This window comes from Homarus americanus, unplaced genomic scaffold, assembly GCF_018991925.1.
Source record: "Homarus americanus isolate GMGI-L3 unplaced genomic scaffold, GMGI_Hamer_2.0 scaffold24922, whole genome shotgun sequence".
In the NCBI taxonomy this organism is placed as follows: Eukaryota; Metazoa; Arthropoda; class Malacostraca; order Decapoda; family Nephropidae; genus Homarus; species Homarus americanus.
The window spans coordinates 2,778,181-2,850,269 of NW_024722610.1; the positions used below are offsets into that span (position 1 = coordinate 2,778,181).

The 72,089-nt window shown below is 38.6% G+C and overlaps 2 protein-coding genes across 3 annotated transcripts; one reads left to right on the top strand and one right to left on the bottom strand.

Annotated features, from left to right (window-relative positions):
- Positions 1-11,695: 11,695 nt before the first annotated feature.
- On the bottom strand, positions 11,696-37,887 carry LOC121862885 (E3 ubiquitin-protein ligase TRIM32-like). Of its 2 annotated transcripts, XM_042361270.1 has the most exons (5): positions 37,591-37,887; positions 32,807-33,105; positions 15,660-16,566; positions 14,637-14,792; positions 11,696-13,597 (listed from the first exon to the last, which is right to left on the bottom strand). In XM_042361270.1, exons 3-5 carry the CDS (start codon positions 16,560-16,562, stop codon positions 13,082-13,084), a joined length of 1,575 nt encoding a protein of 524 aa, XP_042217204.1. In that variant the 5' UTR covers positions 16,563-16,566; positions 32,807-33,105; positions 37,591-37,887; the 3' UTR covers positions 11,696-13,081. The 2 variants fall into 2 exon arrangements, with proteins under 2 accessions (XP_042217204.1, XP_042217205.1); XM_042361271.1 differs by lacking the exons at positions 32,807-33,105; positions 37,591-37,887 and adding an exon at positions 23,664-23,967.
- Positions 23,498-29,514, top strand: LOC121862886. The gene is made up of 4 exons (XM_042361272.1): positions 23,498-23,646; positions 26,259-27,153; positions 27,392-27,547; positions 28,944-29,514. Exons 2-4 carry the CDS (start codon positions 26,275-26,277, stop codon positions 29,457-29,459), a joined length of 1,551 nt encoding a protein of 516 aa, XP_042217206.1. The 5' UTR covers positions 23,498-23,646; positions 26,259-26,274; the 3' UTR covers positions 29,460-29,514.
- Positions 37,888-72,089: the final 34,202 nt, after the last annotated feature.

Sequence of the window (72,089 nt, forward strand, 5' to 3'; positions counted from 1 at the left end):
TTCACGAATTATACAATATCGAACCACTGAACACACGTACACACAGCCTAGTCCAGAGAATATGGAGGAGCAAACTTGAAGAGTTGGAGGACCCATTATTCTCCCAGTTAAAAGAAGAAGGAACTACTAAAACACACAGCTGGTGGCCCGAGAGCCTTCATGCTGACATAGAAGAACAAGACCCACTTTACACATATATGTGAACAAATAACACCACCATCTAACAAACATAAATTAACATCCATTACAATAATGAATACCTTGCTAGCTTACCTCCCTCCCCCCCTCCCCTTCTCCACCTGCCTCCCTTGAGCGGGCGGGCGAGTGCTGCGTGTGGCCACCACCCCAACATATCAACTCGTCTCAGCTAGTTGGACAGCCCACCTGCTATCTCCCCCTCCTACTTTTCTTCCCGTTTCTATGATTTACTTCTCTCTCTCCTCTCCTTTCCCAGAGCAAAGTGATTTGCCAGTTTATTTCATTATCATCATCACCATTAGGAGTGAGTTAGTTGCTTGCCTCTGTTCCTAGTGTAAAGACTAAGCCTAGCAACTGAAGGCAATTGTTGTGCAAGTATTGTGGAATTGTTGTGATTAATATAAAGTGAGAAGGCTAAAGAATTGTAAACTGGTAGTGTGTTGACTGGGTGTACGACAAAACCCCCCCTAGACAAAAGTCCCCTAGGACAAAACCCCCCTAGACAAAAGCCCCCTAGGACAAAAAAAAACTAGGAAAAAAGTCCCGCGGGAGAAATAATAAGAATTTTTAAAATATTTTGTTTACAGTTTATGAACACTTCTCTAACCAAACCAAACCTAACAACCTAATTCTGTTATAGTTATAAAGAAGTATTCAAGGAATGTTTATTAAATCTGCAATGAAGTATATTTTGTCTTCTGGGGTAATTACTCCCCTGACATTCAGGGACCTCACTGGGCCCTAGGGTCACCTCAGTAAATACAGAATGAACATGAAGGTAAAATATGTCGTCTTTTTTTCTTTTCTATTTATTTAATAATGTTCTATATCAAAACTGAGAGAGTTATAATATTCTAATTAATTAAATTGTAATAATTTCATATTTAAATTTATATATTTTTAATATTTCTAATGACTCTCTCTTTAACATAAAAACAGGGGGCTTCTGTCCTATTTTGCACTTTTACTGAGGGGCTTTTGTCCGAGGGGGCTTTTGTCCGGGCCCCGTGCTGACTATATATTCGAAGTGTGGAGTCAAGCTGTTACAGTGTTGTGAAGAATTACTGTTTAATAAGAAGACTACAGAACACAAGTGTGTTTCTGTGACCTGGTGAAAATCTACCTGCCTGTTGTTAGTCTGTACATTGAGACCGATCGTTGGGAAATTACTGGAAACTGGCAGGAAAGCCAGTGGTAATTCGACAACTCCTCTTAGATATCTACTGCTCTGTACATACGACCCTAGCCGCTGATAACCAGTGGTGGAAGCTGGGTAAGCGGTGAAAGGCGGAGGGTCGTAACAATATGTTAAATTTGCATCTTTCCAATTACTAAAATCAATAAATGATTTACTCCAAGTTGTAAAACATATTTATATATTCAGTTTTAAAACATTTAAACATATTCATTGTAATAAAGTGTGTAATGATTGTTTATCAGACCATAGCTTACAGCCCAGAGCAGAAACCAATCACTCCTGCCTAATATGCGAGCCTCTTTAAACAATGGAGGTCACCATCCTCGCCGAGACAAAGGACAGCACAAACCATCAAGTTGGTAAGAGACTCGGCATGATCCGAGTATTATAATGCGTACCACAAGTTAGCTAAATAACTGAAGGAGTGTTGATGACAGTAATCCTTAAACATTAGTACCAAGAATGATATCATCAACGTTAGTTTAATATAACCAACGAGCAATATGAACATGTTAACAAAAAAATTTAAATTGAGGGAAACAAAGATAACACCCACTGACCACTTGTTCAAATTCAGTCTTTATAGGAGGATACTTGTTGAATTAATCCTCCCAAGAAGAATAAGATCCCCAAGCTAGGGAAGGGGAGATGACTGCTAAAATAAAGGGCGACTGGAGATTACGACTTATTAAACAGTTTCCCAACATTATCCTACAGCAGACAGGACGGGTCAAGGGAATTAAGTTCTAAAGCTGTGCTAAGTCAAACAGAACAGTCTATGAAGAAAATGAGAATAATGAAGGGGGACCTTGATGTTCCCATGATAATCAAGATACTACACAAGGCGGGACAGATTAGACCTGAGACAGGTTATAGGAACCAAGGTAACACGACAAAGTATCTGGAGATAAAGATACAAGATAAGGTAAGATAGATAAGACCCGAGACAAGTAAGGAACCTAGTTAATAAAACGAGGCATAATGACGCTTAAGATGAGCCGGTGTCGAGTCTAGACATGTACACTACAACGTTGATATGTCACTCAAACTCCACGAACAGTATTTACTTATATTTAAACTAACTTCCCAGACAACACTAACATGGTGACACAGGATCCACATGTCTTCATTTATACCAATTAAAAGTTATGTTGGCCACGTCAGACAACTTCACGTAACTTCTCTAACTTCACCTCCACTATTTGAACACTTAGTACTCACGAGAATGATGATTGATACTGTCAGGCAACAGGTTGGGTGGGGAACAGTCCTGAATAGATGTATCACAGAGAGGAACTTCCTGTACTTCCCGTTCATCACAGGGAAACAATTATACTGTATATGTCTCTGGCAGGACAAGGAATTCTGGGTAATTTCATAGCAGGAACAACTTGATTGGCTACCGTCCGTCTCAGTTGTCATTTCGTCACCTGATTGGTGCACCGACTAGTAAACAACAGGCAGACGACTGTTCATGGCCGATGCAGTTGTGTACCAATAGTTCACAGTGGAAGAGGAGCGGCGGCCTAACGTATACCAAGAAATATAACAAGTGAGAATAGTATGGAGGAAACCCGTGTACTCTACGCTAAGTCTCTTGATTTAAGACTTAGAGATTAACTCAATGTTCGGATGGATATTTAATAATAATAATAATAATAATAATAATAATAATAATAATAATAATAACAATAATAGTAATAATAACAATAATAAACATAATAATAATAAACATAATAAACGGTTTATTGAAAAAGTAATGCAGCCCTAGGGCTGAAAATATACATTGGACATAAATGACTTATTACATACATTGGTGGTTTAACAAAAGCCTTCATTAGAGAAAGGTGAAGGAACATACAGTGAACATACAGATTAATGTTTACACACGTAGATCATGTGAGCTGGGGTGTTGAACAGCAGACACGTAGTGTAGTAACTCCCTCACAGGTGGTGTTATGAAGGGCTTGACGTGGTGTAGTAGTTCCCTCACAGATGGTGTTATGAGGTGTTTGACGTGGTGCGGGGAGATATGATAGAAGTATTTAAGTGGGTGAAAGGAGTCAATAAATGAGATATAGATAAAGTTCTCATAATATCCGAGCAGGATAGGACTCGTAGCAACGGATTTAAGTTGGATAAGTTTAGGTTTAGGAGGGAGAGAGGAAGGAACTGGTTCACAAATAGGGTGGTGGACGAGTGGAACAAGATTAGCAACTTTGTAGTAAGTGCTGGAACGCTGGAAAGTTTTAAAAGGAGGCTAGATAGATTCATGGATGATAGAGAGTGGTAGTAACTCTCGACAGGAGCTGCCATGCAGACTCCGTTGCTTCGAGTCCTATCCTGCTTGGATATTATAAGAACTTTATCTATATCTCCTTTATTGATTCCTTTCACCCACTTAAATACTTCTATCATATCTCCCCGCACTCTTCGTCTTTCTAGGGAATGCAAGCTTAGTTTCTTTAATCTATCTTGATATGGAAGGTTTCTAAGTCCCGGAATCATTTTCGTCATTCTTCGCTGCACCGATTCCAGGGAATTGATAACCATTCTATAGTAAGGGCACCAGAACTGAACAGCATAATCGAGGTGCGGCCTGACTAGAGCAAGATATAGTTGCAATATGACCTCCGCACTCTCATTACTTACACTTCTAGATATAAAACCTAATACTCTGTTTGCCATATTTCGAACATTAACGCACTGTTTTCTAGGCCGCAGAGCCAGTGTCTAGTAACGTAAATATAATGTTCTAGTAACTTCGATATAATGTTCTATTAATGAGTCTGTGTCATTGAGTGAATAATAAATAGCTGCACTTAGAATTGGTGTTTAGAAAGATTTCCCCTAAAAACGTATTTACAGTTAAATAACTAACCAGCCACGCTACCAAACTTCCTCACTTTCCAATCCTACAACTAAATATTCTACCTATACTTACACTAAGAACTCCCTCATTACAAGTGTTACAGAAGAGCTATGAAACATGATCCATTTGTTTTGCTTTCGAAAATATAAGATGCCAGGATGAACAAAATAAAATTGCTAATAAATGTCATGAAGAGCTTAAGTCTGTTGACCTCCTGAACAAACAGTACACGTGCCAAGTTGATTTTATGTAAAGCATCAGAAAGAGAGAAGACTGGGAGGCATGGATGCTGAATTGATTAACAATACCTGCAGAGTTAATAACGGTGCAGCTAACAGATATAGCTAAACTTAACCTTTGTTATTACTGAGTTACAAAAAAATTGAATTAACTCACATTCGTTATTAGTCTAAGATAAAATAATAAAAAATATGCAGTTTTAAATACGTGAAACCAATATAAAAACAAAAATAACAAGCATTATTTCTTAGTTGCTCTATTCAAGATGCGTACTCTGACAAGCTGTTCAAGAATAAATTACGAAATAAACAATACGAGAAAAAAAAAGCAAACTGACTGATAATAATCAACAAAACTATTATATGCTTATTCCCAACAGAAAGAAAATAAGGCATAACAAAAGACGAATGAAATATAAGGATATGAAAAAGAAAGAGTAACGGATAAAAGATAGGAGAGGAAGATTGCCGCCACAAAGTTTTAAAGAGAACGAGAAGTTTCATTGGACAGAAGTAAATAGGGTGAGAAATTTAAAGAGAATAAATGGATGTAACAGCGAAAAATGAAATGATAAAAGACAAAATTATAGGAGGGAAAGAGATGATAGAAGGCTAAAATACAAATTAGGAATGATGATTATATAGGTGGGGAAGAGATGATAGAAGATTATAATAGAGCTTAAGAATGATGATTATATAGGTGGGGAAGAGATGATAGATTATAATAGAGCTTAAGAATGATGATTACAGGTGGGAAAGAGATGATAAAAGGCTATACTAGAGATAAAGAATGATGATTATAGGTGGAGAAGAGATGATAGACGGTAATAATACAATTTAAGAATGATAATAATAGAAACATCGATGACAGCAGATAAACAAGTGGTTAGAATATATATTTACTGCATCTATGAATAAAAAAAGCTATATACTGTATACTGGTAGAAAATCCATGATAAATATTGAAAATAGAAAGAATGAATGGCAAATTACTCTATGCTATCCAAAGATTTTGTCGAGAAAGAGAAACAAGTGCTAGAGTATGTCGGGATAAGATGAAATGCCTCCTAGCGAAAAATTAATGTCATGAATGTCGTAACTGTTGTGGTTATTAAAAATTATATCTTCAGGGGGAAAGATCTTTAGAATAACTGCTTAATGTAACAGAGGGGAACGAGAGCATTTATATTGCACTTCAATGTTGCTTGGTGTAGGGCTGATGCTCAGGGATACACCATGCTTAAATACACTAATCCTTTTTTTGCTTCACTGTTGGAGTTGTATTATGCACATACAGTACTTCTATCTACAGTCTCTCTCTCTCTCTCACACACACAAACAGATCTTAAGCGTTATTGATATTCTTATCATTTTCGTTTCTGTTATAGTTTAGTTACCTGTATTAAATGTCAAGGCCTATATATATATATATACACATATTCATATACATATACATATACATATATATATATATATATATATATATATATATATATATATATATATATATATATATATATATATATATATATATATATATATATATATATATATATATATATATATATATATATATATGCAATTGCGTTCAAAGTTTTTCTTTACTGGTGAATTTTACCGTACTCATAGCCACTAAGAGGAAAATTAGAGGCATTGTTCGTGGCGGTGAGAGTGAGAAAAAGAAAAAAGAGCATAGTTTGAGAACTTGAAGAAAAATTCAAGAAATTGGACTTACTAAGGAATGGCTTATCGAACTCTGAAGTTGCACGTCGGTTACTTACATGGGGATCCCAAGAACGTAACCCGGGGGTGCTCTGAGACTACTATATACAGTATACATACAGTATACTGTATGTATATTATTTAATTTGGTGGTTGATTAATTATTATTAGTTAATGCATAATGTGTTTATTTCTTTTTGAATATCAATGTATCATTACCTTTGTTTGTACATAATTAATTTTACTTGTGTTTATTTATATCCTGGAAATTAACGACTGGGTGAAGAGAAAGCATAGTGAGACTGAACTGAGAGTAATCCCTAGATATGAATAAACTCACCCTAAGATCATAACAATATGTGAAATGAGGACAAATATAGTAAACTCTGAATTACATAATGATAGCAATTATTGAATTACAAAAGCAAAATCTTTTCCAGTTATATTCCAGACTCCCTCCACCCTCCCCCTCCCCCCTCTCTCCCTCCACCTCCTCCCCCTCTCTCCCTCCACCTCCCCTCCCCCTCTCCCTCCCCCTCTCTCCCTCCCTCCCCTCCCCTCTCTCCCTCCCCCCTCTCTCTCCCTGCCCCTCTCTCCTGTCTTCTCTTCTCTCCAGTTGGGGAAAATAGAAATAAAAATCCCAGGAAAAGTCTGTTGTTGTTGAAAATGTGATAAAATTTAACGACCTTCCAAACAGTGCAGGGAAAGAGAGAGAGAGAGAGAGAGAGAGAGAGAGAGAGAGAGAGAGAGAGAGAGAGAGAGAGAGAGAGAGAAGGAGAGAAAGTGAAATCGAAGGAAGATAAATAGACAAAGAAACAGACAAATAGACACAGACAGATAAACCTCTCTCTCTCTCTCTCTCTCAAAATAAACTCATCCTTTGTACCAAAATTAACATCATGGAATAAATCTCTTGAGCTTGTGTGTAACTAATAAAATTATTAACTAGACATTAAACCATAGAACTGTGTAGGACAAACAGGCAATAGAATGACAATTAATACCTTCATTAATCCATGGAAATGCTATTATTGAAGCCTGGGAATAGGAGTTACTGAAGCTTGGGAATATTACTTATTGAAGGTTGGGAATATTAGTTACTGAAGCCTGGGAATATTAGTTACTGAAGCCTGGGAATATGTTACTGAAGCCAGGAAATATTAAGTTACTGAAGCCAGGGAATATTAAGTTACTGAAGCCAGGGAATATTAGCTACAGATCTGTAGTCGAAATAGATTCCCTCTTAGACGCTCAGATGAATCCGAACTGGTTAGGAGAACGGGATTTTAGAACTGGTGGAATAAAGACAAGGAACGTAGACGAAGCAGAAATAGGTGTAATCCAATAAACTTAACCATAAACAAAAAAAAAAGAAATGAGAAATATGTTCTAGAGACGATAGTACAGTAGTAGTGAAATTTGGGTGCTGCTATTGTACAGTGGGAGATGAAATTGTAAAGGAGTGAAAGTGTAACTATACTGTACTTCGCTTCCCACACTCACATAAATAATTGATATTACAATAACCAAAGCTCACTGTACGGTACTATAATCCAGGTATTTGCAAGCGTTGATTAAAGCCAAAATGATAAAGTGGAACTATAGCAATATGTGTTAAATGCAAAGTTAATAAATGAGACAAGAAGTAAAATAAATATTTTTATTTTGTATCTGACTTTATAAATGAGGTACAGTAATAGTATTGTATGATGGAAATACAGTAATAAATCAGATCTTGAGTTATTGTAATATACATCATATTTAAATTAATGTAACTGGGGAAGAGGAGTTTCAACAAGCAATTGCACAATGTTGATTAAACGGAAAGTGTAACAATTTAATATTAATGCTAAAGGAAATTGCAAAAAATATAACACACTCGACTCATTGTACGTATTTCATGTTGCAATCATTACAACGGAAGAGAATCAACTTATCAGAGATAACGATATATTGTTGGTTAAATGCAAGAAGAATCAGCTGAAGATTAGACACCCGAGGATATTTCACCTAAACATTGTTCACCCTAATGGTAAAATAATATTCCCTGCCCTAACCTAGCTTCTCCCCCCCTCTCTCCCACTCTGGGTAGTGTTAGCTTGGTTTATCTTCAGGTGATGTTGTAAACTGATTCGTTCATATTGTCATGCACTAAACAAAAGAAATAAGGTAAAATCTGCAAATTAAAATGCTAAGTGTGTTTCGTTTAATAATATAGGAGTTGAAAGTAATGTCCACAAAGGAAAATGAAACGGTAATAATTCAGAAAGTGTTGATCGATAGCAAAGTTATTATTTGAAGTTATATACAAAAATGAAATCAGAGTAAACAGATTATTGCGTCACTAGTTATAAGTTCTCATATAAATGCCAGAATTAATATTACCACCGACAATAAACAGAAACTCAGGTAATATCCATACAACAGTTTGAAATTATTGCAAAAAAGAAAAATGTAATTTGAAATCGAAGACAAGTAAAAATTTAATACTGCAAGTGTAAAAATGTCTGATTTACTGCAGTTTCCAACGTATCTGCTAAATTTAATGCAAAACAAAAATACATATATATTAAAAAATTATTAATCGTAAATGTTAATCAGACATACTTCAGTGAGTTGAAATATTAGACTTTTACAACTTTTAGATTACTGTACACTATTATAAAAGAGAAAATATTGCATGAATTATTGCATATAACCTTAATAATGTTGTAATTAAAAACTAACAACTCGAGTGAACTACACCACAAGCGATTTCATAACAGGTCCAAATCACATCTTTGAACGAAATTGAAGTTGAAATAGACACTTAATACAACGCCGACACGTTACCTCAACCTACACCAAAACACATTTATAAGCACCCATATTTACATGCCTATATGTCGTATAAAGAGCTATATATAGATGCCTATATGTAGTATACGTATATATGTAGACCACTTCTCTTAGCTGTAATGAGAACTATTTTGATATACATTTTTTTTCTAGTTCGTTTTAATTTTCCTTTTTGCTCTATTTTGACTCAACATTCTTGGGTAATGAACAGTTATCGAGTCTGCCAGTTGTAGCGGAACATCCATGCCGCCCACTGCTCATAGCTACCCACACCCTTGCCACCCAGTGCTCATAGGTACTCATACCCTTGCCACCCACTGTTTATAGCTACCCACACCCTTGCCACCCAGTGCTCATAGGTACTCATACCTTTGCCACCCACTGTGCCACCCAGTGCTATAGCTACCCACACCCTTGCCACCCAGTAGGTACTCATACCCTTGCCACCCACATAGCTACCCACACCCTTGCCACCCAGTGCTCATAGGTACTCATACCCTTGCCACCCACTGTTTATAGCTACCCACACCCTTGCCACCCAGTGCTCATAGGTACTCATACCCTTGCCACCCACTGCCTATAGCTACCCACGCCCTTGCCACTGTTACGCCGTCTCTTAATTTACTTTAATATCCAGGTTCTAGGCGTAACCAAACAAAAAAAGTAAAGTAAATCAAAAGGGAATAAAAATAAATAAAGTAAACCTTTAAGAATTTAATTAAATTAAATATTAACACAATAAAGAGCCTCGTAGGCTGTCACAGCAAATTGATTCACCATCGAAACTTTTAAGACACAAGTGATACTAAAACATCGAAACATCAAAAGAATAAAAATAAAGCGCTGGGTTACGTTAACGCTGCATAAACATATAAAAACTAACACTGAAATTAACTATCGTGAAACAACACTGAATTACTTAAATGTAACTAAGCAAGCACTGATGGACACGTAAGAGACATAAATAGGTACTCACATAGATATACCACATTGGTGGCGACAGGAACAACACCGAAATAAAATATAGTATAAGTAACAGGTGACAGGTGTCACTCAAAAGCACGTGAACTGAATGACAAGAGGAATGGACTGAACTCCACCTGCTGGTGGGGTACTATATATAAGGTCGGCTCCCGCCAGTGAGACACGCCGGTGAAACATGGGTCGTTTAACGATGCAGATGGTCGTTAGAGAAACAAAGAATGCTTGTTACAATTCTAAATGAAGAAAAAAGATGGGCTTGAACAAATAATAACAGTTAAAACCTTAACAGCACAGGGTAAGGTGACTAGAATATATAATAGTAAATATAACACATCATTACAGGAATAATATGGAACAACATGGAAGCATGTTATATTAAAAAAATAGAAAAATACGACACGGTCGTAACACCACCCACTGCTTATAGCTACCCACACCCTTGCCACTCAGTGTTCATAGCTAGCCACACCCACGCCACTCAGTGTTCATAGCTAGCCACACCCACGCCATCCGATAGCATCCCCGCGCAACCCACTGCCACCCACTGCCTATAGCTACCCACACCCTTGCCACCCATCGCTTATAGCTTACCCACACATACCCTTGCCACCCACTGCTCATAGCTGCCATAATAGCCAACCCACTGCGATAGCATCCCCATAGCAACCCACTGCCCAGAGCCACCCTCTGCCTATAGCTACCCACACCCTTGCCACCCACCGCTTATAGCTACCCACACCCTTGCCACCCACTGCCTATAGCTACCCACACCCTTGCCACCCAGTAGCAACCCACTGCCCATAGCCACCCACTACCTATAGCTACCCATGCCACCCACCCACAAACCTTACCTGTGTGTAGCAATAAAACTCTGTCGAATGCCGTATGATCTGGCCCTGCTTCTTGGTCAGCCAGGCATTACCTTCACAGTCTCCACATACACAATAAACCTCCAATTAAACGTCATCATATGTTATACCTGTACACCATCGGTTCATATCATATACTGTAATTGGATAAAGGCTAATGAGTGTGGTCAGTGTAAAAGTAATATGCATGTGATTACTTTACCATGGCTAATTTTCGTCAAAGATCTCCTGTAGTATTTTTGACTATGATGCAGGATATACTATTATCATATTATTAAAACAACCATTGTAATATTTCATTCATGCCATAGTACATAAACAGACGAGGAGCCATTTTAATTTCACAAGGGAATAAAAGTAAACCATTATTCGTGTAAGGAGTTTATTCCTGGACCAGAGAGAGAGATTTACGTACAGGTGTATCAGATGAGTTACACAGAGGCAGGAACCAGACTCTCCGTGTTGGTGTCATTGATAAGTTAAATCCTGAGTGTTTTATTAGGTGGGTATTAACTGCTGCTAGTCTGCTACTGTTGCTTTGTTTACTGCTAGTCTGCTACTGTTGCTTTGTTTACTGCTAGTCTGCTACTGTTGCTTTGTTTACTGCTAGTCTGCTAACTGCTAGTCTGCTACTGTTGCATTGTTTACTGCTAGTCTGCTACTGTTGCTTTGTTTACTGCTAGTCTGCTACTGTTGCTTTGTTTACTGCTAGTCTGCTACTTTGTTTACTAGTCTGCTACTGTTGCTTTGTTTACTGCTAGTACTGCTACTGTGCTGCTTTGTTTACTGCTAGTCTGCTACTGTTGCTTTGTTTACTGCTAGTCTGCTACTGTTGCTTTGTTTACTGCTAGTCTGCTACTGTTGCTTTGTTTACTGCTAGTCTGCTACTGTTGCTTTGTTTACTGCTAGTCTGCTACTGTTGCTTTGTTTACTGCTAGTCTGCTACTGTTGCTTTGTTTACTGCTAGTCTGCTACTGTTGCTTTGTTTACTGCTAGTCTGCTACTGTTGCTTTGTTTACTGCTAGTCTGCTACTGTTGCTTTGTTTACTGCTAGTCTGCTACTGTTGCTTTGTTTACTGCTAGTCTGCTACTGTTGCTTTGTTTACTGCTAGTCTGCTACTGTTGCTTTGTTTACTGCTAGTCTGCTACTGTTGCTTTGTTTACTGCTAGTCTGCTACTGTTGCTTTGTTTACTGCTAGTCTGCTACTGCTGCTTCATCTACTGTTATCAGTGTTAAATAGGCTGAGGATTAACACTTCCCGTAACAAGTACTGTACTGGGTAAAGCTTTTGAATGAACACTTTTGACGAAGAAATAACTTAAAATTAATAAAGAAAATCAAAGAAGAGACGTAATACACAGAGACGTATAACTGAGGATATTGTCTTAAATAAACTAACCTAACCTAACCAAAATTAGACGAGAAATAGTGAGGAAAGTTGCACATTTTTAGAGCAATATGGAATTTTTTTGAAACAGACGATTGGGGAGGAACTCAACGGTCAACAACAATTATAAACTTTGTTGTAATGTTCGATAAATTAGTTAATATTTATTTAAAACTTGACGTTATATTACAAACAAATGCATATGGTGGATTAAGCTTGATAATAAATGGTCTTGGGTGATTTCGTTGCTACAGAAGACTTAGATTAATCCATGATGTGCAGAAACATACATACTGAAAAAGTTGTTAGTGAAGTGATGTTTGAGTGTCCTTGGAAACACAGTATATGTTCAAAAGCATCATACGCTTTTGTGTTATGGATACAAGAATGATAGTCTCCAGTTTCTTTAAAGAAGTATAAGATGGAAAAAGAACGAATTGGTGAGACCTGATATCCAGTTATGTGATATTACTATAAGGAATGAGGAACTGGAGTGTCAGTGAGCAGCCATTTGTAAGATCACATCACCAGTGGACAGTGGAAAACTTTGCTTAAGGAAAGATGAATTACCACATGTGAGATGAAATTAAGAGGTTTGTAGGCACTGACTGTGTGGTGCAGATATACGGTATATATATACAGTAAAAGACTTGAGTTACATTTATGAATATCTATCCATCTCTTAAAGTGTCACTCAAGTATTATTTGAACTTTCTAATGAAAGTTTTGTATTGTTGAATAAAAAACGGGTTTCATATATATCAATTGTCTTCTCATGAAGGAATCACCAGCCCACAGTCTTGCACGAGTGAATCTGTGATGGGGTAGTGGCGAGACGCAGCCCTCAGTGTATCCAGACCACTGGTGACGATCCCGTGTCCCCCGTTGTCGTAAGATCCCGGAATCTGCCTCAGGTAGAAATAGAACTGCGCTAACTTTGAGGATTCTTTGGCTGAGCCACTCGCCATGAGACCTGTCACCACCTCCGTCTTGTAGACACCACCATCCGTCACCCCGTAGACCAGGTTCCGTCCTCCCGTTCCTCTGTTATGTTCATAGTCTCCACCCAGCAGCGTCTCCCACGGCTGCCCTTGCTTCTCAACCTTGAAGAAGCAGGTGCCTCTGTAGCTGGGGCCCTGCTCGCCTGAACAAAGCAGCATCGTCTGACGAGTGCGTGGGGTGTCCCCGAACATACGGACGTAGACACGTCCATGAAGGACGCCTCCTATGCCCACGTCGAGGAAGATGGACGCACACTGACAGGGCACCAGCTGTCTCACCATCTTGTACTGTGGAGGAGTAATGTGAGGTGGGATGTAGTGTTGTGGAGTAGAACAAGAAATAATATTAACTTTTTCCTCTCATTCTGCCTTCTTTCTGTGTCTATATTTATCTTTCTGTCACACATAACCTCTCAATCTCTGTTATCTTTACCTATGTGTTATCTCTCTCTTTTTCCCCCTTCCTAAGCCAGATTGAAACACACAGGACACCACTGACAGCCTGGTGACAGCATGAATAATAACTATTTCTCCCTGACTAAATGATCAGTATAAAATTATCTCACAATACATACACCCTTATGAGTCATGTAACTTGTAAATGACCAATGTCGATATTGTTCATTGTTTACAAACAGTAATCCATGTTATGTTGTAAATCCTTAAATATGTGTACTGTATAATTATATGATGCAGCAATTGAGGATTTAGTTATAATTTTCTTTATTGGAGTTCAAGATGTATTACTATTATTATTATTATTATTATTATTATTATTATTATTGTTGACGTGGTGTGAGTAGGGCGGTTGGCGTCTTCACTAGTTACTTATCAGACTATGTACGTACAGCTTTAAGATAACACATATAGCTGCACTGTTCATACTTATCACATACGTTCATCACAATATTTAAATTGCTATTTTTTCAGTGCCAAGGTCTGTAAGTCCACAACAGAGAGAGAGAGAGAGAGAGAGAGAGAGAGGACACGTCAGCACACGGTATAATTTGGCATAGTGTTCGAGTGCTGTTTAGTTATCATCATTAATCGTCATCATCATCATCATCGTAATCTCTTGTCATCAATCACTATCACCTATCATTAATATCGCCATCAGTATCTTTATCAAATGTTATCATATTGTTATCACCGTTAATACTATTACCATCACCATTTTATTATTATTATCATTAATATTGACATTATAATTATTGTCAACAACCTATCACGCTCCAACATGCACACCACAAGCTTATTATACTAACTCCCCAAGTCCCGAAGGCGGAAACCGTAAGAGGGTGTTACAGAACTTGAATCATAAACTCACGGGCACAGTAACACCATGAGGAGCGTGAGCGCCGACTTGAAGTGCGTGAAGATGAAGCATTTCGTCTTGGCGAGTTACCCTGGCCCACCTCCTCCGCCCTCCCACCTCCCGGCTCGTGTAGATGCTCCTCCCGGTCTCCAACACTTCACGGAGGTTCTATGAGGGGGGATGATAATAAATGCAGTATATTAAGTCCCTGAAAATGTCAATAAAAAACAAACAAACCTGGAAACATTAATATTAGTATTCGTTTTAAGGACAGAAAAGAAATGAAGAAGCAGTAAGGAAATAAAAAGGAGCACATGAAGATTATCCCCCCGGGGTTATTTCATCTGATTAAACACCGTAACGCTAATGGGGGGGGGGGTTAGATTAGGTAAGCTTAGATTAGGCCAGGTTAAGCTAGGTGAAGGTAGGTTAGGTTAAGTTAGAATAAGGGAGATAAGGTACTCTAGCCATATAATTAAGAATGAAGGGAGAATAGTAGAATATTAATGGGCGAAATTGAGGGTAAGAGTGTCAGGGAAGCAAGAGATTAGATGGATGTGGTCCCTAGCGAGATGCAAACTATGGGAGGATTAGTAAATACAGTACAGGCTAAGAACATGTTTCGAGTGGAGGGCTGTGGTCGCCAACCCTTAGGCATGAGGATGGTACATTTGACTGACCTAGAATTTAGAAAGATGTTATATACTCATTGATTCATTTTTCACTGATGAAGATTTTGGGGAATAGATAAGTAAACGAAACTATACGAAAAAAAATAAATAAAATCAGCCATTTAATTTAATTTTTGTACAGGGAAGAAATAATACCATTCGCGGAAACTTGAAGAAAATAAAGTGCGTAACGGAGACGTGACCGACCGCCCAAGGACCGAACAGGCTGATCAGTGGCGAGTTGGATAAAGTAAAGTAAATTTAGTAAGACAACAATTTGAATCTTCTCGAGCATTTCATCTACTGATCATTAAACCTTCAGTTAATTGATAATATAATTTGAGGGATGAATAGTCAATCTCACCTGTTTTTCCCTGGAGATGATCCTGGGTAGGGCTGGGACCTGGCGGTGCTGCTCCTGAGTGAGACACTCCTCTACTTGGTTGAGGCAGTCTCCGCCCACCTCGAGAGCACTCAATATATCCCGCGGTGTCTTGGCCCTCTCCACTCCACACTCCGTCTGTCGCAGCATCTCCAGTATGCTCTCTATCTCAGCCAGCTTCTTGACAGCTTCCTCATTTTGTAAATCGAGTTTTGATTCTAGATCTCTGAAGCTGTCCTCGACCGCCTGCAGTAACGTGTTGAGTCTGGAAGCTGTGGTTGTATGCTGTTCTTTTGTAGAGGAGAGAGAGGAGATCTCTCTTTCTAGTTTCAGCTTCAGGGCATTTATACTCACCATTTTGGAGGAGATGGCCTGCAACTGGCTGGATTTTATCTCTGCTATAGCTTGAGTAACTGCAAGGGTGCGACACTGACCTCTGGGTGGAGGGTAGTGGTCTAAAGAAAGACACTCTTGACACAACAACACGGAACATCTCATACACATGGATGAAAGAGGTATTCTGTGTACTCTGCACTCCCCTACTGCTGCAGTGTCCGATAAAGAACTTTGATTTGGAAATGAGGACTTGGACGTTTGCTGAACCACCTCCTCCTCCTGCTGTGGTAATTTCTGGAGTTTGTCGATCTTGGTGGCGTCAAGGGCGCGTATAAGCCTGAGGAGTGGATAATTAACGACCGTATCCGAGATTCTGAGAGCTGAAAAGGGAGCCTGGCACTCAGGACAGGCGGCCTGGTGATCCCCGTCGATGAGCTGCCCAACACACAGGGTGCACATGGAGTGGCCGCACCCAAGGTTCCGAGGCGCCCGCTCCTCCTCACCGTATCGCTCCCTACACACCTCGCACCGCAGCTCACTCTCTTCCATCACTCTGAAACACAAAATTAGCAACTCAACACTTGTAACACAATCGTGTTCCTTAACACTCTGCAACACAACCACGGTTACTATACCACACCTCACTCTGCAGCATAATTGCAGTGTTGAAGAAGACAAGAATCCTCTCTCGCATGGGAGGAATTATTTAAAGCTGGTAATTTATACAAGTAGGTAAGTAAATTATGCATCAAGTGCACACACACACACACACTTACACAGCATCACATGAAGCTCAACGAGAGGAAATGTTATGGTACCATCGGGGAACATAGTCCGCCAAGCCTTCGTCTAGTATCGCTCCATCACTGATGCACCCCAGCAGGAGGAGGACAGTGAGATCTTCTTCCTGAAGCTCACTAAATAAGACGACAAAAACGGGCCTTCCTCACCGAATTCTCACAGTGTTCCTCAAGAATGTGGATTTCTAAAATCCTTACCAAAAGAGGATGAGTAAGACAAAAAACCCCGACGCCTTCCATATCCATAAGAGTATCATTGATCCATACAAGAACTATAACTACCCAAAGGTGTCCCAGAGGCCAGACTTGGGGAGAAACTTAAACTTCCCTTGAGACTCCTTGGCGGTGCAGTGGAAGTTAGTGTTCATGAAGCTCACACGATTCTGTTTTCTGTGTCCACCTCGTTCATCCCCCCACTGTGTTGTATCTCAGTCAACTCTCCATCATACAGTATTGTCATCATGTTAAAAGGACTACACTTTACCTCTACGCCGACAGATATCGTACATTGTATTGATTAAATATATCCTAAATGCAGATGGTAGTTACGGCAAAATAAGGCAGCATGTGCGAGTGAGGGTTGGTGGACAGGGCATAAAGTGGGCAATAATAGTTGGTGGATTGGATAAGAAGTGGGCAGTGAGGGTTAATGGACAGGGCATGAAGTGGGCAATGAGGGTTGGTTGTCAAGAAATTCATATACAGTATATATATATATATATATATATTGTTACGCCGTCTCTTAATTTACTTAAATATCCAGGTTCTAGGCGTAACCAAACAAAAAAGTGAAGTAAATTAAAAGAGTAAAAATAAATAAAGTAAACCTTTAAGAATTTAATTAATTAAATATTAACACAATAAAGAGCCTCGTAGGTTGTCACAACAAATTGATTCACCATCGAAACTTTTAAGACACAAGTGATACAAAACATCGAAACATCAAAAGAATAAAAATAAAGCATTGAATTACGTTAACACTGCATAAACATATAAAAACTAACACTGAAATTAACTAACGTGAAACAACACTGAATTACTTGAATACAACTAAGCAAATACTGATGGACACAAACAGAGACATAAATAGGTACTCACATAGATATACCACATTGGTGGCGACAGGAACAACACAAATAAATTAAGTATAAGTAACAAGTGACACTCAAAGGATGTGGACTGTATGACAAGAGGACTGAACTAACTCAAGTCAGTTGGTGGGTCCTATATATAAGGTCGGCTCCCGCCACGCGACCCGCCGGTGGGTCGTTTAACGATGCAGATAGTCGTTAGAGAACAAAGAATGCTGGTTACAATACAAAATAAAGAAATAAGATGGGCTTGAACAAATAATGACAGTAAAACCTTAACAGCACAGGGTAAGGTGACTAGAATATATAATAGTAAATTTAACACATCATTACAGGAATAATATGGAACATGGGAGCATGTTATATATAAAAAAAAAGAAAAAAATACGACACGGTCGTAACAAAATATATATATATATATATATATATATATATATATATATATATATATATATATATATATATATATATATATATATATGTGTGTGTGTGTGTGTGTGTGTGTGTGTGAGAAAATGTAAAATAAAATGATAAATTATTAACTAAAATGCAAACCACGATGGGTTGGTTACAACAGCATTACTATGGCAGCTAAAATGAATACTCTAATCAATTGACTAACACGATAAATTAAGGTTTAATATTTACACGAGGCATGCGGCGTGAATTTTATAAAATCACATAAGTCCATGGGATTTTACATGTGTCCTTTTTATTTATATATGTAATCTATTTTATTTAATTGAGGAAAACATCTTTGTTACTCTACAACGGCTGCATTGGTGTGATGATGACTGTGTTATATCGGAAACAAGTTGAAGTGCATGTGGAAGAGTTTGGGGTTAATAGTAGGAAGTAGACAGCTTGAGAGACACTTACTACAGTAGGCAAAAGCTCTCTTAAGTTAGTCGATGTTCTTTCTAGTATATTTGAAGCCTTTGTCTCCGCGATGGACATATCCCAGTGGGGTTGTGTGCCGTCCTTTGGGGCCGCTGGTCTGACTGCTTGGGTTGTGACGCTCCCACAAACTTGAGTCGTTAACTCCTTTAACTGTTCTAAGGTGTTCTGAAACGATCCCCCCTACCCGTTCGTGTGGCGCTAGGCAGGAAGATAGGAATACAAGTAATGTGATTTGACAAGCTTTACGGATAACATTTCCTCCTCGGCGTGGCGGTTCGAAGAGTTGTTTGTTCACACTGAGAGACGCGTCTTGTGAGAAGTTTACCGCATTTGTTAACAAGGCTTTAAGGATCTCATCATACTCCCCTAATTTGTGGGTGTTGAAGGACGGTGAGCACCTCAGTCAAGATACGGAGGGACACTATTCTTTCCTCCATCTTCCCCATGTCCTAAGGTTTATTTCTGATGGCGACGATGATTGGTTAACATCCAACAGTGCTCGGACACTATTGGCCGGATGGTTGGCTCAGGTGCCCGACAAGACGCTTCCCACTCGTCCAGCGGTGTCCTTATCAGGTGAGTTGATTTCACATTTTCGAGTCTTTTCTCACTATAATGTAGGTTTCTAATGCCTCTTATTCCTTTTACATACCTGTCTATGGACAACATGTACTGGTAACTCATTCACCATAAGTTCAAATACATTTAAATTGTTTAAGAATGAAAATGTTTCCATTGCTATGAAAATGCAAGTTTTGTTGGTCGAAATTTTTAACTTGAGTTTTGTAAACTCTATTTTTGTTTGCTTGGCATAGACAGGACGTAAACGTACTTTTACAAAATTAACAGAAATGTTGTGTGAAAAAAAGGAACCAAAGATAAAACACAGTGGCATAACATAAATTCATAGAGAGAGAGAGAGAGAGAGAGAGGGACAACACTCACACAAGACCTTAATAGTCTTCTCTCCATAATCACACGACGCATTAGATGAGAACTGGTCGATACACTTTCCGAAGCCGAGAACTCTTGAGAATAACTAATGCCAACATTCCACCACCACTAAGACTGTCAGTAAACACTCTACCTAGACTGAACATCACTCAAGCGAGGGATGGGAACCAAACTTTGAGTGGCTTCTCAGAATCTCTACTTAACGAGTTGGCTTCCAAGTTGAGGTCCCTCCGAATCTAGAATATGAACTGAGCATTTGCTTATAACTATTATTATTATTATTATTATTATTATTATTATTATTCATGTTTATTATACCGCCGTTTTAAGTCTCTTCTCCTCCCTTTCTTAATATCTATTTTCGCTATACAAAATTACAATATCCTTTTCTGAATAGTTCTGCGTGAGTGAACAAAATACCCCCCCCAAAAAAAAAAAATAAATAAATAAATAAATACAAACTTATGAAACTTTGTAGATGAGATTAGTTTTGGAGATTGAGAGTCCAATCCAACTTTAATTAACCATGGCGGCTAATCTCCCAATCGGTAATCTTTCAACAGTGAGCTGCCATATTAAAGTACCAGCGACGTAGAACCTGTCATTAAAAAACACACGGTAGTAAAAGTGAATGTAGATGTATTAAAAGATTTTTCTCATATTTATTCCCTTATTTTATCTTTTATCATCCATGAAATATGTTTTACTGTCGTTGTTGAAATTGGTGAACATGACTAATGGATCCCAGTGTGTTAGTAGATTTTATTTTATTTATTTTAAGAACTTATGGTGTGGGGGAAGTTGAGTTCGTTGTCTGAATGTACCTATGGGATTTTCTTGTGTCTTTCTATTATTCATTTTCATTTATTTTATTTTTTTGCATTCTTGCTTCTTTTTCTTATTCCTATTCCTTTTTGGGGGAGAGGAGGGGGGGAGGTGGGGGTAGGGATCACTATTTTATGGAGGTTTTGTGTTGATATGTGAAGTACGGTGTGTGAAAGGAACACACACACACACACACACACACACACACACACACACACACACACACACACACAAAGAAGACAGGCCAAAAGAGAAACGTATATAGATTGGTCACAGACAATTCAGACACACCTCATTCAGACCGAAACACAAACTCACGATAGTATATGAGTTGAATACATATTTTACATTTTCCTGTGTTGAGTTTCTACAACAAGTGAGAGTTTCCGAGAACTTAACCACTTCTTTCTCTTGCCACCCTCTTATCTTCCTCCCACCCTCTCCTGGCTCTCTCCCTTCCACCTACCCCTTCCTCCCACCCTCACTTCCCTCGCCTGGCTCTCACTCTCTTTCCCTCACCTGCATCTCTCCCTCCCACTTCCTCTTCCCCCTCCCTCTCCCTTCACCTGCCTCTCTTCATCCCTCCACCTCTCCCACCACCTCCTCCTCCTCCACCCCTTCACCTGCCTCTCCCCCCTCCTTTCCTCCCACACTTCCCCTCACCTGCCTCTCTCCCTTCCACCTCCTCCTCCCTCCACCCTTCCCCCTTCACCTATCTGCCTCCATCCCCTGAAGATTACCTAACCTAACCTAACCTAACCTAACCAAACCTAATCAGAGCATTGCTAGTGTTTGATCTTCATTAAAAATAAACTGATGGTTAATCCTCAGGTAAAAAAAAAAGGTAATCTTTAGGTGAAATAAGCTGGGAGTTAATCTTTAGGTAAAATAAGCTGGGAGTTAATCTTCAGGTAAAATAAGCTGGGAGTTAATCTTCAGGTAAAATAAGCTGGGAGTTAATCATCAGGTAAAATAAGGTGGGAGTTAATCTTTAGGTGATCCTTGTTTACCACTCGACAGTGTTAGAGTGCGCGGCTTTAAGACCAGGTAGACGTGAACAGGATTACAGGTAGGATCAGTACAGGAGAGCGTTGTGCAGGGATGACTAGTGGAAGGTTTGATGTCCCGTAAGAGTTAACACCAAACAGTACCTCTCTCTCTCTCTCTCTCTCTCTCTCTCTCCTTTTATCTGTTCCCTCACCATCAATCATTAATATTCTTCTCTCCCTTTGCATTCTACAACATCTGTATCTCCATATCCTTTCCCCTCGGTATGACAACAGCTACCCATCCCTCTCTCTGTGTGACACCAACTATCCCACCTTCCCTCTCTGTGTGATACCATTCCTCCCTCACCGCCCTACCACAACGTACCCACGCATAAGGACAGAACCAGACAATGTGATGTAGTCGTGGCCAGAATTAGGCTAGGATACAGACACATCTGGCAAGTTAGTAACGCTGTACCCATACCGGAACACTCAGCATGTAAACTTTGTGATAAACCTTTAAAGCATACACTTGAACACTATATTATTGAATGTGACACTGGCAAAGACTTCAGGCCACCTGACTTATTGTATCTTGAACTATGTAATTACTACATTGAATCAGGTGTGCTTGAGGACATTCTTGCTGTTTATCCCAAATTTGCTAGCCCACACTGATTAGTCTTCAATTAGAATATGACTCCAATGTATGTGATCCACTGACCTACAGTATATATACTGCTAATGAATATAATGTATTTCTTTCTTTGTGTACGAACCTCTGTACTGCATGGCAGTGAACAGTGACATTACCCACATGAATCTGACCTATATACTGTCAATGACTATGATGCATCTCTTTGTGTACGAACCTCTGTCCTGCATGGCAGTGAACAGTGACATTACCCACATGAATCTGACCTCTATACATATATAGCTGTTAATGAATATGATGCATGTCTTTTTGTATGAACCTCTGCCCTGCGTGGCAGTGAGAAGTGATACCACCCTCAGTGTTAAGATCTGACTGAATTACTCAGAATAGGCAAACTGTACGACAAGCTTTGCCCAAAAATTTGTTAAACTAAAAAAAGCACTCACGCCACCGCCTCACACCACCACCTCGGTGGCAGTCTACTTCCCTACAACTCACCGCACTTCTCCACTTACAACAGTGCAAGCAGTCGCCTCGTCCATTACCGACCTTGACACACATATTACCTCTCAGCTGATAACAATTAAATACATTATCGACAACATTCCCGCCAAATAAACTACCAAACATAAGTACGATAATCCAGCAAAATTAGGAAGACTCGCTCCCGTTACGTGGAATTTACCTGGTTTTAAATTACCTTCGCCGTAGTACCTTTTGCAAGCTAAAGCTCGGTAAAGTAGAATTTCTGTCTTGCATGTATTACTGAGTGATTACGATACATAAATTATATAGAAGGGGGAATTAAAAGTAAAGGAAATGAGAAAATGTTGGCAGTGGTGAGGGAACGTTTACTCCCCCAACCCTCCCCGCTCTCCCGAGTGTGACGTAAGCTTCGGGTTGCTAGATTCTCTGCTACTATAACTGCTTCATCTGGTTGTCCTTTTTTAAGTAAACGAAGCCTCATAGATTCTTAGGTAGATTTAACAGTGTATCAAGTAAATAATTTTTTTACGGTATCAATAGAATTAGATTAACGTCAGTTTGTGGTATGCATTTTTCTCACAACTCGTGGCATCTTTTCCCAAACATTCGAGGTACATTGCCGTGCATTAAGATTAAGTGAAATATCTCTCTTTTTTTAGGGATACTAATCATAAGAAAATATTAAATTGACCGTTAAAATACGTGCAGAATATCCATCTAGGTTTATGACCTAAGTAATGTAGTCTATACTCGGCGATCTTGTATGGTTTCGATCGCGTGTCCGACCTTTACATAAGTACTAGATGGCACTACAGGTTCAGTATAAGTGACTGGGTGTGCTCCTTGCAAGCTGCGACATTACTTTAGCAATATTAATACATCTCACAGTGGCTACTGAGTACCTACAAGAGAGGTAACAAACACAACTACTAGGTGGGTAAAGTACTTACTATTTGTGTGGTGGTGTAGAGAATGTCCGCGTGAAAGCTCCCAAATCGTTCCCTGTTGTGTTAGGCAGGGACAATAATTCTGCTAGTCTTAATTTTCGCCAAATATCACGTGAACCATCTTATAACCAAAACCATTTGAGAGTTCCTCCTTATGTAGCTTCACTCACGAACTGATCCACGGGTTTACTATTCTGAGGACACGTAAATGTGGGGTACAGCTACCTGGTGAGCCCCAGCAAGCCGCACAGTGTTTACAAACTGCTGGGGAGCGTTTTAACTCCAAAAATATTGCGCCGCGTCCTGCCATGAGTGCAGAATGCGCAGGCTTAGATTATTTGACTCCCGTTTTGTAATCCTAAACTTTATCTTTCATGTGAAGTTTTAGCAACAAATGTTTAGTTCAGTTTACAATTTTAAATTTTGGTTTCGTGTGTGTCCGTGAATGTTGTTTCAGCATTCCACTACAGGATGCATTTGTAATTAATTTCATAACATCCTGCATATTACAGTTTGAGATCTGAAGATATATAATCTTGTAACCAAAGTTTCTTGTGCAAAATCAATTCGATCGATTTGTATGAAGGAAATAGAGTTGGTTAAACAGTTTTAGTTAGTTTAACAAATTTATTGACAGAGCTGGGTGTACGGTTTGCGTATTCTGAGTTTAATTCAGTCAGGTCTTGACACTGAGGGTGGTTATCACTTCTCACTGCCACGCAGGACAGAGGTTCATGCACACAGGAATGGATCTTATTCATTAACAGTCTATACAGTATAGGTCAGACTCGTGTGGGTTGATGTCGCTGTTCACTGCCATGCAGGGAGCGCTGACATACTGAGAGCGTTGCCGAGTCAGCAACCAATCCACTCAATGTACGCTGGTAAACTTTTGTGGCATCACCAGATATTATTATGTATTTAATATCTACTCTTAGTCGCTGAGCAAATTTATCCCATAGTATTTATATTTAATTATTCTATGACTCGTTTATGCTTGCTAAACATTGACGTGTGGTGATATGGTTACTGAAGTCCTTCCTAGAATACAGTAATAATAACCAGGTCACCTAAAGCTTAGACACCCCCAGCTTATTTCACCTAAAGATAACTAACAACCCTACCATAACTACTCTAACGCAAACGTAACTTAACCGAATCTCACCTAACGTAACTTAATCACCCTAACGTTAACCTAACCTAACCTAACCTATCCTATCCCCCCCTTCCCCCAGGTGGCATTAGGGTGTTTTATCAAGTGGAATAAGGTAGGGTGGCTAATTTTCACGTGATCCGATATTGAATGTATAGAGTTTGTAGCCGATCATTGTCTAGTAGTACGGTATTGTATTTTGTACTTTTGCAAACGATAAAATGAATCTTGGTAAAAGCAAGGGTTCATGGGGGGGGGGGGTCATGTGAATATTACCCCCAGCTTTTATTTCACTTGATGATTAAACACCGTAACGCGACCTGGGAGTTACGTTAGGTTGGTTTAGAGACGTCACCAACCAATAGGGGGGTGACTACGTACTACTAATTTATTATAGCAGTAGTAATCGTAGTAGTAGTAGTAGTAGTAGTAATCCCCGCCTTATCGGTTGGTGACGTCACTACACCGCACTATTGGTTGGTGACGTCACTACACCGCACTATTGGTTGGTGACGTCACTACACCGCCCAAATTGGTTGACGTCACTACACCGCCCCATTGGTTGGTGACGTCACTACACCTCCTATTAGCAGGGTAACGTCACTACACCGCCCTTTTGATTGGTGACGTCACTACACCAGCACTATTGGTTGGTAAAGTCACTACACCACCCTTTGGGTTGGTGACATCAGTAACCCGTTATATTGGTTTGTGACGTCACTACACCCTATTGGTTGGTGACATCACTAACCTGCTCTATTGGTTGGTGACATCACTAACCCGCTGTTGGTTGGTGACGTCACTACACAGCTCTGTTGGTTGGTGACGTCACTACACAGCTTTATTGGTTGGTGACATCACTAACCCGTCCAATTGGTTGGTGACGTCATTACAGGTACACCGCCTTATTGATTGGTGCCATCACTACAATGCCTACTACTACTACATCATATTCAGTACAACAGAACTTAGCCAACCTTTTTCTCGCACACATCCATAGTCAATCTAATTATGTCATTTTTCTTTCTTTATGGGACATTTTCAGATATTTACACATATTGAAGGGGAGGACAATCCCCTAATGGAGTAGGGGAGCTGTATAGTTTAATTTTCACTGTCATTATAGTAAATAACTTGGAAACAATCTGAATTAAAACTTTTACTTTAACATTGACTCTTAACCTTTCTGACCTTAAAAAAAAGGCTTACTAATTTAAGGGATTTTTAAAACTTCACCTTAAAACAGTTTTTATATTTTATTAAAGTGTGAAATTTGTTATCGATTTTGCGAGTTAGTTACTCGTTGTGTTTGTGAAAGAGAGAAAGATAGAAAACAAAGATTTGTGTGATCATTGTGCTTGTATCTGCCCTCATGTATGCATACAGAACATGCTAATGTAAATGATATTTAAAGGATTCTCTATGATATTCTTGTGTTTCTCTAGGTACAGCTACTAGATCATGGAGGACCTTGGTCTTAACTGTAGTGTGTGTGAGGAACGCTTCAGCGACAATCGCATCCCTCGGAACCTGGGTTGTGGCCACTCGCTGTGTACTCCCTGTGTCTCAGAGGTTCTCGCCAGAGACAAGAAGTGCCCAGAATGTCGTCGTACCTTCACAACATCTAGTGCCTCTGAGCTGGCTGTCAATTTCCCCCTACTAAAGTTAGCAAGGTCCCTGTATGGCACAGTCACCTCGCTTCAGTTACAGGCAGCTTCCGTCTCTGCCCCAGACCCTACAAACTCCTGCACTTTAGTCTCTTCGTCAGCCACTTCAGGCACGGAACTAGATGCTGGAAGATGCCGTACGCACGGCTCCCTGCTGTACTTAAGGTGTATGCGGTGTAATGTGTGGATCTGTGAAAGTTGCGTCACTTCGGGTCACTACGAACCTCCCCGCGGACAGTGCAGGGTTTTACCTCTCCCTCAAGCCCTCGTCCAGATGAAGAGAACCCACCTTCAGACCTCATCCTCAAAGATCAAGTTCGCTGAGAAACTGAAGAGGAGAATAGAAAAAGAGGTCTCGTCCCTGGGTGCTGTGAGGGAGCAGCACGCAACCACTGTGGGCAGCCTTATGGCGGTGATACAGGAGGTGGAAGTGGTCGCTGCTGAAGTGGAGGCATCGAGAGAAGATTCAAAGAAGAGGCTGTTAGAGGTGGAGAAGGTGTTTGTGGATCTGCAGCACACTAAGTCCATAGTGAAGGCAGCTGTAACTCTGGAGGAGATGACTGCCGCAACTGTGATGGCTGGCGAGTGTCTGACGGCTGTAGAGCGGTGCTTGTTGCAGGACCAGCACCGAAACCTGCCCAAAGTGCCCAAAATAGTGTCACTTAGCAAGCAGGTAGGTGTTAATGGCTTCTTGCACCGAGAACTGTTTGAAAGAAGGATTTAACAGAAAACGTAGACCTACAGTACATACTTGCGTGTTATTTTTATTACTACACACACACACTTTGTATAACCCGGACCTTAATACCTATTTTTGTTGAGTACACTTTACAAAAAGTTTACATTGTAGAAATAAATAATATTTGTAATGTATTTAACAATATTTTTTCTTTACATATATATATTATCAGACACTACGAGCAGTTCTGGATATTGGCAACTACGTCTACGGGAGTCTGGAGGTGGACGGGCGACAACTGTGGGCGAGGGTGACGGAGAGGGATCACCTCCTACACCTACACGCCCTCAAGGCTCTTGACCACCCACCTCTTGGTCTCATTGTCCCTGTAAGCCTACAGTGTGTTTTGTTCTAAATCTTCCCATATATTTTAATAGTTTTCCATTATATATATATATATATATATATATATATATATATATATATATATATATAATCGTGTAGCGTACACCTTACAGTGTACGCTACACGATTATGGTTGTTTCATAAATAAAATTGCATCCCAACATTAAAGTTTACATTGTGAACAACCTTAACAGAAATAGGTTCGAGACCTTTAACAAGCCAGGCTACAGGTGGTTCCTTATGACAAGTAGTATTGATGAAGAAACCATTGAAAAAATACATTTGTTGCCAGGAACCACTTGAGAATAGTTGGAAATTTATAAAATAAGTAAAATGAGATGCATTGACCGTATACCTGTAATTAGGAATAATGGTGGAGATATTAATGGGTAAAACTGGGGGTAGATGAGCTAGGGGAAGGCAGAGGCTGGGATGGGTGGTTAAAATTAAAAGATGTGATCCCGGAGAGTTGCTGAGTCTGGGAATAGTGTTAACGGTAGCCTGAAAACCTTTATAGTGGAGGGACGTGGTCGCCAACCATCAGATATGAGAATGAAACCGTGATGAATTCCATCCATAACGTATTAGAATTTTTATTTTCTCACTGTTAAAGATTTATAGTAAATTTAAATTTCACATACTTATGGCATATACATGTAATTGTTTGATGAAGTTAGACGTCTCCGTCCAAAGGCTCATAATTTTTATTGGGCAATTATTATTTTATAAAACTGAGTTATAAAAAAAAAAAATATATATATATATATATATATATATATATATATATATATATATATATATATATATATATATATATATATATATATATATATATATATATATATATATATATATATATATATATATATATATATATATATATATATATATATATATATTTTTTTTTTTGTGATTAAATTCCTTTACAGTGCATCTGTCGTAAATCATAGATCTACAGTGCTGATGGCTACAGTCGTTTCATACGATGTATCACGTATGCAAAATATCTACCGCAGGTTGTGTAGCTGAAATGGAGAGGTGTATTTACATGTTGTTGAGTCAGCTGTGGGCCAATAAATTAGTGGCAACTACATGGGATCATTTTAGCCGATGTTTTCACGTACCGTGTAGTAAAAGGAAAAGCACTTCTCTCTCTCTCTATATATATATATATATATATATATATATATATATATATATATATATATATATATATATATATATATATATATATATATAGTATATAGTGTGTTTCTGTTTAACCAAATTATAAAGGTAAACACATGAATGGTGTGGTTGTCCTCTACATTATTTCCAAACGTTGACATGTACAGTACAGTATGTCCACTGTTAAAAGACTGTGTTTATACTCTAACTAGTTCGATACGGTGAGGCAACTGGTCCCCCGCGAATCCCCCTCCATCTTTCTGGAAGTGGCGTGGGCAGGTCAGCTGAGAGGGCGTGTATATGTACGCATGTTTGGCGACACTCCCCGCTGCCAACAGGCACAACTCTTGTGTGCTGGAGAGCGAGGTGTCTCCTATAGCAACACCTCCTTCTACAGGGTCGACCATCTCAACACCCCCAGAGAGATCCTACGGGGAGGAGATTACGAAAACAACGATGGCACTGGGGGACGCGCCCTCGTCAACGGCATCATCAGCGGCGGCGTGTACACGACAGAGGTCACAGCTGGCCTAGTGGCAGGTTGCTCTTCGGAAGGCTTCGCCAGCCTCGCCTGTTTTGGTATATACCTCAGGGACAATCCAGACCACTACGATAAATCTGGGTTTGGAATAGTTACGAGTGGGATTGAGACCCTGAAAGCTGCCGCTCGTCGTAAAACCACGGCAGAGGCCAAGGTGTTGGACTGTGGATTGGTGATCCCTATGTGAGGTGGTGTCCCATGGTGCTGGACTGTACACGCGTGATCCCAGTGTGTGTGGGGTGTGGGGCAAGGTGTCCCAATATGACACTATGTGTTGCATTATATTTAGGTGACGCAGTTTGTCATGTTATGTGGATTTCGAAATCGCATATAAACACACTCACACCACCAAACTCCCACAAACCCACATTACACACACACACTTTACCTGCACATCGAAACACCTAAACCACGAAACCACTCAACCCCCCCTCCCCCCTCCACCACGCACACAGTTAAAAAAAATCCCAAACGTACACTCTGTCACACACAATTCCACAGCTACACCCCAAAGCATACACACACATACAGGTAGTCAGGGGTGAGAGAACTTAATGTTAGTTTGTGTTGTAGTGGAGGTGAACCAGTAGTACATAAAACGTAGCCACGTATCTGTTAACATGATAGTTTGAGATGAAGGCTGGTAGGTCTGTTCACTCCACATTTCACAGCTTTGTATGTGTGATTATTTGTTTATTTTTTTGGGGAATGTGAGGGTCATGAAAAGCTGGTGTAAAGGTGCTTGGTCAATAGTGTAACCACATACGTTAAGCCAGTACTACTTCTTGTTTATAATGTATTTAAGGTAAATGTATGACTTCACTATTACAAGAGTTGGTGAACAGACAAGTCGTGTCAATATTCCTTACAACCTTCTTGATCATTTATCTTCAGACCATAAAAGTGCCAAATAAATTTGTTGTATATTTTTATTCGTTTGGAAATTGATTTTCTGTTAAGTATTTTTTTTTATAAATCCTGTGAAGTATAAGAACAAAAGAATGAGACATATGGAAAAGAATTTTATTCATTAAGTATGATTTTAAGGAGACAGCATTTATTAACTCTTAAAATACAACTATACATCAACAGAATTCACAAATGACGTTGTAATGAGGGTAAAGTATGACGTATAAGCAGAGTAAGAATTTATAGTTGTAGGATCAAGTGAGGAAAGTTTGGTAGCGTGGCCGATTAGTTATTTAACTATTATATTCTTTTGGGAAATTTTCTAAACACCAATTCTAAGTACAGCTATTTATTTATTAGTTACCAGTGGCATGGTCACATTAATAAATCATTATATCGAAGTTACAAGACAATGATTCCCGGACACAAACACGAAATGGTTACATTTCTCACCTTAAGTAACTCGCCCAATAGATCACTCTGAAGAAGAATTTGTCAGTCCATTATATTGGCGGTGTCAAGCCAGCAGATGTCGTCACTAATTAACACTAATCTGGGTGTGTCGAGACAGCTGTGTTTGAACAGGTGCGGGCTGGAGTGTAGTTTCTTGAGGTAACACTGTCATGACCCTGGTTTGACTAATCACGTGGCGGTGAGAACTTAGGTTCATTGTGACCGTGACCTCTACCGGGTCTTTAATTTCACTTTAATTACGAAGGGTGGGTCAACTTATGTGGATGTACACATGCGCATCAGGTTTCTGTTATATGTGCTGTTCTTCTCTGGGCTGTAAGCTATGGTCTGATAAACAATCATTATGCCTCCTGCCAAGAGCAAAGCTTCCATACCAGAGAACTGATGACACATATATTCAGTGGTCAAAGTAATACCATGTGCAGTGTCTAGAATAGCTCTGACACAATAATGGAACTTCACATTTTACAAACAATAACCACCACCTATCGGTGACACTTCCCTCATAGTTACTGATATGACTGTTTTCCTACTGGCTTGGTTTGATCTGATAAAACTCACTAAACCTCCCGCCAATATCAAAGCTTCTGTGCCAGGAGAAAAAACATACACCGTGAGTGACTACAGTATGAGCTCAACTAGAATAGTTACCAAGCTAAAACTCCTACATATCTAGAAAAACATCTGAGAAAAAAAATGCAAATCACATTTTACAAACAATAACAGGTATTATATGGCCTTGCCAGCCCATGTCAAAACAGCAGTATGGTTGCAACACTGCATTAGGTAGTACAAAACATACTGTAGATCAAATGAACTCATAGAAAAAGTGACTGATTTTTCTTAAAAAAGAAATTCTCTGAGGTAAATATCATCAAATGTCACAGAATGAAATACTTCAATACAGTATACAGTACAACAAAAATGCGCTCTTTTTCACAGATACCATTTTTTTAAGCATTATACATATACAACAGCAATGTAGTAGTGCGGCCCAGCATGGCTCACATTCTCCATCTGCTGGTATCAGGGATACTGGCAGTACAGCAGCGGTGGTAGGTTGATCTTTCATTACTATGTATTCATCCAAACGTTTACACAAGTACAGTATATATCAAAGCTTACATCTTATATTAATGAAACAAAGTTTCATATAGTTACTGCAACCATTTCCCAAGATCAGTTAAAAATAAAAAGAATTATATCGCCTTTTACACAACACTGAAAATTCAAGGCATTTGTTAACAAGCGGTCACTACGACTGGGTACTTTACCCAAATATACTTGCAGACGAACCGCTTTTATCAGATGATGACTGGGTACTTAACCCAAATAACCTTGCAAGCGAATCTCTTTTATCAGATGATGCCTGAGAACCTGAAGCACTTAAACTTCCAAAGGTAAATGATCCTTTTGAAGAATTTTTAAAACTAAAGCCAGTAACAGGTGAATTACACAATTTTACTGTTTTTTTACATTCCTTTTTAAGGACTCCTGAACTTGAAGGAACTACAAGGTCAGATTCTTTTAATTTAAAAAGTTTTCTGGAAGTTGGACTTGTGCTCTCAGTGAATAGATTGGAAGTTTGACTTGAAAGAATGGAATTGAAGACACCAGTTCTACCACACTTCAGGATTCCGCTTGATGCTCCTGGAGGAAACTGTCTCATCATTTTTTCGACTTCGATAACCAAATATTTAAGAGAATTTGAATGATCTGCACCAGCTTGTGTAGCTGCTATCAAGTCACTCGGTGTCTCAGCCTTTGCAATGTTGTCCTCGGCGGTCTCAAGTGACTTGGGATAAGACTCCAATTTATTCAGTAGCTTGTTGACTTCTTCCACTTTAGTTTGATAGTAATTCATTTGCATTTCAAAGTAGGTAATCTTTTGTTGAGATTCCGTCTTTTCGTATGTGAAATTAGACTTAGCTGTATTAAGTTCATCTTTCAAATGGGAAATCACCCGTTTCTCTAAACTTGTGGTCATTGCATAAGACTCCTTTGCTTCATCCAGTGCCTGGACAAAATATACTACCCTGCATTGTCCCTGAGGAGGAAGACGGTGCTCCAACGCGATACAGTCCCTGCAAACCCACACCTCACATGTCTGGCATCTAAAGAATAATCGAGAACTGTGTATTTTACACTTGCCTGCATCAGGTTGGGTCTCATTCTCTGTATCAGAGGATGAATCTTCTTTCTGCTGCTGCTTGTTAATTTCCCCACAGGCACGAGCAAGTCTCATTAACGTATAACCGATAGGCAGTTCCTGAGAGGTGGACACTGTTATGTTGATTCGGCACTCTGGACACTTTTTGTCCCTGGTGAGGAGTTCATCCACACACGAGGTACAGAGTGAGTGTCCACAAGGTAGATTACGGGCATTGTTGTCATCATGGAACTGGAGCTCACAGATGCCACACGTCACTTCCATGTACTCCATCTTTAGTCTGTAACAATACATACCCATTAAAAATGCATGCCGGTGGTGATGGTCTCAGCATTATTATATAACTCGATCCCTGGCCCTTCCTGTGTCCCCCTGACCCTTCCTGTGACCCCATGACCCTCAGACCTTTCTTGTGTCCACCTGACCCTTCCTGCAACCCTCTGACCCTTCCTGTGATTCTCTGACCCTTCCTGTGACCCTCTGACCCTTCCTGTAACCCTCTGACCCTTCCTGTGACCCTCTGATCCTTCCTGTAACCCCCTCACCCTTCCAGTGTCCCCTGATCCTTCCTGTGACCCCTCTACCCTTCCTGTGACCCTTTGACCCTTCTTGTGACCCCCTCACCCTTCCTGTGTCCCCTGATCCTTCCTGTGACCCCTGATCCCTAAAACACAAACAAATATATTTACAAGAATATTTAACATGAAATCATTACAAGGCAAAGCAGAACAGTTGCATAATTTTAGTTCCTACTTAAACATCCTTACTCATATACCTAAGAATAATAACACTAATAACTTATCCATTAGCCACATAAGTAAAAGAAAAGTATCCTGACATCGTCAAGGAATTTGTGGAAGCAACTCCGACTCACAGCAGTCGGTGTCAGGAGTTAAACTAACCACCAGTCAGTCGGCTTTGGGGCCCTATTCTTATCGTCACACCCGATGGTGTACCCGACCATCGGGCACTGTGGGAGGTCTCATATATCTACAGGCACCATATGCGTATTCGAGTTAACGATGATGTTTGGTAACTTGTTCCACTCGTCCACTACTCTATTTCCAAAGCAACGTTTACCTACTTCGCGCCTAAATCTAAATTTGTCTAATTTAAAACCATTGTTACGAGTTCGCTCCTGGTTGGATAGTTTGAGTACCTTTGTAATGTCCCCTTTGTTTAGCCCTGACTTCCATTTATACACCGCTATCATATCGCCCCTCACTCTACATCTATCGAGGGAGTGCAAATTAAGATGCTTTAACCTGTCTCTATACTCAAGGTTCCTAATACCCGGGATTAGTCTTGTCATTCTCCTCTGAATTCTTTCCAAGGATTCTATATCCATTCTGTAATATGGTGACCAGAATTGAACTGCATAACCCAAGTTAGGTCTCACAAGTGTAAGATATAGTTTTAGGATGACCTCGCTATTCATGTAACTAACACTCCTTTGTATGAGCCCAAGTACTTTATTAGCCTTGTTTCGAGCAAATACACATCGTTTATTTGGATTAAGATTCCTACTTATCATTACTCCAAAATCTTTCCCGCAGTCGGATTTCTCAATAACATCGGTGTTCATCTGGTATCTGGTTTACCTGTTTACATCTCCTACAAAGAGTACTTTACATTTGTCCACATTGAATTTCATCTGCCATTTTTCAGACCATTCGATTTTTTTTTTTTAGATCTTCCTGTAGTTTTGCAGTCTTCGTCAGATTTAATTACACGCCCTATTTTAGAGTCATCAGCAAATTTACTTATGTTGCTGTCTACGCCGATATCTATGCTTTTATGTATATAATAATAATGGTCCAAGTACTGAGCCTTGGGAACTCCACTAGTGACGTTGCTCAGATCGGATTTAGTGCCGTTAATACTCACTCGCTGTTTCCTGTCCTGTAACCACGCTCTAATCCATTTTAGAATATCTCCTTTAGTGCCATGAGCCTCCACTTTTCTTATTAGTCTTTCGTGGGGGACTCTGTCGAAGGCTTTGCTAAAGTCGAGATATACCACATCATAATTGTGCCCCTCGTCCACTTATTCCAAAACAGGTGAAAAAAATGTTAACAGATTAGTTAGACATGAATGAAGTCATGTTGGGAATCATTGATCAACTTGTGCTTCTCCGGGTGATTTCGAATAGTTTGAAATGATTGCTTCCAGTAATTTGCCTACAAATGATGTTAGACTGATTGGACGGTAGTTAGAGGATAATGATCAATCTCCCTTCTTGAAAATCGGTATTACATTCCTCTAGGATTCTGGTACTACACCCGTTTTTAAGGACATGTTAAACAACTTTGCTAAGGTCATACTAAGCTATTCCTTAAATACTCTGGCAAATATCTCATCGGGACCTAGTGAATTATTAGGCTTTAGTTTGCCTATTTGTTACTAACATTGTTACTAGTCGCTACTATCTCGCTTAATTTATTTTCTTCACTATCTCTGTATACAGTCATGTTTAAATTTTCGGTGGTGAAAACTGTTGAAAAATATTTATTCAGATTATTGCTCATTTTTTCCGTCGTTATCAGTTACCTCGCCGGTATCTGACTGTATTGGTCCAATCTTTTCTCGTGTTTTAGTTTGATATTACTTCCCTCGTACAAAAAAAAGGGGGAAAGAAAATTCCTATGACCAAATGAACATGGAAACAAAATTTTGTCACCCACAAACTCATTTCTATCAGTTTTGAATATAATATATCTCAATATATCAAAATTTGGAGGGTGAAAAGGGTTTCGGGACTTCATCGGGCGGTTACCCCCTTCCAATGAAATGTTCCAATGATCCTGATTGCAAACTCGATTCAACCGGGACTGTGGCATCTCTAAATGACCTTACCCGACGCTGTTCCCGATAGATCGGGTGGTGTAACGAATACAACCCTTAACTATTATGAGCAACAGAAACTAAATGAACTATACTAACTTATTCAGTACATCCAATTTAAATGTCATATTAGAACAAAATATTCCAAATAATATAATTATAGCATAATATAAAATATACCTGGATTTATATGAGCTCCAATGAACCACCACCAATATGTTATTCATTGGAACTCTCCTTAATTCCAAGTCATCTCTTCTGAGAACTTCTATAAGGTCAACATGTCACTACAAGTTGACTTCATATTAGTCCATTTATACAAAATTTGGGATTTTTTCTTAATCCAAAATTTTACTTATGAAAAGCGCAGAAATTTTTACTCTTTTCACCTTAGTTTAATGGCGACATTGGATTTTTATATTAAGAAAACTTGTAATGGCCCCTGTCTCATCAACAGAAGTATTATATAAATGGGTTCTTACATCTGATTTATATTCAGATTCACCCTCTGTAACTTTCCACTGGCTATGAGGTGACATGTTCAATGCACGTGATAAGGTGTGCCCACGGGAAGCTGCGTCATACTATGCTGAGTTAAGGCATAAGTAGCCGGCTCTCTGGCCACCTGAAGCGAGCAGTAGTTTGATATCCTTGACTAGAGGAAGACGTTATTTGAGAGCCGCAGTGGATGGCTCCGTCTTCCCTCGAGGGGGGAACGACGTATCCACACCGTTCTCCCTCGATGGGTCACTACTCAGCAGTCACTCGCATCAACTTATATCGAACGGACGTTGATCCACGTTTATATTACATAAACGCCGTCCTTTCTCATTCACTCATAAATAGTGGAACTTACGGTTGATCTACACTCAGGAATTAAAACATAATACTTTTATAATAAAACGAGAAACTTCAATTGGGTTTTGTTACTAAAATCCCAATATATATTATGTGTGTTCCAACCTGGTTAACTGGGGAATTAAACAGCATTACAAACTTTTTTGAGAGAAAAACATTATAACAGCCCACAACAAAAGCTTCATTAAATAGTAACAAAAACAACCTTATAACAGCCCACAATAAAAGCTTCACTAAGCAGTAACAAAAACAACCTTATAACAGCCCACAATAAAAGCTTCAATAAGCAGTAACAAAAACAACCTTATAACAGCCCACAATAAAAGCTTCACTAAGCAGTAACAAAAACAACCTTATAACAGCCCACAATAAAAGCTTCACTAAGCAGTAACAAAAACAACCTTATAACAGCCCACAATAAAAGCTTCACTAAGCAGTAACAAAAAACATTGAAACAGCAAACCGAATGGAGCAACTTATCAATAATAATCTAATGTACATATATCTCCCCGAAATCAACACTCTTATCGTTATCATCAATATATCTCTACTGAATCTACTTTATCTCTCTCAATCACTTGTAACCAGCTTATTTTACATGAAGATTTATCCAGCATACGGTACTTCACCTGATGATTTAACCCCTTAGCGATAGCGGAGGGGTTAGATTAGGATACAAAAGGTCATCCTAAAGTTCAGTCCGCTGCTCCTTGTCAACCTTCAACAGGATAACACACAACTACACACCAACTGTTTGTCATGTTCTATAATATTTTTTTCGAATACCGTAACGTTTAAATCATCCTCTGTGTAAGTGACATAATAAACTTCTAAGAATATGTTATACAATTTTAAATTAAAAATGTTTTCTTATTGGTTCTACAAGGAGCAATTACCTCTGTCCTGCGTGGCAGTAAGAACTGTTACCACCCTCAGTGTCAAGACCTGACTGAATTACTCAGAATAGGCAAACTGTACTCCAAACTTTGTCAATAAATTTGTTAAACTAAAACTAAACTAGCATAATCATTGTAGGAACATTGATACTGATTAAGGAACTCACGTTTAGTAGGAGCAGCTGTAGATGAGAATGTTGGTTAACGTGAGCAGCTGTAGATGAGAATGTTGGTTAACGTGAGCAGCTGTAGATGAGAATGTTGGTTAACGTGAGCAGCTGTAGATGAGAATGTTGGTTAACGTGAGCAGCTGTAGATGAGAATGTTGGTTAACGTGAGCAGCTGTAGATGAGAATGTTGGTTAACGTATGTTCCTCAACACTACACAGACAGTACACCAGAAACACCACCACTTAGGTGAACTAGCTTGGCACAAGTGGACGTGATGTGTTCATGTGAGTTACGAGTTGACAACGAGGGATTAAATTTTCGATAGTTGCCATTGTACTATACAAACAATAATATATAAACAATTTATATACACTCTTAAGCTATAGCATATGTATTACATCATGCCTATTATATTATACATATGTTGTTAAATTTGGTGCAGTTTACCTTATGTCTTAATGTTCTTTTGATGTCATATTAATGGGCCACGTCGACTTAATGACAGAGCGGGGTCAACACTATTTTTGGTATTAACATAAATTATTAAACAAAACAAACGTGACTATCGAAAATATATTAACTATATAAGACATTCATCAAAAATAATAATATAATTTATATAAGGAAGTATTTTACAGTCGGGAGTAGACGGGTGGGAGGTGGTTGTTGGCTGTTCCTGTTAACATATGATCAACCCGCGGTATTTGAACAGTTGGTGCACGCCCCACCCGCCCCAGTGATGGCACGGTGCATAACTGAACGTGTTTAGCATCCACTAACATGATGCAACATAACAGATTGCCGTACACCTAAATTCAATAAGAGTTCTGGGTATAGCTTTCACTCATTAATTGTTGATATCAAGTTTTATTTAATATCCTGTAATACGCGGAGTACAGTATTATAAAATAACATCAATATAAACCAAAGTTTCATGCCTAAATGTTTAAGTTGTCATAGACGTTCAAGATGACATAGTCAGTATTGTGTGTTGCAACTTAAGTAAACCATTAAAATGACTTCTCACAACCGAACGAATTTTTTATGAGATTTTCTAGGACGAGAATCACTTATTTCAATGTATTCGTCACAATATAATACGTTTAAGTTGAGTATCTGACACGAGAGTTTTTGTATTGGAAGATGACTAACTGGTAACACGACGGAAGGCCTTGTGTCTTCGTCAAGGGCGGCCAGATTGCGTAGAGAGACGGATCGACCTTGGGGAGAGCGATGTGAGGGAAGAAAAGGGAGGTGGGAATAAGATGAAGGGGCAGGAGAGATAGACGAGGAGGGAACATATGTGAAAAGTTGGTGGGGAGGGAGGGGGAGTATTGGATGTTGGGGAGGGAGGGGGTGTTGGGTGGTGGGGAGGAAGAGGAGTATTAGGGGGAGGAGGAGGAATATTAGGTGGTGGGGAGGGAGGGGGAGTAGTGGGTAGTGGGGAGTAAGGTGTGATGGGGAGGAAGGGGTGGTGGGGAGTAAGGTGTGATGGGGTAGGAAAGGGTTGTGGGGAGAGAGGTGTGATGGGGAGGAAGAGGTGGTGGGGAGGAATGAGTGGTGGGAGAGGAGGGGGTAATGATGAGAAAGGACGGGATGGTGGGGAGCTTAACTGAAAGATATACTGGGGAGAAAGGAATTGAGTTTTTCCATAATTAACATTTCCATGAATAATATATCAAAGTCTATAAATAGTGACTGACTTATCTACTTGGTAACATTAAACCGATATGCCGCTGTACAGTTGCTAAAACAACTATATATGCAGGTGGGGGTCGATATTCTCCGAAATTTTACGTATGACTAGTGACAGCCCACGTATACCAAAATTTATCGTCCATGGTCTCATATTGTTTTTATGCACAAATAGATGTTTTAGCTACATTATACATATAGCATGCTTGTGCCTATGTCTCTAGTCGCCGAGGTTATTAATATTCTTACAGTCTAAGATAATCTATCCCTCAGGTGATCCCAAACAATTAATTAAAACATGTGTGGTTATTTATATTGTCATCGACGTAACTATAATGCTGTGGTCCTAAACCTTTCCCACCCGATTTTCACTCTTTTCCGTCTTCCGCTAGGGACATTTTTCCCTCCCATATTCCCTTCCATTAAAAAATACCCCAAAAATTACTACTGATTTTGTTCGCGATCAATTTATATAACTTATAATTTTACCTCATCATTTCCCGCTCTCTAGTTTTCTATAATGACACACAACACTGCACCTCAACAAAGAGATTCCTATCCTACTTAACACAATAACATAAAAGAAATACCTTACTTTACCCTTCAAAAGCGCCTTAGAAGCCAAACCAACCATCGTTCAAACTTAAAGAGCGTCTGAGCTGCATTGGTACTGCCACGTTTTTTATAATAATCAGAGTACCGTCTTTATATCTGAGGGTTGGCTACCACAAGTCCTCCACTCTAAACGTTCTCGAGCTGTTTTTACCAATCCTCCAAGGTTTTGTGTCTCTTTGGGGACCCACTTTTTAATGTCATTCACCATCCCAGTCTCTGCCTTCCCCTGGCCCTCCTACCCTCAACTTTGCCCATTAATATTTCTGTTATTATCCCCTTCTCTTGAAGTTTTTGCTAATCTTTGTACTTCTTCATTCGTTTTCCTGTCATTGTAGCTTATTCTTAGAATTCACCTATAACACCACATTTCAAAGGCCTCAAATTGAAGTCAGTGTCCCTTTTCTATAGGTCTTTTAGATTAATAAATGCTGTTTTGGCTTGCCCTATTCTTGTTTGGATTTTTTTCCGTACGTCTACCATCATAGCTAATGTTACTTCCCAAATACAAAAAATTTCCCACTTGATCAAAAGTTCCCTGTTTGTTGCCTATCATAATTATTATTTTGGCATTTATTTCCAATTTGGAAGCAACCATTACTTTTAACCTCCCTGGACCCCCTGCATCCAGTACAATATTCCCGGGACCCCCTAGGCACGGGGCTTAGATAGAATGATATGATATCTTCCCACATTGTTTGTTACAGTGATCTAAAAGGTGTTTTTCTCATTAAGTGTTTATTTTTCTCAAAAGTGTTTTTCCCAAAAAGTGGATTTTCTCATAGTACAAACATGATACAAATCAAAAGGTCTCTGAAAACATTTGAAAGAGAACAAAACAAAATATTTAATTGCTCAGTAACAAGAAAGTTTAACTGCCTTTGAAACAGGGTAGAATTCTATGAAATGATATTTCAACACAAAAATGAGATAAAAGCTCACTGTATTTTCTCATTGTACAAACATGGGTTCTAAGACAACTGCCCCCTGGACAATTGCCTCCGCAGACAATTGGCCCCCCCCCCGACAACTGCCCCCCATGGGACAATTGCCCTCATACAACTGCCACCTGGACAACTGCCCCCATGGGACAATTGCCCCTCCCTCCCCCCAGTGCCAGAGTGAATCTTATTTACAGCTGACCAAAGACCTGACCCAACTTAACCTAACCTAACCGAACCTAACTTTAGCTTAACTTAACCTAACTTTAACTTAACTTGACCTTACCTAACCTAACCTAGCGTAACTTTAGCTTAACCTAACTTAACCTAAAAAAAATTAAATGTTAAATATGACTGATCCACAAATTCCTTCGCTTAACCACAATTTTTTATCAATGGTTTTCTAATTACAGATTTGTACTGTTAAAAAAAGTATGAGTTGTGCATTTTGTGTATATATTTATTATTACAAATAAAACATGAAAATAAAGCAATAATTCTTAATGTTATTTTCTCCTCTCTATTCAGTTAGTTCCATGTTTTGTGCCAGTTATTCACTGGCAATGGGGGTCAATTGTCCAGGGGGGGCAGGTGTCCGGGGGGGCAATTGCCCAGGGGGCCTCTGAAAACAGTTGAAAGAGGGAACAAGAGGTTTACTTACTCAATAACAAGCATGTTTAACTGCCTTTGAAACATGATCATAATAAAGTGGCATTAAATAAATCAACAAAATGTTTTACTTATAATACCTGCGGATTTTTATAATTAGACACCAAATACAAGCTGTACTTAGTTGAGAACTGCTGCTGGTGCTTACCCCCAGACGGTAGCTAGCCAAATACAGCGGCGGAGGGTAAAACCACGTCCACCGAAGCTATTGCACCATGTCACCCCTGACATTTGTAACTGTGTTGCCAGGCCACGGGGCAACAGACTGACACCTTATACACACAGCAAGCTACGTCACATTCTGTTTGTTTCACTCAAAAACGCACGCGCACACTAAGAACAAACAGTGTGAACATCTCATTCGAATACACGGTGTGTGAAAGTTGTTTTATAAAAAACGGAAGCACGATATGGTAAACTCGACTGATTCAATAAATTTTCCCTGCTATCCTGCGGACCCCTTAGCAGTTTTCTACGGCCCCCTTGGGGTTTGCGGACCCAGGGTTGAGAAACACAGCTTTACAGTATTAACTTTTAAACCATATTTGAACCATATTCCGCGTGAGGCAAAGGACAGAGACACACGAGCCAACCAGGATATAATCTTTTACGCTTTAGACCGTGGACAGGCGCTTGCACCACACCTTACAGTACAAGCACCGTTACAAACTCTTATAGAAGATGTTATGATGCTGACCCGTAACACAGGAAAGAGGGAAGATTCTCCCCTAGAATGCCGAAATTTCTCACCTCCTCCCTGTTGTAAAGAGTACAGTATTTACCCTCCAGATGGACTTGATTGTGGGGATAAGAAAATGCGTCTTGTAATAGAAGAAGAACAAGAAGGAAGAAAGAAAACAAAAAGTAGAATAAAAGGAAAGGCAGAAAGAAAAGAACGAGAATAATAAGAAGAAATAAAGAAGAGGGAGAACAAGAAATACATATGACCCCGCTAAATATACACCAACCTTCCATTTTCTTTTACAAGTCTAATATTTTTGCATAGAGAACGTAACTCTACTCGCAGTAATTACTTTTGGTTCTTTAGTAATTCTCAAGAGTCCAAGACAGTTTATGTAATGATGGATTTACATTAAAGACAGTAAAAAATAAAATAATGATATACAGTATGTTTAAATAAGAACAAAAAATACATTGTATGCCGTTCACAATGTTTAAGTAAACAGTAATATAATTAAGATTTATATTTGCCCAAGACAGCGAAGTTAAGAAATACAGTAACCATTCCATAAAACTGTACACGTAAAAGGAACTTTGTATAAATGTTTTGTAAATGTAGAAAATTACAACATTAAGAATATTTAAGGATCTCCTGAAGAATCTCCACCCCAGCTTATTTCACCTGAAGATTAACCTAACCTAACCTAACCTAACCTAACCTCGTCCAAATAGCGTTAGAGTGGTTAATCTTCGGGTGAAATAGGTTTGGGTGGAGATTCTTTAGGTGATCCGGAATTAACAGAAGCAATGGAGGTAATTAATGTAGTTTTATACCAGATTATCCTGATGACCGCCGACATACTGTACTTTCATATCTAAGCCATAATGAATTCTTGCTGTCTTGGTGATGATTGTGGCCACTTTGTCATCGGTTGTAAAGATATGAATTATTATTATTATTATTATTATTATTATTATTATTATTATTATTATGGGTGTTGTCGTGGTTATTATTATTATTGTGGATGTTATTATTATTATTATTATACTCGAGCGCTCTCACTCTATCAATACATTTCTGGGATGCCTCGCTCCGTACAGTTGAATAATCCTCAGGTCTCTATTTTCACCCTCCCGCTGGATGCAGAGAGCTTGAATCTCGGGTCCGTAAGATTCAGCGGTGTCGTAACATCTCCGAACAAAAGCCGATTCCAGCCGTTGTGAATATACTCGTATACTCGACTTTCGGGCTTTGTTTGGCATCGACTAGAATTCGACTCCTCAGCGCGATTGTCTTTTGTTTCCGAGACAGTGTTGCCAAGTTAAGGTGTTTACGTTGGGATATTTGAGAGCCTTTTTTCCCCCCGTTGGAGATTATGTATGGGGGAAAGAGGATTGTGTTGCCATGAATACCAATCTCGGAGGCGGCCTGGCAGAAGAAGTGTTTATGTGAGTCGGTCTTGTTTCCTTTTACTTTCTCTAGGTAGACTGTTGTTGGCGTTGATTGGTTCAGTCTCACTATGACGTTCTCTGCGCTGATTGGCTCATTCTTACCATGGAGTGCATTGAATGGCCCATTCTCGCCATAACGTCCACGTCGTTGATTGGTTTCATTTTCACCATGACGTCCAACAAGAAGTACACTTGACAAAAGATAAGAGCATAAAGATGTGCAAAGAAAAGAGAGAGAGAGAGAGAGAGAGAGAGAGAGAGAGAGAGAGAGAGAGAGAGAGAGAGAGAGAACAAAAGAACTAGTTAAATCACTCCATTGACCACAGATTTTATGTAAAATTTCCTACGTCCAAAAGAATATTACATTTTCTCAAGGGAATTATACTTTTTTTTTTTAGGAATTACATAGTTATAGTTTCCATAAATGATATTATACATTTTGAATATGATTTTATTTATTCTTCAGGAAAATATATGAGTTTTATGAAGATTAATTTTCTAGGATTTACATGATGTTTTTCAGAGCATATACATAATTATATTGTCAAGAAAATTATAGATAGTTTCAAATTAATTTAAGTTAATTGTGGCTTACAAAGTCCTTAGTGAAATATTGTATGTGAGAGACAGACAGACAGACAGACAGACAGACCGAAAGATAGATAGATAGATAGATAGATACAGGCATACACACAGACAGACAAACAGATAGACAGACGGGCATGCAGACAGATAGACAGGCAGACCGAAAAATAGATAGATCGATAGACAGAGACAGGCATACACACAGGCATACACACAGACAGACAAACAGATGGACAGACAGGCAGACAGACAGGCAGACAGACAGGCAGGCAGAAAGAGAAAAAAAGTAATCACATTCCAGGATTTACTTCGCTCTTGGCACCAAAATGCTACAATAAGATGGAAAGTTTTTTCTATTCCCAGCTTCTTGTGACACCCTGAGGCACACTTCCCACCTCCATTATAGAAGCTGCAACCGACAAGAATTGTATCCGGAATGATGCCATGAAAAGTGGGAATGGGTGTCTGGAATGGTGACTAGAATGGTTGGAATTGTCACTAATTTTGGTTGGAATGTTTGTAATTATTCCTGTATTTGATTGGAATGGTGGAAAATGTCACTAATTTGGGTTGGAATATTTGGAATTATCGCTAATTTTTGGTGGAATTGTCACAAATTTTGATTGGAATAGTTGGAATTCAGGGCACGGGCTTCTGCAATAATTCCTTGAACGGTTGGAATTGTCTTTTATTATCACGGAATATTAGAATACTTTCCTGGAATACTTGGAATTGATGACAGAATGTTGACTAGAGTGACCAATATGTCCTCTGGAATGTTAATTGTTTTAAGGTGACATTGAATAAAATATGTTGGTATAATCGTTGGAATGGGGCTTGGAATGGTTGGAATTTGTGCTAGAAGTTTAATAGAAGTGCCACGTGTAGTTGGAATCGTGGGAACTGTGACTAAAATCTTGCTCAGAATGGTTGGAATCGCCGCTGGAATACCGCTTGAAATTATATGATGAAATATTACAAGCAGTAGTGGGAATGGTAGCAGGTATGGGACTGAGAATGGTAGAATGTTAGGGTGAAATGGTTAGGAGAGGTAGATGGAATTGCCGTTGGAATGGTGCCTGAAATTGACCTGTGAAGGGTAGAATATTAGCTGGAATGATTGGAATTATCATTGACATGCTGCATAGAGATGTTGTGGATGATGGGTGGGAATGGCACTGGTGGATGATAAGAGGAGAGTGGCACTGTTGAATGATAGAAGAGAATGGCACTGTTGGATGATAGAAGAGAATGGCACTGTTGGATGATAATGGAGAATGGCACTGTTGGAAGAGAATGGCACTGTTGGATGATAATGGAGAATGGCACTGTTGGAAGAGAATGGCACTGTTGGATGATAATGGAGAATGGCACTGTTGGATGATAAGAGAGAGGGGCACTGGTGTACTGTATACTATTATATTATTATTATTTCGACTTTTTTATTTATTTTTTTTTTCAATAAGCTTTTTATTATCGTGGCGTCACGTTCATTGATGAGATATTAAACAAAAATGAGAATTATTTTCCAACAGTCTCTCATCCCACTAGAAAATTAATGTTTAAAGCCCAATTTTATTTTTTCCTTTCTTACTGATAATCACAATCCTTGATGTTATTAATCTCTCTCTCTCTCTCTCTCTCTCTCTCTGGACGTGAAGATGTCTGTTCATGTTCTCATAGCTCCGGGAAACGAGCTGTATTATACTAGTACGAGTATAGTTTCGGGTACATTTTAAGGATGGTACTACTTGGATGGTCCTGGCGTAGCTCTCAGCGTAAATATACTGATGTGTGATACATGTGGGTAGCAATATATCACCCACTACCCACCATCACCCACTACCCACCACCACCCTCTACCCACCATCAACTACCCACCATCAACTACCCACCATCAACTACCCACCATCACCCCCTACCCACTACCACCCTCTACCCACCATCACCCTCTACCCACCATCAACTACCCACCATCACCCCCTACCCACCATCACCCACCACACCACCACCCCACCCACCATACCCACCATCACACCACCATCACCCACCCACCATCACCATCACCACCACCCACCATCACCCCCACCCACCATCACCTACTACCACCATCACCCCCCACCATCACCCCCACACCACCATCACCATACTACCCACCATCACCCCCTACCCACTACCACCCTCTACCCACCATCACCCTCTACCCACCATCAACTACCCACCATCACCCCCTACCCACCATCACCCACTACCCACCACCACCCTCTACCCATCATCAACTACCCACCATCACCCCCTACCTACCATCACCCCCTACCCACCATCACCCCATCGGTCAGTCATCACAGTAGTAACGTGAGCTGATGCAGTACACACCTGTTGCTGGCAGCTGTGATGGAAGCACTGGTGGTGGGTGGTGGGGGGTGGGGGTACTAGCGCCAGCGTGAGAGAGTGAGAGAGAGATAGAAAGTCAGGAAAGGGAAAGAGAGAGATAGATAGATAGATAGATAGAGAGAAGGAGGCAAATTTAATAATTATTTAAATTATTATTATATAAAATACTACATACAAGAAAAATGTTAACCTAACCTAACCTGACGCTAACCAAACCTAACCAAACACTAACCTAATCTAACCTAATTCCTCTCCCAGGTAGCGTTAGGGAGTTTAATCATCAGGTGTACTAGGATGGGGTGTCTAATGTTCACGTGATCCAAATATCTATTAAATAAAGACAAATATAAACGTAGAAGACACAAGTGGGAGAAAAGGAGATTAAATAAGAGAAAAATGGAGATAAAATAAGATGTAAAAATAAAAGAAATAAATGAATAAAAGAAAAAAACAAGAAAAATACATAAAATAATAGAAAAAAATTATAAAATAAGAGAAAATAACAAGAGTAAAGCGATAAAATAAGAGAAAAAACAAGAGTAAAGCGATAAAATAAGAGAAAAACAAAAACAAAAAGAGGAATATTGGGCGGTAAACACAGCTCAGTGACCCGATTGACTGCTCTGATCGCTGATGAAAATGATCATGATTTTTTTTATATACTCTGATAAAGTGTTATGATGATCGTAGTCGATGGGCGGGAAAATGTGTCTAAGGGAAGAGAGAGAGAGAGAGAGAGAGAGAGAGAGAGAGAGAGAGAGAGAGAGAGAGAGAGAGAGAGTATATGAAGGAGAGAGATAGATAGATAGATAGATAGATAGAGAACCTTCCATGGTATTTTTTTATAATCTTAGCTAATAATTAAGACACTTACGCCTTTTACTCACAAAACACACGATACTTTTAGCTATTTTTTTAACACCTTACAACGAAAATCAATAAGTCATTTCCATTCTCCAAAAATTTTTAATTCAATATTTTTTTGTTTTTATAATATCATTATTTTTTTTTATTTTTTTGCTATTGGAGTCATTTTATTTCTGGTTTAGGGGGAAGGGTAGGGGGGAGGGGTAGGGGAGGGTAGGAGGTTAGGATGGCGGGAGGGAGGAGGGATGGGGTTGCGGGAGGGGAGAAGGTAAGGGACTCAAGGGAGGGTATGGGGAGGATGGAGGGTGGGAAGAGGGAATGAAGGGGAGGAGGGAGAGGATGGAGGGAAAGAGGGAGGGAGGGAGGGAGGAAAGAGGGTTAAGAGATCTGTATCTGGCATTTCCAAAATTGAACTGAATGGCGTTATCGGATCAAACCAGCGGACGTGTTGTATCAGTCTGCCTCTCTATGATATGTTTAGACTTTAGAGTATTTCGAGTGAGAGAGAGAGAGAGAGAGAGAGAGAGAGAGAGAGAGAGAGTTCCACGTCAAACTCTTTATTAATTGTGGAAGAAAAGACAGACAGACAGACAGACAGACAGACAGACAGACAGACAGGTACAAAAACGAACATATATCCATCCTTTACTGTAAATATACCGTCAGCAACAGGTATACTTCTCTGCGTGTGTTTTTTTTCTCACAGGTAACATTACTGCCATCAAGACCCATAATCAAGGTGGGCTTAGCTAGTACACGTATATGGCCTAATAAGACAGGTGATATTACTTATATACAGTAGGACCTAAAGGAACTGAACCTATACTCAAGGTGATATTAGAGGATTTACCTGGAGATTTTTCCCTCCCCCAATTTAGTCACCTGATGATTAAACACCATAACGTTACCTGGGGTTATTTGGTTTGGTTTGGTTTGGTTAGATTAGGTTTGGTTACGTTTGGTTTGGTTACGTTGGTTATTTTAGGTTAGGTTAGGTTATGTTAGGTTGCCGGTAGTGTTAAACCCTGTGGTGAAATAAGCTAGAGAAGCTAATCTTCAGGTCATCCGAATTCATTTAATATCAATGAAACAAATATGAATAATTAAATGAATATGGAAAATAATAACCAAAAGCATTTTTACTGACTTTGAACTTGAAAAAAAATAGCAAATACCAAATGGTAGCTCATAATAGTAATAGTAAATAAGAATTAAAACAAAAATAATGAAGGTAACTGAAGATGACTGAGAATTTAGTAAAACAAATGGGGAAATATTTTGAACACAGCTCTAGAGAAAATTTTACCAAGAGAGGAAATTAGCTGGTAATAAACGTAACACACCTGGCGTGATGGTTATATGTGAAGCAGTGTCCGGCCTTGGTAGTAGTAGTAACCTGTAATATCAGTTCCTAGATGTGGTGGTTTAGCCCGATAAACATTATCATCACACACGGCAAAGTTTAGATTATCTTGAAATTTAAGGAAAATGTGGAGAAATTAAGACAAAAACGAGAGAGGTAATAAGAAGATAGATAAATTAACAGAGAGGAGATAAAATTTAACACGAACGAACGTAAGAGGGAGAGAAAAAACGAGCGAAATATAATGTAAACAATCATTTCTCGGGAGTGTTGGTACCCATGTGGGCAGGAGGAGGACTGTAGCGTGTGGGAGGCAAGTTAAGTCAGATTCTGGGGCTATTACTGGCGATTACATGGCCTGGTGATGGTTGCCCAGGACTTGTAATAGTTAGGTAAACGCTCGAATTGGTTAGGTCATGTGTAGCTAACTGCCTGCCGGGAGAAATGGATAACGGTAGACGGGAATTGGTTAGGTGTGGCTGAGGATAGGAATGGTTAGGTGAGTTGGGGGTTATATTGGAGTTAGATGGGGGATAGGATTAGGTGTTAGGTGTTGTAAAGGTGAGGGTAGGAATGGTTAGGTGAAGGTGTAGGTAGGAATGGTTAGGTGAAGGTAGGAATGGTTAGGTGAAGGTGAAGGTAGGAATGGTTAGGTGAAGGTGAAGGTAGGAATGATTAGGTGAAGGTGAGGTCAGGAATAGTTAGGTGAGATGAAGGGTGATATTGAAGTTAGTGTTAGGTGTTGTAAAGGAATGGCTAGGTGAGGGTGAGGATAGCCAGGTGAGGTCAGGAGTAGTTCAGTGGAAATTGAAGTAAGTGAAGCAAGAATAGAAGATTAACTCATAATCCTTACTTTAATTTACCATCCCTATTTTATTCTTCTTCCCCTTACTTTAACCATCCACCCCTACTTTAACCATCCACCCCCTACTTTAACCACCCACCCCCACTTTAACCACCCACCCCCACTTTAACCATCCACCCCTACTTCAACCATCCACCCCTACTTAAACCACCTACCCCTACTTCAACCATCCACCCCTACTTTAACCATCCACCCCTACTTTAACCATCCCGCATTACCACGGGAAAGAGATTTTTTCCCTGGCATCTTCTATAATGAGCTTCCTCATTTATCTAAAGCAACTACTAAATTATTAAACCAGTTAGTGAGTGTGTGAATTGACTGTGAGAGAGAGGCATTCAGACTGGCCCTCAAAGTCAACAGTCAAGGATTCCTCTCAGTCAACATTGTAACTTTTTTTAAATCTTTGTACAGTCCAAGACCAAAGGTTTTTTTTTTGTCCTCATTAAGTTTTGTAGAATTTTTCTCTAACAATCTAATAGTTTACGGTGAAAGATTTTTTTTCAACAGTCAACAGTTTATTTATCTGTTACTTTCACAGTCGTAGGTTTGTTGTCCTTTTTTTTTAGCTTTTAATTAAGTTTTACAGTTAGTAGTTAACATTTTAATTATTTCCTCTTATAATAAACCTTCAAGTACTTTCCCTTACTGTTAACAGTCCAGTAATTTCATTTCACACATGAGAATTCACAATCAAATTTATCTTCCTTCATTTTCTGCAGTCATTTCTATCGTCGCCTTTGACAGTCAAGATATTACCCTTCCGGTCAACAGTCTAACCTTTTATCCCCACAATTTAAGTTATAAGTTTAATTTTAACTGTCTTAAATAACAGTCAATAGTTGAACTTTTTACCCTCTCAGTTAACAGTCAGTAATGTCACCTCTTCCCCTCACAGTCAACAGTCAATAATGTCACTTCTTACCCTCTCAGTTAACAGTCAGTAATGCCACCTCTTCCCCTCACAGTCAACAGTCAATAATGTTACTTCTTACCCTCTCAGTTAACAGTCAGTAATGTCACCTCTTCCCCTCACAGTCAACGGTCAGTAATGTCACCTCTTCCCCTCACAGTCAATAATTAACATCATTATATTCAACACCTATAATAATAATAATAATAATAATAATAATAATAATAATAATAATAATAATAATAATAATAATAATAATAATAATAATATTAATAATAATAATAATAATAATAATAATATTAATAATAATAATAATAATAATAATAATAATAATAATCTTTACAAAGGATTAAATTCATGTACACATTTGTTACTGACATACACACATAAGACCTGTCAATAATATATTCACAATCGACAATATCCTGATTCACTCGTAATTGACCGTCAGCGAGGCTCTGATTGGAGGAAGTTGTCCTGTTTTCGATAGATAATAGAGAGAGGAAGACAGACAGAGAAACAGACAGAGAGACACCCAGACAGAGAGACACAGACAGAAATGGATGATTGAAACCGTGACAAACAGATAGTCGACAGTCACGCAGACACCTTGACAGTCACGCAAACACCTTGACAGTCACGCAGACACCAAGAAAAATTTACAGACAGACAGACACACAGACAGACAAGTAGAGATGACTAGAAATATCATGTCAGATACCAACAACAAGGTAATCAAATATGACCTACCTGGCCCCACCCGCACTATTTTTGATGACATAAAAGAAATTCAACCATTTTTTTTTCATTACAAACGTGACTTTTGAACTTATCAATGTCATTTTTTTATATATAACGTCCCAAGAATTTCCAGAGTTAATTCCTATACCAGATTTAATTATTATATATTTTAACATGATTTTTGTATATCCATGATTTTTTTTTTGGGGGGGGGAGGGGGGGGAGGGGGGGTCGAAGTATTGTTATCGTCGATGTTATTGTCCGTAGAATTAAGACTCCAAAGAGAAAAGTGTCACGGGTAGTTTCCACGTGTCGTTCATCGTTAAAGAGTGTAATGCATCAATGTGATTATATATATATATACTTTTATTTTATTTTATACGACCATGAGCTTGATCTTTGAGTTGTTGACCTCCTGTAATAGTTCAGAGATATTGTTCATACATGACGTCTCTCAATTTCACCTATCTTACCTGTGTTCTTGTCTTGTTTACCTGTCCCACCTGTCACCTCTATCACCTGTCCACCTACCTCACCTGCCTACCAATTTCATTTACCTGCAGTACCTATCTCACCTGTCTACCTCTCTCGCCTGTCTCACATACAAATTTGATGGTTGGATGATGAAGCGTCAGGTAACACGAATGCCTGATGGGGGACGCCTGTAGAGAACATCTGTGGCGACATGCTGGGGTGACGGAGAGGGGAAATGAAACCAGGTATGGGGGGAGAGGGAAAGTAATTACGGACCATTAACTCTTTATTATCACTAATTACTAGGTGACAAATAAAACAGCTTGTCGTTTATCTCTCTCTCTCTCTCTCTCTCTCTCTCTCTCTCTCTCTGATTTCTGACTAATAATTCCTTACGACAATTTAGCCCTACAAGAATTAGTTAGGGCAGGTAATTATTATTGTGGTTTGGAGATATACATTCAACTTATTTAGCATTGTTTATGAATGGGGGGGGAGGGGGGGGTTGAGGATGGTATTGATCCCCATTACTTATAAATAGGTGGACATTCATTCCCCCTCTGACTGTACTGTACATAAATGGGGTGATCGATAATAAGGGGGAAAGAAATAGGTTGTGATATTGATTAGTTTCCAGGTGTAATTTTTCTAATGGTGTGGACCTTTTGTGTTACCTGTAATGCCAGTCACCTGATTTTGTTTACCTTTTACTGTTTTTCTCGGTCGTATTATTAAAGATATCTAATGCAGGATTAATCTACTGGAGTACCTGTCTAATCTCGTCTTCCAGTTTTCTTTAAGGGGAGACTGTAGGAGATGAGACTAGATTAGAAATTTGAAATGCATTTATTTTCGTTATAATATTAATTAATTCTCTACTATGAAGTCGTTGGTTTAATCCATTGAATTCAGTAGTATAACTCTTTGAAGCCGATGATTTAAGTTTTGTTTAGAGGACGATATCTAAACCCTTTGATGACGATGACCCAACCTTTGGAAGCCATTGGTTTAGGTCAGGTTAGATTAGGTTAGGTTACCCATTGAAATTGGTGGATGAGCATACCAGTTCTTAATCTCACAAGCTAGTCTCAAGAAGCAGACGGTATTTAAATGAAGTATTTTATTGCAAGATCACAGGATAAACTTTGACCAGAGGAAGAAGAGCGATAAATTGTGAGTGAGTGTGTGTGTGTGTGTGTGTGTGTGTGTGTGTGTGTGTGTGTGTATGTGTGTGTGTGTGCGTGTGTCGTGTATATTTATTTATGTATATGTATGCACATTGCAGTATATGTGGGTGATTGGGCGCTTGTTTGTGATAATACGTTTCAATTTGTGTGTTTGTGTGAATAAAATGTGTTTGTATGTGTATGAATATGTACGTAATTACCTGTGACTATGTATACCTGAGTGTACATGTAAGTGGCTTAATACGTATAAAAGCATGCATACATACATAAATACATTATATACATACATTCATACATACATACATACATACATACATACATACATACGCCGTCTCTTAATTTACTTTAATATCCAGGTTCTAGGCGTAACCAAACAAGAAAAGTGAAGTAAATTAAAAGGGAAAAAATAAATAAAGTAACCCTCTAAGAATTTAATTTAATTAAATATTAACACAATAAAGAGCCTCGTAGGCTGTCACAACAAACTGATTCACGATCGAAACTTTTAACACACAAGTGATACTAAACATCGAAACATCAAAAGAATGAAAATAAAGCATTGGATTACGTTAACGCTGCATAAACATATAAAAACTAACACTGAAATTAACTAAAGTGAAACAACACTGAATTACTTAAATGTAACTAAGCAAACACTGATGGACACATAAGAGACATAAATAGGTACTCACATAAATATACCACATTGGTGGTGACAGGAACAATCACAGAAATAAAATGAAGTATAACTAACAGGTGACAGGTGTCACTCAAAAGAACGTGAACTGAATGACAAGGAGGACTGGACTGAACTCTGTCAGTTGGTGGACCACTATATATAGGGCCAATTCCTGCCAAAAACCCGCAGGTGGGTCGTTTAACGATGCAGATGGTCGTTAGAGGAAAAGAATGCTTGTTACAATGCTAAATGAAGAAATAAGATGGGCTTGAACAAATAATAACAGTTAAAACCTTAACAGCACAGGGTAAGGTGACTAGATTATATAATAATAAATATAACACATCATTACAGGAATAATATGGAACAACATGGAAGCATGTTATAATTGTTATATATATAAAAAAATAGAAAAATACGACACGGTCATAACAATACATACGGTACATACATCGGCATTCAAGCCTTCCCCCACAGCACGCCACACCAAAGTTGACAAGGTCTTGATAAACACAGATTGATTTTTAGCATATTAGTAATTGATTTCACGCCTTATGGAAGCACGGGTGTCACACCTTACCTGCGGCCACCCGTTGAAGAAAATTCCACCCATTTATTATTAAGTTTATTTTATCCTCCATTTTCTGTTGTTGTTTATATTATTATTATTATTATTATTATTATTATTATTATTGTTTTTTATTGTTATTATCGTAAATTTGCTCGGTGTATTTATTTACACATAAGGGAGGACTGTGATAGTAAGGTAAATGAAGGGAGAGAGGGAGAGCAAGGAGAGAGAAAACCGAATGATAAATATAGAAGGGCCTTGAGTCTGAATGATACAAACGATGACTAAATGAAGGATATAACAGGTAAAAAAGGATAATTACAGGTATCACCAAGGTCACACAGGTAAGGGTCTTGTGTAGGATGAGGGAATAGTGCGTTTTTTTCCCAGCTGAAAAAACATACCCCGCCCTTCCTCAAGAGTTAAAGTTTTTGCATAATGTAATATTACTGATGCGTAATTAGTCTTAGTATTCCTTATTGTGAGTAAAAATAAGTATATATTAAATACGTATTCCGAAAGCGTGAATTTGCTACCAGAGTTCAACCATTATATTTATGTATAAGATTTCTAATAAACTTCCTACGTGCTCATGTTTGAAATAATGAATGTATGTATCTTTATTTAATTTATCTTTCTTGTCTGAAATGGTCATCCCAACGATTATGAATAAACTCATTTAGAAATACATCATTTCTTCAGGACGAAATCGGACAGATTTGCAACAGCCAATCAGCTGTAACTATTGGGGAGGGGGCGGGGCATATCTTCTCAGCTGGGTAAAAACACACTACAATAATATTGAAACGAATACGGAAAAATAAGCTTTAATAGAAAGAAATATAAAGTGTTAGGTGGAGAGAAGATAAAGACAAACAGACGGGGAATAATATGGCTTTGTACCCAGGTAATACAAGATCGAACCCGAGTTACAGGTGTACAATACATAATTCATCATCACAGGTACAGCCACGGTATAGGTTTCTCACACACACGCACACACACACACACACACACACACACACACACACACAGTCTTTCATCTCAGTTGTTTAAGTTGAGATATAAGTTGAATAGGTAGATAATAATCAGTCGGGTTTTTTAATGGAGGTAAACGTACATGTCGAAAATATATGTTTACATCCAGTCTTTTATGATTATTAAACCCAAGTTTCAGATATAAGATTCACCCCCACGATGATATAGCACTTAACATTATTAAAAACTTAAGTCCAAATTTCTCCCAGATATCATATTGAAGGTCCTAGATGTCATAACAGGACTAGATAACATACGTGGAGGGAGGGAGGGAGGGTCAGAGATTGTGTCTCGTCTACTTCATATCTTGGCATTGGGCGTTATTCATGAGGGCTTATTGCTGAGTCTGCCAAGTTTCTCTCTAGTCATGTCTCAGTGTCTTATCGACTGGCTCAGACTGTGGTGATGGGAGGAATGAATAGCGATCGTTTAGGTATTATTATTATTATTATTATTAGGTATTATTGTTATTATTATTACTATTGTTGTTTTTTTTATTATTAGTAGTATTAGTATTAGTAGTAATATCATTATTATTTTCTTAATTATAAATACCAGCATGGTGCATAAGAAGGAACCACTCAGAATGTAGCTATTTCAGTCAGTAAATTGCTCAGCTATTGCATTTTGTTCAACCCAGATGTTCAGCAGGAAAGATAATTGTATTTTATATGACTAGTGGTATGCTATTCTTGTCACGTAATTAGGGGGGAGAGAAATTTTTGTGTAGCGACGAAGTCAAGGTAATTATGTTAGAGCGTTGGGAGTGACTGATATTATATTAAGTTGTGAGGGAAATAAAAGAGTTAATATGCTTTTATCTCCTCTCCAAACTACAGCTTAATGCCCTCCCCCGTCACACACACACACAGACAGAGCTCTTCTCCCCACCGTACGACTTGTTAGGTGTGTTATAGTTGGGTTTGTCGAGGTGTGTAATGTGTGTGTTTCTGAGTGTGTGTGTGTGTGTGTGTGTGTGTGTGTGTGTGTGTGTGTGTGTCACTGAAAATCAAATGGTAGAAAATTAAAGTGTAGGTTGAGAAATTCGTGTGGTCTATTAAATACAATACATTCAAGGTAATTATTAATAAAAAAAATTACAAACAATATAAATAAGAATGAAGAAAGTCGTAATAATTAATATGCTTTGCGTCCAGCGTCTTCATAAACACAGAATGGGGAATAAATAGCAAAATATTTACTTCACTTTATATAATATTGTCAGCAAAAATAAATGGGTTGAAGTTGAAATAGCAGTAACATCACCTCAAACAGTGACAGTCAGATGCCCTCACAGTGCCAGTCAGATACCTCACAGTGCCAGTCATGTGTCTCATAGTGCCAGGTGCGGGGCTTGTCTGGGAAGGTCTTGTTCGGTCATTTCGGCACAAGTAAACTACTATAATACTCTGATATATACTAAATTATTCTTTACAACAGAATTCAGAAAGATCCATAAAGGCATTTATTATTATTTTACTGACCATAGAGAACGATTGTATGTGTATCAAGTCTTAAATAACTCCAGGTGTAAAATGCTGATAAACTGGCAAGTAACGTGTGTTGTGTGTGGCGCTGTGTTGTCAGTCATATACGGTGTCCACCATCCACACAATTTCTCTCATAACACCTGCCAACACGTTATGGTGTGGTGGAGAAGGAACAGAACGACAACTAATTAATGAAACAAAGGAAGAGATGCATTGGCCTGGGTGAAGGAAGGACTGTGTGGGTTGTGTTTGAGATCCTACGGCCGACTCATAATGGCAGACGTCTTCTTTTTTTTTTCTCAGGTGTAATGTAAATTATAGGTTACGTGGGCACCAATACATTCCTCACCCCTTATTACTTTAATGGTGATCCTTGGTAATATTATACTCATGAACGACACCTGTTACACACACACACACACACACACACACACACACACACACACACACACACACACACACACACACACACACACACACACACACACACACACACACACACACACACACACACACACACACACACACACACACACACACACACACACCCACACACACACATTCTTAAACTATACAACTTTGTCTCTCACGATCCTATTATTAAGACCAGCAGATTAATCAATACATATTTGTACCCTGAAGGTCAGATTAATGTCAACAAACTTATTAATTCCAAGTTCTGTTTTGACCAATGGGCAATAAGGTCGACGTTGTTCCTGCATTTATCTTATGAATTATACAGAGAATCATTACGAGGCAGACACAGTTACCTGAAGACCGATAATAGATGGATAGATAGATAGATAGATTCACTTAGCAATTAGGAAGAGTCATAATCAACTGGGGTCAACTACCAGGCTCTTGACCGCCATTCTATCGACTTCATAAATATAATAATAAATAAATTGAAGTTAGATTACCTTTATTTTTCTCCCCTTCTTTACCAAACTACATTATATTAAGAATCTAAAATGACTTTGTAGACCTAATATAGTACCAAGATACTGTATAATGTCTCTTTTGATATAGTACCTAATAGTATATTTTAGTTTATCAGTTGAAGGTGTATACGTGTTTGTGTGAGTCTTATAGATAAAGCTTCATTTTTTTGGAAGTGTTATTATTTTTATTATTATTATTATTATTATTATTATTATTATTATTATTATTATTATTATTATTATTATTATCGGTATTATTATTATTATTATTGTTGTTATTATTATTATCGGTATTATTATTATTATCGGTATTATTATTATTATTATTATTATTATTATTATTATTATTATTATTATTATTATCATTCAAAAACAGATCCCCAAATTAATATGCAGTTTGGTGCACGGGGAATTATCTGTAAAGGGTTGGTAAACTTTATGAATAAGAACATCGGTATTACCAGCTCAAACCAACTCATTGAGCTTAGAGAGTCAAGAGGTAAATACCAAGTGTGAGAGTCCTTATTAACGAGGAGGGTCATAACCAGACTTCGGGAACGATCGTCTGGTTCTGGCAGTTACCAAGTTGAAACTCACTCGTTTGGTTTATCATTAATAACTAAAATATTGTTTCTATTTTTGATATTTGAAGCCATTTTTCTTTATGCCATGAACAAGGAATATTAACTCCTATCTTAACTATTTTGTTTGCTTCTGTTTACAATTAAAGACTTGCAGGAATATTTTTATTTCCTGGGATTTTCATACAAGTGACAAGAGTTACCGGGAGTCTTAACACTTACCATCGAGTTACCAGGAGTCTTAACACTTACCATCGAGTTACCAGGAGCCTTAACACTTACCACCGAGTTACCAGGGGAATAAATATCAAAATGTGTGGATTATAAACCCATCACGTCATTGTTTCCCCGAGGAGAGCCGAGTCTAGGAAACAAACACGCCCCTCGTACTTCAGTGAATCATTCCTAGTCCTCATTAACCTTTAACACGTCTCGGGTTCTGCGACCAAAATACATGACAAAATAGAACCAGGAATATTGAAAAGGGATATTTCGCGATTCTTGTGAAATATGGATATTGAGAAATACCCGAGTGAAGGTGTTTATTGTACAAGTCATTCGGATAATTATTATTTATACAAAAATTGTGTTGAGAAAATATGACACAACGGATGATGGATTTTGACAACCCTACTGGGATAAATGGAGTCACTGTGTTCGTTCTGAAATTCATCGACCCTTCAAGTACAGATAGTTTTTTGAGTGGCTGTACATTGTAATATATTTATTGTAGGTTGACGTGATCATTATAGTCTTTGGGGTAATTAACTATTCACAGCGGCATTAGCATCATCAGGAATTAAGCTTACAAATATATAATTATAATCACTGACCTATATCCGATATCGAAGGGACTTATATGTTATTAATTAGTTTTATGGACGATTTGTACAAATTATATACGAGTTAAAGAGACTAATTTGAATAATTAAACAGCTTATTGAGCCTGATAATAGATGGCATATGAACACACTTCATGTACTGTACTTGAAAAACTTAATAGTTCTCTCATTTACTAACCCCCCCCATGTAATGTTAGTGACTGAACTTAAGGTGAAATAAACTTGGGTGCCTAGTCTTCAGGTGATTCGAAAAGTTCATTACATCACCTTGTATTAGTTATATTAGATTAGGATTAACTTAGATTGCGTTAGGGTAGGTAAGGTTAAGTTAGGTTATGTTAGAGTGGATATTCTCCAGATGAAAGAAACTGCGGGTGCCTAATCTTCAGGTGATCTTACTTTTCTGTATTTTATAACTGGGAAATTCATGAACGTGAAAAATTGTGTTACAACAGGACACTGGCAGAGTGAGTCTGACAGTGTCAATATGAAGGTGAATATAACCTCTCTCACATGCACTATGGGAGCCAACAAATATTCTGGCCAGGATTTATATTTTCCTGATTTGTTTTTCTCAAGAGTTATAGGTTTAGTTTCTGTGTATGTAAGTCTGATCAATTCTCTAAGGGTTCTCATAATTCACCACCGAGTTTGTTGTACTACGAATTACTGCCCAGGTGTTGTAACGACGTGTGTGTGGGGCTCTCTTGTACCAGGGAAGTAATAAGTTGTCAATGAGGTACGTTTGTTCTTATGTGGATACCATTAATTATGTGAGAGTTAAAAGTGTGTTAATTGTTGTGTGAAAGGTGACTCTCTCTCTCTCTCTCTCTCTCTCTCTCTCTCTCTCTCTCTCCACAAAATCGACATAAACAACTAAAACAAATACAACATAAGGTTACCAAGCTTTTGTATCAAGGACATACAATATTATTAAACGGGATTAATTCCAACTCTTACATTAATAACCCTGCCCGCAACAGCAGCGTAGGATATTGCTTTCAGTCTAGTCTGTCTGTCTGTCTGTCTGTCCGGAAAGATAAGTCGAGAAAGGATTTGCGGAATTATACCAAATTTGATAACCCAAGTCAACGATTTTCAGATGATGTTTAATTAAATTTGTAATGTATTTACACCTGTTATTATTATTATTATTATTATTATTATTATTATTATTATTATTATTATTATTATTGCCATATACTAACAAAATACAATGTATGTTAAATCATAATGATGTCTCAATGTTAAGACAACTAAAGAAACATTACCACACCGTAATTTATGATACACACACACACACACACACACACACACACACACACACACACACACACTGTTACGCCGTCTCTTAATTTACTTTAATATCCAGGTTCTAGGCGTAACCAAACAAAAAAAAAGTTTAGTAAATTAAAAGGGAATAAAAATAAGCAAAGTAAACCTTTAAGAATTAAATTAAATTAAATACTAACACAATAAAGAGCCTCGTAGGCTGTCACAACAAATTGATTCACTATCGAAACCTTTAAGACACAAGTGATACTAAACATCGAAATATCAAAAGAATAAAAATAAAGCCTTGGATTACGTTAACACTGCATAAACATATAAAAACTAACACTGAAATTAACTAACGTGAAACAACACTGAATTGCCTAATGTAACTAAGCAAGCACTGATGGACACATAAGAGACAAAATAGGTACTCACATAAATATACCACATTGGTGGTGACAGGAACAATCACAGAAATAAAATGAAGTATAACTAACAGGTGACAGGTGTCACTCAAAAGAACGTGAACTGAATGACAAGGAGGACTGGACTGAACTTCGTCAGTTGGTGGACCACTATATATAGGGCTAATTCCCGCCAAAAACCCGCCGGTGGGTCGTTTAACGATGCAGATGGTCGTTAGAGAACAAAGAATGATTGTTACAATAATAAATGAAGAAATAAGATGGGCTTGAACAAATAATAACAGTTAAAACCTTAACATCACAGGGTAAGGTGACTAGATTATATAATAGTAAATATAACACATCATTACAGGAATAATATGGAACAACATGGAAGCATGTTATATTAAAAAAATGTAAAAATACGACACGGTCGTAACAACACACACACACACACACACTGCAACGAAGACCTAAAGCCACCCGTTGTAGTCTTCCCCAGCGTGTTGCATGACTACCGCGGCCAAGTTTCCATAATTAAGAGTATCATCTTACTCGGACATTGGCAGATATTAGCGAGGTGTTTATGACAAGGAACGAGGAGGAGATGGGGGGTGGGGAGGGTGAATCAGTGTAGAGAATATAAGTTGTTTGTCTCACTTTCTCTATATCTTCTTTGATTAATAATAATAATAGTAATAATAACCCATAATAATAATAGTGACAATAATAATGACTACTACTACTAATAATAATAATAATAGAACCCGGACAAGAACAACAGAAAGTTCCTACACAAGTCACTGGTCCCATTTCCTCGGTGTTGCTACCTCTAGTTAGGGTCAGGTCAAAGCAGATAAGAAAAAAAAAAAACCCACACACACACATACACCAAAATAATGGCTCCTGTTACCACATTATTCAGAACCAAACCTAAAATCACTCCTTGCTACCTCACAAAGTAAAGATATGCCCAGGGAAACAAAATTACTAGTTGCCACAAAAATCCCCCAAACACGAAAAAATAGAAGTATTACCCCATAAGTCATTGTAAAGGTTATAAAAGTGGACGTCATTTTACCATATGTTAAAAAAAAACACAGACTGAGAGTATTGGGATACAAATTTTAGAAAGGAGGAAAGATACTTATTTATTAATGTACGATAATCACGAATAAATTAAAGTTACATAACTACGCAAAAATAAGGAAAATTCCCTTTAAATTACAGGTTCATTTAACACACAACTCAGAAATAAACCTAAGATTTCACACTATTACCCCCAAGATGTAAAGAAATTCCACGTCCCCCCAAAAAAAGTTGACCACGTAAATCAGTCGAGAAGGAATAAAATAGCGTTTACCACACAAACCAGACGACAAACCATCGAATATAAGGGCCATTTAACCTCATGATACGAAGAATGACGCAGGAAAATGAACTGTTATTACACGAAACGGATGACAGTCACCCTCACCACCCACCCCCGTAAAAAAAAAATCAGGCAATAAAAAATAAAAAAACAAGAAAATAAACTAATACCACATAAATCAGATAAATAATAATCACCCCTTACTAAAAAAAGACCCAATTTACCTGCCTATAGAGGGGAAAATCATGGCCTGTCACCTCACCAATCAGAGGTAAGGGATAGCCGTCACCTGGTGGCCCATTAGTGGTTGAACTGACAGGTGTATTGACCGTGTGAGAGACGCATGGTCACAGGTGAGATTAATACTATTGGATATGTGTGTCACTTATCATTAAGGTGTGGCCCCCTATTCGATAACTTTAAGGGTTGAGCATTTGAGTGTTGTGTTGGGTGTGTGTGTGTGTGTGTGTGTGTGTGTGTGTGTGTGTGTGTGTGTGTGTGGGTGTGGTTTGAAGTAAAGGGAGGGAAAATAGATGATTTAGAGAAGTGAAAAATAGAGAGAGAGGAAGTAGTTTTCTCTTTCTCTTTCTCTCTCTTGCTCACGCACACACACACACACATACAAAGCGAAACTCACCACCACCATCATCATTACCACATCAACACCCACTATCACATCATCACCCCTCCCCCCCCACTCACCCACCACTCCTCCCTCAGGCACACCACAACACCCCTCTCTCCCCCCCTTCCACCTCCCTTACCCCCCAACGAGTATATCATCCCCCACCAGTGAGGCAGACCAGGGCAGGCATGAAGAAGGAAGAGTTCAGTGTGGTGGTGATGTCGTGTTTACAAAGTCGACACCAGTGACCTTTGTACCTCCTCACGCTACCAAATCTGTTTGATGTCACGACGATGTGTTTTTTTCATATAAGACAATTATCACTTCACATAGTACATCACTATCTTCTCTCTCTCTACGTTATTTTTTAGACTCATTGGTATGTGTAGTTCAATATGTACAGGAATTTAATATAGTTACATATATTCACGTTTTCGTTAAGGTAAGAGGAGTATTAAGAGATGCTGGTCTCGTTGCTGTGAGATGAGATTCATTACGTGGGAGGTTGTTTATGTTATAAAATATTCCACAAGAGCGTCTAGCTTAGTGGGTCTCAGATTTTATCATCTTTCTCTTGGCCGCCGCCTACTGAGAACTTGAAGACGGGAGGTATTTTATTCATATTTACTCTATCTCTTTGTGTACAGGAATTGAATTGCTTTTTTTGGGGGATATTGCCGGAGCTTATGTTGGTATATGTAGACCAACACGGAGATATACTGCTGCTGCTGTGTACGTTCTTATAACATCTGACATAACTATGTACACTCAGATACAACATTTATGGATAGGTCGATGCGTAAAAATAAACATAAATTCATACATACACACATAAAACTCGAAGAGCAAATGTACACACTTAAAAATACACACACACACACACACACACACGAAAGAACCCACCTGGAATATGAGTTTTTTGAAAGACCTTTACACAAGTTTTATTCATTGTGAGGAGAAATATCCCCCTCTTAAGAAAGGAAACAAAGAGAGGGTAGGTATAAGGGGGCTTCTGGGAGGGGGAATTATGGGAGAGGGAGAATAGTGAGAGGAAGGGGAGGATGGAAGAGGAGGGAGGGAGGGAGGAAGCGACAAGTAATCCTAGCGACTCGGCAAACACTCAGACGTGACCTGGGTTGTTGACACATGAGACAGTGAGAGAAAGAGAATGTCCCCCTTCAGGTACTCCTCTCTCTCTCTCTCTCTCTCTCTCTCTCTCTCTCTCTCTCTCTCTCTCTCTCTCTCTCTCTCTCTCTCTCTCTCTCTCTCTCCTCTCTCTCTCTCTCCCTCTCTCCCTCTCTCTCTCTCTCTTCTTTCTCTACTAGCCTTAAGAAAGAGAGGTAGAGAATAGAAAGAGAACTATAGAGACTGATAAAAAGCGAAAGGTAGAAGTAAAAATAAATATTTAATAATGTAAAATTTATAATAATAATAATTAATACTAATAATAATAATAATAATAATAATAATAATAATAATAATAATAATAATAATAATAATAATAATAATAATAATAATAATAATAATAATAATAATAATAATAATAATAATAATAATAATAATAATAATAACAGCACAACTTGGGATAAAAGAAAAATCATGTAAAAATTAAGAATACGAAAAGAGGGAAGAAATAAACAGGTAAAGTGAGAGAAGAGAATGAACACAAAAGAGAGGAAATGAACATAGGGAAGAGGAGGATATAAAACACAGACAGAAAATGAGGTGGAAATGGAGAAAATTAAATGACAGGAGGGGGACTGAAATTACACCAAGGGAGCTGAGAATCTCACTCTCTCTCGCTCTCAGTGAAGTTTATCTACACTGTGAGGCAACTAAGCTTCTCTTCTGTGTCCAGCTTCTCTGTCCGAGTCAATATCTGCATTAATTACTCCCCAACGTCGTTAAAGTTGATATGTAGGAAGAAATTTCAACTAAAGGGCACCAAAAAAAAAAACGAAATGTGTATCGTACGCCCGACAGTTCTGATCAGATGGCAGGGGGTGCACAGTTGGGAAACGCATAAGTACTTACCTGTAATCCCAAACTGCCGTACCGTATTGAGATTGGGATGGGATGAATAATACTATGGAATTTGCATTTAAGGTGTTAATTATACGTTGAGAAATGAAGGAACAAAAAGAAGAGAAATTGAAGTTAAATGAAAATAATGAATAGTAGAGAATAAAAATGTAATAGAATATCAATAAAGAGAAAGGTGTTAACGAGGTGGAACAAGACAGAGTAGGTGAAGTCTGTGTCCACAAATAGGTGAGTCTACAGTAGGTACCCACCAGGTATAGGTGAGTCAAGAGGTAGGTGAGTTTAGGTGCTCCCGCCAGTCCCTAAGGTGTTGACGAAGAAAATAAAGACGCTGACCACATAATTACCACTAAGTAAACATGGCTGCTTCCCTTCCTCTTTCACACCCTCCCTCCAGCACCTTTCGTTCCCTTCCTCACACCCTGCATTTCTTCTCTCTCATACCCTCCATCTCCTCTTCTCTTTCTCACACCCTCTCGTGCTGTCCTCTCCTTGCCTCCATCTCTCTCTCTCTCTCTCTCTCTCTCCTTCATTCAGAATCTCCGAAAATATTATTACACTTTCCCCTCCTCCTCCTTCTCCTCCTCCTTCTCCTCCTCCTCCTCCTCCCCATCTCTCACCTCCTCCCTCCATTCCATTCCTGTTCCCTCATCTCATCATCCTTTCTTATTATCCCCCTCCTCTTTCTTCTCACTCTCACCTCAGTTATTCTTGACTTGTATGAAGCAGAGAACAGCAAACATCTGGCCTTCAACATTACCTGTGAACATTCAACTTTTTTTTTAATATTTCCTTGAATGTTTTCTGCATGGCTTTGATATGTTTCAATATATTTCTTCCTCATTCACCTATTCTTTTTTTTACCTTCTTCCATTTTTGTGGTCTTTTGTTTTGAATTTCTTCTTTTTTATTTTATTGTATTTTTTTTTTTTAGTTTTTTTTACTTCCAAAATATTTTTATTATTATTGGGGTTGGTGGGGCGTTTTTCTTAGCCTTTTCTTTATTATTATTATTATTATTATTATTATTATTATTATTATTATTATTATTATTATTATTATTATTATTATTATTATTATTATTCGGTCTCTAACGTCGTCTTCATCATTCACCTTAATTTTCTCTTCCTTTTTATTTGTCTTCTTCAATGTGTTCTTTATATTCTTGTTTGTCTCTACTCTTTTCCTTCTTCCTCTCCTCTTCTTCCTTCCCCATTTTACCTCTACGTCCCTAGGTAAGCGAGGCACCCCCCATCAGGTAATAGCAGAACCTGTGTCAGTAAGTGGATTTCTGTGGCAATTCTCCTCCTCCCTAACATGGTTGATTGGACCGTAATGGCCTGCGGTGGTGGTGGTGGTGTCGAGGGGGGATGGAGGGCTTACCTGTTTGTTTACGCTCATCTGATAGGCTGGCGATTACAGGTGTTGCATTCTGATTGGTTAGCGATTACGTGAGGTGATTTGATTGGGTGGTGATTATGCACGTTCTATACTGTTAATGATTACGTGTTGTGATGTTGATTGGGTGGCAGGTAAGTTAGTTAGTTGTGTTCCGTTTGGGATGGTTGGAGTGCAGGTGTGTTGAGGTCAGGAGAGTTTCACTACCTTTCTTGGCTCATTAGTTGTTAAGTATTGCATGGATGACTTTTCAATGCCGTTTGCGAATATCAACAGATGGAGGAATAACAAGCAATTATAAGAGATATCACAACTTCATAACTACCAGGAGTCCACCAGGGTCGTATTCTGTCACCCTAACTCTATTAGTATTTTATAGATGGGACGAAGCCTTGTTTTATAGACACTTATAAAAGGTTTTCCACCCCATTCATCTGAGACATTAAACTTCCTACTGTTGTGTTTCACTTCAACTCACTTCTCACTGTCTGAATTAATTTTTCCCAACTGTCTGAATATTTGTGTTGGTCGCCACTTTTAACACCTTCAATACTCTCTCGTTTGTTGTGGTAATGTTCTTAAGCGTTTTATTTTCCCTTCATTCATCACGGTTTTCACTTCTCCTCCTTCTCCTTCTTCCCCATGTGTTCGTTAAGTCCAACTCCTTCCGTGTACATGTATATCAAGTGAATTTATTCTTCAAAGAACTAAATTGGAAACCTTTGACGAAATGTATTTTTTGAAATCTAAGTCTCGTCTCTTTCCTTCCGTCCATTTGCAGCCTTTACAGTTCCATCAGTAAAGATACTAAATCGCTCCACCATGGAAACCTAACACCCAGGTAGTGAAGTTTCTGAATGATTTTTTTTTATTCTGATATTCAGTTAGAAGTATAAGCTTTCATTGGGAATTTTCTTCACTGTTCTATAAGCAGTGATTTTCCCCACTATACCCCAGTCCCGAGAGAGTATCAAGTTGGTACATTTCACTAAAATGAGTTTTCTTACAAGAATAAGATATTACAAACTTTTGGAGGTTTATTTACCAGTGGTGGCGAGGGGAGAGGTTCACCCTCAGTAGAGTAATCCAATAAATGTGACGTTGCAAGGCAGGGCAGGACAGTGTGTGTGTTGGGGGGGGACCTGACACCACCACTAGACTATCAACAAAATAAAACCAGACACTAAACGTTGGCAACGTGTGAAAGCTATTGACAAGGGGATTCGAAAGAGTTCACTTCCAACATCAAGAATTAAAAAAAAAAGGATTAATCTATTCACCTTTTTGTTACTATAACCACCATTTACAGATTTACTGTGTTCTTATGCAGGTAAAACAAAATCTATTAATTATGGATATGAGACAATAATTTATCACAAGACACAAACCCTCTACTCTTTTTTTTTCAGAATGATCATTCGGAATTATTAATATATCAGCCTTTTTGTTACAGTAGTGTGAGTATAAACATAAGGAAAGACACAGTAATCTCCCCTGAACAGCTGATAATGGCTTGAATCAGTCCATACACAAGCTCAAAGCAGTATGGAGGTATGTAGAAAAGTCAAATATGTGTGATGTAAGTGTCGTAAAAAACGGAGGAAATGGTATGTAAAAAGTGCTAAGCCATATTACCTGACATACGATATTTACAGGTAAAATATAGGAAAAATCCGTCCAAACTCTTTCCTTATTTCTCTCTTACCCCTCCTTCCCCTACCCTTCCTCCATCCACCCCTCCCTCCTTCTCCCCCCCTCCCCCTCCCCCTTCCTCTCCAAGTATTCCAGCATCTCAGAAAATGGGTCGACGAATTTTGATTAAACTCTGGAGATGAGGTTTAATGAGTAATTAGGTCAAAGGTTAAGGTCACGTGAGGGTCAACGGGAGCCGATTATACTTTAATGAATAAAATGGTTATACCGATTCTCATGAAAATTTGCAGACCGATTTTTGACAACCAGTTAAAAAGGTATAGGTCTGTATCTCTCTCTCTCTCCATGTACACATACAGAGACCAAATATATATCCAACACACTCATTCTATTATCTTGAGGCCACAATAATTTCGTCTCATCTTCCACAAGACGATATACACCTCTGGCTTCTTAGAATCTCTTACATTCATATGTTATAAATAATCCTTCCTCGCATTTAACCAACAACACGTAAACGAATGTCACCTGAGTTAATCTGTAACAAAACCTGAGAGCACAGTGGCGTCGAAATTATAATGAGACTTTGCTGTAAATAGAGACTTTACCTTATGTTTAATATATGTGTATGAGGAAATTTTCCACGAGGGCCTTTGAGAATCTGGGTCTAAGAGCATAACACTTATCCTTGACACAGTTGAGCTCATCCATATAAGAAATTTACGTGTGATTTACTGTGAGGACGACGGGTGTAAGAGCCAAATGGGGGGTTTTACTCGGCATTTCTTCCGGATCTCGTCTTTTAGGTCTTCACTTTCGAGCCCAAAAGTTTATGACCAAAGATAAAATCTGATGTCACAAGCCTGCCAACCTTGAGTAGTGAGTTAAGGTTGGTAGCCCTGTTGTTATGGCAGCTAGCGTTAAGGGAGTCAACATAGATGATGGCTGTAGGAGTTTAAGTCCCTTCTGCGTCTAATAAGTCCATTTTTCGAAGATAAAACTTGTACTACATTACAATACTACCATCTGCTTTACCATTTGACCCTTGACTCATTAAAAACTTAGATACTCTCTCATGATTCTCAGTTGTTAATGTCTAGTGTATGTGACCTTACCTGGATGACGTGCTTAAGGACCCCAGTTGTTGAGGCGCAGTAATACATCGTAACACACAACAACAACAACAACACACTTCACATATTTTGGTGGATCTCAGAGGCTCTTGGGATATTTTTCCTGTTACGGGGAAGACTGAAGTGTCTAGTTGTGATGAAGGTGTGGTAGGGTGTGGTAAGGTGTGGTAAGGTGTGGTAGGGTGTGTTAAGAGGTTTACCTTCATTTTACGTCAGGAAGATGGCAATTAAGTCTCTTTATTCGTAAACAACAGGAAAAAGTACATGTATTTCTTACTTGCTATTCTATGCATTTATGTTATTATTTAGTGGATACAAGTGCTCGCTTCTTCTCCAATTCGTCCCTGGGTATCGCCTACGACGCCCCCAGTTCACCCAACTTTAGATTAGTACTTTTTATTTTATTATTTTTTTTTACGGGGATTAGCCCACCCGGGCTAATAATAATAATAATAATAATAATAATAATAATAATAATAATAATAATAATAATAATAATAATAATAATAATAAAGAACCATAAACAAATAAAAAAATGAAAAAAAGATCAAGAGTGAGAAACGATATATATATGTTGTGTTGTCAATAGTAAGAGAAACAATTGAGACCCTGCAGTTGTGTGTAAATGAGGCAGAAAGTCAGATCAGCAACCCGGGACTCGGTCACAATTTTCGCGATGCCATGTGGCAGCAGGGTCTACCATTAGACAATACCTGACTTTACAATTGAGAAAATGAAGGTGGTCAAGTAAAGTGCCGGCCAAGTTGTCCCTCAGTATGTTCTGTATTAACTTTAATCTTTTACTTGACCTCCATAGAAGCATATATAAATCAAAACAAAATTAAATTAAAAATAAAAACATAACCTTGACATGTTATCACCCATCTCGAGGACGAAGAGCTGTGAACGTTAAGATCACATTAAGATACAGACAAGACAGTGCTGCCCACACCTCCCACGTGTATAGCTTTACACATTGTTGTTGTTGTATATGTTTATGTGCGTCCCGGCCAAGAACTCATTAATTATTAGTTTCTGCATTAGATAACAAAGTTAATACCGATGATAACTGTTATCTCTGTTATCATACATATCTCCACAAACAGTCAAATGATCTCCTACTCAAACCATAACAAGAGTCACCTCCTTGTGTATTTTTCATCTTCCTTTATATTATCAACATGTAAGGACAGAGGAAAACCCAGAGGAAGAAACGAAACGAAATGCAAACGTGACAAATCCTGGCAGAATTACACTACACTTTCGTCACCACCCCCCTCCTACCACCTGAGGAGCAAAGAAGAATAAACGAGAGTTATAGAATGAGAAAGATAGAGAAGAAGTGAGAGAGAGTAAAAGATAGAGAATGTAATCAATAAGTCTGTCACTAGTTGTATCTCGTCCATAAGGTATCCCTGACCTTATGATCGAGATCCTATCATAACTTTCAGCAGGTTGTTGTGTCGTGGGTAAAACTTGAGCTTATTTTTTTCCTAGTTTTTAATACCTGGGATTTTTTTTTTGGGGGGGTTATCTTGATCTGTCAGTCACACAGGAACGTATCGCTATTAAAGTTTTATGTGTAACCTTGTTGTAAAATTGATTGTAAAAGTTATATGCTCTCTCTCTCTCTCTCTCTCTCTCTCTCTCTCTCTCTCTCTCTCTCTATCTATCTATCTCTCTCTCTCTCCCTTTCTGTCTGTCGTGAATAATTATTAAGCTCTATAATAACTAGTAAGACCGAGGTGAAATGTCTCCACACACACACACACCTGGGCCTAGAGTCATCACCCACTAATCTGATTACGACTCTACCTGGCTGCTGGCTTAACGTGATTTAAGTGGCCCCCAACCAATTCCTGGTAATTGAGACGAAATATCTGACTCATCAGATGGCCAGGTGGCTGTCACATGAGTCGATGACCATCATGTGATTCTTGTTAATAAGATAGTGGAAGATTTTTGTCTCTGGATGATTCTCAGTTAAAATAGAACGATTGTAATGTTAATGTGAGGTGATTCTTGGTAAATGTTTGTGTATGTTTGTGTATGAGTATGTCTAGAGTTAATGGTAATCATCCTCGTATGATTCTTGAAAGCAATCATTGTATTCTTAATATTTGGTAGTTGTTGTTGTCCATATTATCCATTGCCTTCCTTCTTGGTTATCTTTACCATTTCTCTATTATTATACACATTCTATTTTATTCTTTGTTTAATTCCCTTTCTGATATTTTCTCTTCGTTACCTTTAAGTGATTGTTTTTATTTTTATCATATTTATCTTTATTATTCCTTTCATTCGTTTTCATTCTATCACTATTTTTATTTTATTTTTAATTCGTATTTTTATTTTTCATTATCTCCCCTTTTATTCATATTTATACCTGGTTATCTTTGTTTACTGGATACTTTTTAGCTAGCTATTCTTCCCTGCTTAATCCATTATCTTCTATTCCCCATTTCTTCACTCTTCCATGAGTCTCACCTTTCTTCTTTGCTCTAATTCCAGATTTATTCCTATCTCCAATTTTCACTACGTTTATCCAGATCTCGTTTATCGGTCTTTCTTTAATTCCACTTTCGTCAACCTTGTCTTGTCTCCCTCTCCTTGCCCCTTTAGCGTTATCCACTCTCTCCTTCCTCCCTCCATCCTCACATCAATCACAATTTTCTACAATTACTTTACGTCTATCTTCATCACCACTTACTTGTTTCTTTGTCTTCGTCTTTCTTTTGTGTGTGTGTGTGTGTGTGTGTGTGTGCTTAGCCACCTTAGGTTTACAGGAAGACCATAGCTTTTTAGTACAATTTGCCTCTCCCACTCTTCCCCTCCCCATTCTCTCCCACTCTTCCCCTCCCCATTCTCTCCCACTCTTCCCCTCCCCATTCTCTCCCACTCTTCCCCTCCCCATTCTCTCCCTCTTCCCTCCCCATTCTCTCCCTCTTCCCTCCCCATCTCCCACTCTTCCCCTCCCCATTCTCTCCCATTCTTCCCCTCCCATTCTCTCC

What these genes read in the sequence shown, in the direction of transcription:
- LOC121862885 (XM_042361270.1), bottom strand. Translation starts at nt 16,562, where the DNA reads ATGGAAGAGAGTGAGCTGCGGTGCGAGGTGTGTAGGGAGCGATACGGT. An exon ending in TCATCTCCAGGGAAAAACAG is followed by an intron (nt 14,793 to 15,659) that starts GTGAGATTGACT and finishes CCCCCCTCATAG; the next exon opens with AACCTCCGTGAAGTGTTGGA. An exon ending in CTCATGGTGTTACTGTGCCC is followed by an intron (nt 13,598 to 14,636) that starts GTGAGTTTATGA and finishes ACTCCTCCACAG; the next exon opens with TACAAGATGGTGAGACAGCT.
- LOC121862886 (XM_042361272.1), top strand. Translation starts at nt 26,275, where the DNA reads ATGGAGGACCTTGGTCTTAACTGTAGTGTGTGTGAGGAACGCTTCAGC. An exon ending in TAGTGTCACTTAGCAAGCAG is followed by an intron (nt 27,154 to 27,391) that starts GTAGGTGTTAAT and finishes ATATATTATCAG; the next exon opens with ACACTACGAGCAGTTCTGGA. An exon ending in CTCTTGGTCTCATTGTCCCT is followed by an intron (nt 27,548 to 28,943) that starts GTAAGCCTACAG and finishes TACTCTAACTAG; the next exon opens with TTCGATACGGTGAGGCAACT.